Below are 60,948 nucleotides of genomic sequence, written 5' to 3'. Positions count from 1 at the left end.
CCCTCCCACCCGCACCCCTCTGCGGCAGCGGGAAGGGCGGGGGGCGCAGGGGGGCTCTGCAGGCAGCGCTACACCCGCTTTCGGGGGGGGGGCTGCTGAAAGCTGCCGCGAAAGGCGGCTCCGGGAGGGCCCCGCGGAGGGGCGCCCGGGTGCACCGTGACCGCTCAGGGCTGCCAGGCCCGAGCTCGGCGGCGCGGCACCGGCGCGGGGGGGACACCCGCGGCAGCACCGCTGGGCTCCGCGCGGGGCGGGAGGGGGCCCGGATCCCCGCGGCTCGGCGCGGCTCGGCCGGAGCTGGGACCGGGACCTGCCCCCTTCGTGCCGCCCCGCGCGGGGGTGGGCGGGGCAGGGCCGTCCCGCCCGACGCGAAGAGCCAATGGCGGCGGCGGGCGCGCGGGTGGGCGGGGCCGGCGGGGCGGGGCGGGGCGGCTGGAATCAGCGGGCGGTCGCGGCGCTGCCGGGAGCCGGAGCCGGAGCCGAGCAGGGTCGAGCTGAGCCTGAGCGCGGGGCCGCGCCGCCCCGGCCGCCCTTTGTTGTCTGGGCTCCTGCCGGCGGCGGCAGCAACAACAACAACAGCGGCGGCGGCCGGCCCCTGCCCCGGCGGGGCGGGCAGGCGGGATGTCCCACGAGAACTTGCTCGGCATGGACGAGGGAGCGCTGCGGAAGCTGGTGAGTCCCCGCGGCGGGTGGGCCGGGGGCAAGAAGCGCGCTTCCCGCAGCAATTGCTCGCTTGTGGCGGTTCCCCGGGGGCAGCAGGTCGGCGCGTGCCCCGGCTCCCCGTGCCCCGCCGAAAAAGGGGAGACGGCGGCTCCCTGAGGTGCGGGCAGCCGGGCCGGTGCTAGGGCCCACCCGCGCTTCCCCGCGCAGGTGGTGGGGCTGCCGCTGTCCCTCAGGCGGGGGGGGGCGAGCGGGGCCGCCGGCGAGGGGCTGCTGCAGTGCTTGAGGGATGCCGCGCAGCAGCACGTGGAGGAGCCTGGGCCGGCACAAGCCCCTGTCCTGCCCCAGTGACTCCAGAGGCTCCGGCCTGGTGGCTTTGGCCACGCTTGGCCCTTTCCTCACGCTCGTCCTTAGGCTGTAATGTCTGTCCCGTGGCTCCGTCTCCTTGGCCGGTGGCTCCCGCCTGAGAGGTGTGCCCAGTTACCTGCTCGCCGCTCTCCTGGTGCCGGCAGCCGTTTGGCCCCGGGTCTCTGCTCCCGCGCTGCCTGAGGCTGGCTTGGTGCCAGGGGCGGCTGCTCCCCAGGCTCTGCCCGCAACTATGGGCATCCCCTCCTTTGTCCGAGTCGTTTCCCTGCTCCATTTGTGCCCCCAGGAGTTGGAGCCAGAGCCGAGCCTTGGCCTTGTGGGGGATGAGCGCCTGGGTGTCCCCAAGGTGGGACTGTGGGTGTTGGGCTCTGACCTGCTCGGCCGGGGCGGTTGTGCTGGGAAGCCCTACAAAGAGCTGCCTGGATTTGGGCAGTCCTGCCACCTCCCCTCCAGCCCCAGGGCACCGCAAGCTCGGGGCCGGGGGTTTGCTGGGTGCCGTGGGGGCTGAGTGTGGGGTGGCCCAGGCCGGTGCTGGGGAACGGTTACATCAGGAAGCTGAGTCAGCCGGGAAGGCACGTCTGCGGGAACAGGAAAGAGTTGGGATGCCACGGCGCTGGCGGGAAGCAGGACCTGCGCCCTACCATGGGCAGGGGGTTGGCATGGGGCTCTGCTGCCCTGCTAGAGCCTCCTGACGTGCCATCCTCGGCCTGCTTGGGGTGACAACGTGCAGACCTGCCTGTTGTTCCTGTGCTGAGGAGCCCACTGCTCTTCATGGGGTGACATCGGGGCTGACGGGGGGGCCCTGGAGGTGTGGGGATGGGTGGTCTGGGTTTCTCCCTGTCCTCCCGATGCTCCAGCTCTGCCATGTCCCAGCTGAGGTCTCTGGGCTGAGATGGAGCCCTGGGAGCGGTGACGGGGCGGGTGTGGGGTCTGTGGTGCGTCTGAGGAGGTGGATCTTACCTGTGCAGCAAACCCCACTTCTCCTGGGGGCTTCATCTTTGACCTGCTGGGGCTTTGCGTCCCCAGAGCGCCCTGCTCACAGCTCAGCTCTCCCTGTGCAGCGCAGGCTGGGGAAAGCCTGATGCGAGGCAGGGAAGGACTTATTTTTCTTTCTGGCTAGGTTTTGGCTTTGCTCAGCTGGAAGAGGATTAGCCCATATAAGGGAAAACTGCCTCTCCCACCGCTTCCTCCCTGCTCCTCTGCTTTCCCCAGCCCTCTGCTCCGGGCTGCTTCTCCTCCTCCTTCGGAGCAAGTGAGACCTCGGCAGCAGCATGTGACATCCCTGGGGGTCCTGGAAGAAAGAGGCTGGGGGACATGAGCAGGTCCCTGCAGCCCCCTGGCCGGGACTGTTTCTATGCGGGCTGGGCTGGGAGCTGCCGGGGAGCCTCTGCCCCACCGTCTCCCTCCCATAGGTATCCATGCGGTTCCCTCCCCAGCTGCCTGCTGGTACCCTGGTCTCGGGGAGGCCAGTTGGGGTGAACCTGTGGTTCAGCATGAAGATGTCAAAGGGCTTGGAGGAGCCTGGGGAGGGAGCTGCAGGGAATGGGGTGGGTGCTGCTGCAGGATGTCCCTTAGCTGGGTGTCTGGGAGCAGGGGGTTATTTGAGCGCTCGGGGCTGTGCTGAGCTCCAGGCTGTGGTCAGCTGGCCCTGGGCTAGGGAGTGCTCCCCTCTCCCAGCCCCTGCAGATCTCAGCCTGGTTAATTAGGCAGGCAGGATGCAAATTCCCTTACAGGCAGAGGCAGGGCAGGCTGGAGCTAGGGAAGTCACTGCCATGAGGTCCCCATCTTGCACCCGGTGGCCTTTGGGAAAGGCTTCATTGGCCCTGAGGAGCATTGCATCCCTGCCATGTCCCCGTCACCCGGCTGTTTTTCTTTCTTTCCTCTCCTTACGAGGCAGCCACGCTCTCCGCGGCTCCTTCCAAAGGTTACAGCAAAGCCTGGGGCTGCAGGAACTTCTTGATGTGCCTGGCTCCTGTTCCCAGAGCAGTTTCCCTGTGGCTGGGCTCCAGCCTCCCAAGCGCTCTGTGCTCAGCCGCTCTGGGGAGCCGGATGGATGCAGGGCTAATTACAGCCCTCCTGAAGGAGCCGCCAGCCATGCTGGGACTCTGAACACTGCTGTGCTTGGGCATCATCGGGAAAGAAGCCCATGGGTGCCTTGCCAGCACCTTTTTCACAAAGCCACTTTGTGTGTGTGCCGAGGCGGGCGTTTGCTCAGAACTATTAATTTGCTGCCGGTGGGGCCGTGGCGTGTGCTGATCCCCGGGCCTGCCTGTGCCTGCAGGGTTGGGCCCCTTGTCCCCTTCCCACCCCCTGGCTCCATCCGTGGTTTCTGGCACTCTCTCCCTCGCCGCTGGCCATGGAGCCTTCAAAGCCACTCATTTCCCTCATCCTGGCTCTTTGCTGACGTGGGCTTGGGACGAGGCTCTTCCTCCTGCCCTGCTGCCGTTTCCCCTGCAGGGAGAACCCGGGTGCAGGTCAGGTCCCAGCTGGAGCCCCCTGGGCAGGGCAGACCCTGGACCTGGCAGGTGGGTGTCACATGGCACGTGGGTGCCAGGGTGTCCCCTGCTCCGGGCTGTGCGGGACTAGTGTCCCGTCACGTCCTGCATTTCCCGGCACTCTTGGCTCCTACAGCCGCTGCTCCCCTGTTGCCCAGAGCCAGCTGCTCGGGCTGAGCCCTGCACGGCCAGCAGGTTATTTAGGGAAGGGCCGGGGTCTCGGCCTCCCAGTGTGCGGCAGAGGAGTGTTTTTCTGTCCTCAAGGCCTTTGCACGGCTGTGGGGAGACCTGTGCTTGCCACAGAGCCTCTGCCTTCAGCTCCTTCTTTTGGGCTGGACCAGACTCCATCACTGCCACCCGATGGGCAGCGGAGCTGGACTTCCTGGCTGGCCAGGGTGGCCACTGCCTCTGCTGGAGCAGCAAGGGAAAGGCCCCGTCTCGGTGCCTTTGTCCTGGCAGCCAGCATCCCAGGGTACAGGAGCTGCACGGGGCAGGCAGACCCAGTGCAGATGGGAAATGGGAGGCCCATGTGGATGGAGGGGCTGGTTTCCTCCCCGGCATCCTCCTGCCCTGGCAGCGCATCAGCTCCTGCTCTTCCGAGCTGGTTCCCCGTCCTGGTGCCAGCTCCGGATAAGAGCCCAGGGGGGCTGCAGGTCCCAGCTCTGGCCAGGAGACAGCCGCTTGTGTTGCCGCAGGATACAACAAGCGGCTGCAGCATGCTGGGAGAGATGGCGCTGCCAGCCAGCATGGTGGGGGCTGCCAGGGCGGGAGGGTTCAAGCGGCTGCCCCCAGGGTTGCGTGTTTTCAGTGCGGGGCTGGCCACGGGGAGCTGCCTTGGGGGTCGGTGGTCCCAGCTGCCAAGCATCCTGCTGGGACTTTCTCAGCTGGGGAAGGATAATGCTCCTGGCTGGGCCTCAAGGCTGGAAGGGGCTGGAGGACCACAATTTTAGCTGCCACGGGGGTGTACATGGGGGCTCTGTGCCTGCTGGCTTCACTGGGGTGGAAATATCCTCCCCTGGTCCCCAGTCCCTGAGCAGGGAGGGCGAAGTGCGATGGCTTTGCTAGGGGCTCTGTGCAGGGGGGTTTCTGCTTGCGGGTGGTGGTTTGGGGCCCTTGGCACTGCTCAGCCTAGGTCCGGCTGAGGGACCAACCCTGGATTCCTGCGGTAGCAGAACCTGAAGAGCAGCTGCCCTGGGTCACGGGGTTTATTTTTTAACGAGTTCCATGAGGAATTGCCTCCTGGGTTCCCAGCGCAGGGTTGGTCCTGATGTCTCACAACGGGACAGTGGGGCCATGCCTGCCCTGGCTGGCCTTTCCCCATGGATCCGGCTGCCTTCTGCCCCCCTTCAGCATGGAGGGGCCTGTGCATGGGCCCCCTCAAAGCACCTGGGCCGGTGGCAGGGCTGGGGCTGTGGACCTGATCTGGAAGAGGGAAAGTAGCTCTGGATGCCCATGCCAGGTCCTGGTGGGTGGCCTCAGGTGGGCTAAAGAGCACCCATGAGGTGTTCATGGCAGGGCTGTGGGAAGGTCATGGCCGTGCTTCCCACATACAGAGTGTTGGACTTTGATTAAGGACAGATCATGCTCATGGATTTGGCTCCGAGAGCCACCCACCATCCCCTAGCGCTGGGTGAGGGTGGAGAGGGGGGCTTGGGGGGGACCGTTCCTCAGCGAGGTGCTAGGACCCCCCCAGTCAGCACCTCCTGGGGGCTGTGGGCCTGGAAGGGCAACAGACTCTGCTGGTGGAAGCGCTGGCGTGGGTGGGAGAGCTCGTCCCTGTGCGGGTGGAATGGGGGGACAGGGCTGCAGAGGCAACCAACCCTTGGGGGCTGCACAGACTACCGAGGGGCATTTACGCCATGTGCCCCCGTCTCCTTGCCCCTCGCGTGCCTGGAGGTCTCGATGCCACCATGGCAGCCCGTCTTTGCTATGGCTGGTCTCAGCGTCCTGCCCCTAGGGGGGCCATGCCCGGTCCCCGCGGGGCCAGGCGGTGCCGGGCAGCGTGTGCCGTGTGTGTGGGCCCTGCCAGACAGACGGTCCCATTGTGCGGTGTGTGGGCAGCCCGGCGGCGGGTGGCACCGGGGCTGAGCCAGGGGGCTGTGATGGCCAGAGCTGGTGCTGAGCCCTGCCCCGTTACACCCAGCTGGAGGCGACGCTGGACCTGGCTGAGCGGCGCCGCATCCGCTCAGCCATCAGGGAGCTGCAGCGGCAGGAGCTGGAGCGGGACGAGGAGGCACTGGCATCCAAACGCTTCCGCCCGGAGCGTGGCAGCCACCGACAGGACGACAAGGAGAACTGGCCGCGGTGAGTCCGGCACGGGGCTGGGGTCCCGAACGCCTCCTGCGTCTGCCCTAGGGGATGGTGGCTTCAATGCCTGGCCCCACTGTGGCTTGGGCAGATTTGGATGGGCATGAGGGTGGGAACAGCCTGGCACCAGGTGGCTTGGCACGTGGGAGGGGCCCATTGCCTGAATTTGCTGCCTGCCCAGGAGGGGACTTTCCTCCTGAGCACCCACGGCAGCTCCTGGCTGGCTGCTCTCACCCCCGCACAGGTCCCGGCGCCTGGAGGAGGAGCAGCAGGCAGCCCTGGCCACCTTGTCCAGGCAGCTCGAAGCCATCACCGATGTGGAGGAGCTGACAAAGCTGGTGAGCGACCGTGTGCCGGGGCTGACCGTGTGCCGGGGCTGACCGTGTGCCGGGGCTGACCGTGTGCCGGGGCTGACCCTGCCTCTCTCCTGGGTCTTTCCCTCTTGCAGCTGCGGGCGGCAGGTGAGTATGAGGAACGCAAGCTGATCCGAGCTGCCATCCGCAAGCTGCGGGCTGAGGAGATCGAAGGTGAGGCACCATCCCTGCGTCCTGGGGGTAGCTAGACCGGAGAGCCTGGGATGTGGGCAGCTCCTTCCTAAACACTGCCTTTGCTCCCATCCAGCTGCAACCCTGGCTGGGAACACGCAGAGCAGACGAAGGAACGGCAGCGAGCCCCCTGCTGTGCCCGGGGATGCACAGAGCAGCCAGAGGGACGATGCTGAAGCACCAGCCCTTGCTGGGAGCGGGAAGAACAGCCCGAGAGGCGATACTGAGCTGCCGGCCCTGTCTGAGAGCGGGGAGAGCCATGGCGAGGGCAGCACCGAGCCCCTGTCCACAGCCAGGAGTGGGGAGGGCAGCCAGCGGGATGAGGCAGAGCAGCCGGCACTGGCCGAGGCGGATGAGAGTGGCTGCGGGGAAGCTGCCGAGCGGCCCCCTGCCCAGGAGCCAGAAGGCTCAGCGGTGAGTGCGAAGGGTGTTGCTGGGGGAGCAGGACCACCAGAGACCTGCTTGCCCTTCCCTTGGGCTCCTGTGCCAGCCTGCCTGGGGCACAAGCCCCCAGGCATGCTGGGCTCACCCCCCCGAGGGGACCAGCGCAGGTGGAGCTGGGGTCTCTGGGGACATGGGGGATGTGGCTGGGCTGTGCCAGCGTGGCCCCAGCAGTGGTGAGCTGGGGCTGGGGGCTCAGGCCTGGGTGCCCCGGGCTTCTCCATGAGGACATAGCCTGGGCACGAGTGCTGCGGGTGAGGGGTCTGCGGTGCCCCTCAGTGTGCTTGGTGTACCCCTCCCCGCTGCGTCTCTGCGGGGATGGTGCTCTTGCTCTTTGGAGGCGATGGCCGCTCGTCCCGCCTGCAGCAGCTGCTTGCATCAGTCTCCTTGCACAGGCAGAAACCTTGATCCCTCCCGTCCCTCTCCCCATGCGGGTCGTTCCTGCTGGCCCTTGAGGGGCTGGGGCTCGCTCTGGAGTGACGCTGGTGCCCAGCAGCCGTGGTGGAGGTGCTCTGGCTGGGGGAAGGCCGAGCTGGTGGGCAGGGCTGGAAGGAATGGGTACAAGCCTGGGTTTCCTGGGCAGCTCTCGTGGCAGTAGGACACCACACAGGGTTGCCCTATGTGGGAGAGGGTGGTGAAGGGGGAGAAGCAGTGATTATAACTGCAGCCGAGCAGGAAGGTTTGGGTCCCCACATCTGCCTCCGTTCAGCCCAGCTTCCCCCTCCACTTGCCCCAGGGCCGTGGCAAGAGGCTGCGGGGATGTGGGGGACACGGCCCTGTGCCACCTCTCAGCACTGTCTGCCTTCCCCCATCTGGCTGTGCTGGGACATCTCCCAGGCAGCCAGCAGGGCTCTCCCACTCCGTTCTGGCCGATTACTCCAAAACCAAGGCCCTTTCCCTTGAATGGTGGCTGCAGTGGCGCCTGGCTTTGGTCCTGGTTCCCCTGTGCCCCCTCGGGGTACGTGCCCCTCTCCACTTCCCTGCGCCCTGGAGTCGTATCAGCACCTGGAGCCCGTGGTGCTGCTCAAGGCACTGACACAGCCAGGACCAGCACTCTGTGCCCTGGCTGGTGACACCAGGACACCGTGTCCCTCGTCGGGCCTGTGTCAGGGAGGTATCTGTCACCTGCATGTCCTTGCCGCTCCGATGTGAGCGTGTGTTCCTGTGCCCGGATCATCTCATCATTTGCCAAGCAGAGCTGTTTGTGCTGTGGGCAGGGACAGGGTGATGCAAAACTGGGTGCTCCCTGCCTCGCAGAGCCCTGAGGTGCCTGGGCTGGGGGGCAGGAGGGGACAGGGGCACCGGACAAGGCTGTCCTCTCCTCCCATCTCCTGGCATCCATGCTGGACAAGGCTGGTGTACTCGTGGCAGGGGCTACAGAAGGATGCAAGAGCCAGCTCCTTGCTCCATGCCCTGGTGCTTATCAGCCCCACGCAGAGGAGTGCCAGGAGCCCCAGGGGTGCACAGGGTTCGGGCCCTTCCTTCATTAGACACCGTGTCCCCCTCCTTGCCTGCTCGAAGCAGCAGGGTGTGAGGACACTTGTCCTCCTGCCAGCCTTCTGCAGTGATGCGTGTGCATGGGGCAGCTTGTCCATCCCCAGCAGCATCAGACAGGGACCCGGGTGTCATGGGAAGAGGCTGCAGCCTGTGGCATGTCCCCGGATGGGTGGCAGGGATGGGACAGGGTGATCTGATCAGAGACTGGAGCAGGGTTGACCCCGCTCTCACCCTCTGCTCTCCCCAGGCCCGCGAGCAAGATGACGCGGTGGAGCAGGAGCATGTCCTGGCTGGGATACAGGAGCTACGCAGCCAGCAGGCGGGAGACCCCCAGAAACCCAGTGCCCAGGGTGAGTCACCCAGTGCCTGTGGCAAAGCCCCATCTGTGTGTGTGCCCGGGGCCAGGGCAGCGCCACCGCCAGGGGTGGGAGGATGGAGAGGGCAGCGTGGCACCTCCCAAAGGTGCAGACAGGGGAGCCGGGTGCCTTGTGGGGCTGCAGGAGCAGGGATGCTCTGCAGGCAGTCGCAGGCTTCCCCCGTGCAGAGCCTCTTCTGTCTTCTGCAGCCACGGTCTCGGGGACCCTCGTGCTCCTGGAGCTGCAGCCGGTCCCGGAACCTGGTCCAGAGCTCGAAGATGGTGGTGAGGAGCCAGAGCGGGTCCAGCCGTGCTCCCCAGGCGCTGCTCAGCCAAAGGGGCAGCACCACGCAGCCTGGAAGGAAGGGAGCCCAGGCAGCCCTGACGCTGCCCAGGAGCCCGGTGGGAAGCAAAGCTGCCGGGTGGGGCAAGCCCCCACGGGCCATCCCAGTGCTGGCAGCCGGGGCAGCCAGGTACAGAACTGGTGGCACGGGCTGGGGTCGCTGCTGCCCTCTTCACCGGGGGCTGGCGGTCCCGTGGGCAAAGGCAGCTTGATGGCGTAGGGGGTTGCATGCGGCCCGCCCCCCAGCTGACTGATTTGTCACTTTCCCTCCCTGCAGCTTGGTGTTAGGGTGCACAGCCAGGTGTCAGCGCCGCCTGGGAGGCGTGGGGAGCCGCCAGTGGGTAAGTGCAGCCCCATGGGGGGAGCACCGGGGCTGTGCCCACCCCAAGCTGGACAGTGCTGCCCTGGGGGCCCCACCTGCATCCCTGCCCTGCAGCATGTGCATCCTGGTGGCACATGGAAGGGTGCCAGCCCTGGGGATGTGACAGGCTGGGGCAGGAATGTGAGGGCAAGACATGGCCAGGCCAAGGGCCATCCCCAGACAGTGGCTATTTGCCGCCTGGTTGTGCAGTAGTGGTGTGTGCCCCAGCTGGGTGCTGGGGGAGCAGGGTGCCTGGCGGGCTGTTTACCAGTCCCCCAGCTCCGGGCTGGGCGGCAGCAGGGCCATGAAAGGGAATCGGTGCCTGCAGCAAACCCCGGCCTTTTGCATTCTTTGTCCCAATATGGCTGGGAGCCGTGTGCTGGCTGGCCCTGACCCCCCCCCCCCCGGGGCTGCACTCCCTGGCCCAGCCAGGGCCCAGCACCCCCTGGGTCCTCCCTGTAAGCCTTGAGGGATCGCAGCGTCCAGCAGCTGCCCTCCTCCTACTGCTGGGAAAACCATCTCTGTGGCTGTGCTGGGAGGAAATGGGGGGTTAGAAAACGGAGAGCAGTGCTCTGCCCCCAGGGTCAGGTTTCCCACTCGGAGCCACCCTTGCAGGCAGAGGTCCCCTCCCTCCAAGAAGCCCTGGGGGTCTGCAGGTCCTGGGAAGGCAGAAACCCTGGGGAGATGCTGGGGAGTGGTGGGCTGCAGTATGGCATCACCCCAGGTTGGAGGGAAGTGTGTAGGACCTGACCCCCCTGGCCTCACGTGGGGGCTCAAACCTGGGTGCTGGGGAAAGGCTGAGCCCCCTCCCCCTCCTTGAGCATCAGCAACTTTGACCCCACACCAGAGCGCTGCTGGTTCGGTGCTTCCCTGCACCCAGGTGCTCCCTGGCTGGGGGCTGAGCCGCTAGGCCCCCTCGCCCCCCTCTCCAGAGGCAATGCTGGGCTGGCCCTGCTCTGCCAGGGCCTGGTGGGTGCAGGGGTGATCCCGATCTCTCTGCACAGACCCTGGGTACCACTCGCTGCGCCTCCGGGGCGTAAGTACACCCAGCTGTGCCTTGTCCTCCTCCTCAGTGTGGTTTGGCACTGCAGAACAGAGCCGGCAGCCTGCGAGCGCTGGTGGATTTTGGCAATACCCTGGGGAGCGCGGGGCGACAGCAAGGGGGACCCCAGGGTGCTGTGCTTGTGAAGGGGAAGATGCCAACGGCACCCTATGCCGTGCTCACCCTCTGCTCCCCTTGTCCTGTTCCTTGCGTATCTGGCTTGTCCCTTCCCAAGCGGCAGTGCCCACGCAGAATGTAGTGGGGACCTCGGCTCGCCTGAACACTCACCGGTGGGAGCAAGTGTCCTCCTCTCCGCACCCGGCTGGCCGCGGGGGTAAGGTCCTGGTGATGGTCGCCTCCGCTTTCCCTGCTTTCCCGTGGCTGGAGGTCCCCGGCGAAGCAGTGCTCTGTTGTGGTGGGATGCTGCAGGATGCCGCGGGCTGCGTGGGACTGGCTGCTGACTGCCCACCTGCTCTCTCGCCCCCCTGCCCCGGCATCCATCCCTCCCACCCGCCTGCACCAGCAGCCAGACCCCAGCAGAAGCAGGGAGGCAGAAGCTTTGAAGGGCTACAGGCGCCCGTGGTGGGTGGGAGGAGCAGCACGCGTGGCAGGGTATCCGGAGGGGTTGTTGGGTGCTGGGGTGTCGGGGACAGCGCGTGTTGCGTGGGCGCTGTGGGGTGCTGCATGCGTGGCGGGGGGTGGCATCATACGTCGTGTGGGCACTCTGGGGGGTACCACGGGCTGCGGGGGCAGCACGCGTTGCAAGGGGCGCCCCGGGGGGGGGGGGGGGTAGCATCGTGTCGGGGAGGGGAGGGGGGGTCGCAGCGCGCGCGGCGGGGACACCCGCGTGTCGCCGCAGCCCCGGTGACCCCGCCGCGCCTGTCCCCCCGCAGAGCCGAGCCCCGGCGGGACCCCGCCGCGGGCCGCCTCGGTGCGGGAGAGAGCCCAGCGCTTCACCCCGGCGGGCCCGGGCCCGGCCCCCGGCCCGGCGGGGGCGGGCGAGGCGGGGGGGCGGGCCGGGCCCGGCCAATGGCAACGGGGGCCCCGCGCGGCCCCGCCGGGGCCCTCTCAAAACGCCCGGGGCGGCGGCGGCGGAGGCGCAGAGCAGCGCCTGGCACCGGGCCCCGCCGGCCGCGGCCTCGACGGCATGAAGACCTACTTCACCATCGAGATCAAGGACGGGCGCGTGCAGCCCCACGCGCCCCGCGTCGTGGCTGCCCCCGGCAGCCAGCGGGCAGGTGGGCACCGGGCAAGGGAAGAGGGGTAGTGCGGGCAGGGGCGGCCGCCAGGCGGGCGGGATGAGGAAGATGGGTAGCGCAGGCAGGTGGTATCTGGCAGGAGACCGGGTGGGGAAAATGGGCAGCTGGGCAGCGCTCGGGGAAGCGGGAGTGGGAAAGGTGGGCGCCCATAGGGAAGGTGGGGGCAGCAAGCGGGTGGGCACCGGCAGGGCCGTAAGCACTGAGGGACCGTGCTCCTGACGGGATGATGTGCACGGTTGGGCAAATAGGTGCCAGTGGGCAGCTGGGCACTTAGAGGGTGGTGGGCAGCAACGGGCAGGTGGGTAGCGATAGACCAGCCGGGCACTGATGGGACCACGTCAGCAGTGGCTTTTGGGTGCTGGCGACCCAGAGGCTGAGCGTGGGCACTGCTAAAAGTGGCGTGGGCACTGGCAGCCCTCACCCTTTGGCAGGGATACTCCGGGCGTCTCAGTACCAGCAGGCCATCTGGCCCTGCAGCCGGTCCCCGTCCCCACCGTCCTGCATGTTCATGGCCAGGGTCCTTCCCCTGCCCCATCCCCACAGCCCTGCCCCACGTTCATGCTCTGTCCCCACTGACCTGCTGGTCCAGGGGAGTCCACGCTGTCCTGCTCCGTCCCATCCCCGCTGCTGCGTGGTGTCTGATCCAGCCCTGCTTGCCCGCCTGTAGTCATGGCTGGCTCGCGATGTTCCTGGGGCTGTCCCTCACACCAGGGGGTCTTGGCTCCAGCTGGAGCGCTGCGGAAAGTGCCCTTCCTTGGGGAGGAGGGAGAGCCAGGGTGGTGAGCGGGGGCGGGGGGGGCAAGGGGGGGAAGGGGGGGGCTGCGTTCCCCATCCCTTGGGTGTTCTCGGAGCCCTTCCCCTGTGCCAGAGCTCAGTGCCCGCTGCTGAGGCAGGATGCATGCCAGGCAGCCCGGCCAGAGCCGATCCCCGGGCACGGGGCTGAGCCCGCCGGGCTGGGGCTGGGGCAAACCCCACATGCCTCTTGCTCCTCTTGCAGAGGTGACCCTGGGGCTGCGAAATACCCCCATCCGCATCACCACCATCCCCAGCAGCGGTGGCAGCGTCTGCAGCGTCAGCAGTATCAGCAGCAATGTCACCAAGGTGAGTGCTGGAGGGGCTGGGTGCTGTGGGGCCGTGCCCCACTTGGGCACTGGCTGGGGGGCGCTGGGCTTGGGAGCAGTGACCAGGGTGGGGCGGGTGGGTGCTGGCAGCACGGTCCAGAATCTCTGGCTAGTTTGTCACAGCTGGGGCGGACCCCGGGGTCTGCGTGCGGACGTGCGGCCCCAGGCACGTGAGCCCCCTGTACCCTGGGCTGTGCTGGCACGTATGCAGATGCAGGTTGGCGGCAGGTGGTCTGGGAGGCTTTTGTGGGTCTCTGCCTGTTTTAAACGCCTCTTAGGGTGGCAGCAGCTCAGGGAAAAACCTGTCACCACCCGTTCCTCTGGACCTTGGCTGTGGTGCTGGGGAGCCAGCCTGGGGGGGTGCTCCCTGAAGGTCTCAGACCCGCCGTGGAGCCGCAGGCTGGCATCCCGTCTCCTCCTGCTTTGCAATCCCAAGCTGAGAGTGGAGCAGCAGCCCTAGCCGGCCTGGCCTGGGAGGGATTCTTGGATGTGACTAGGAAAAAAAACAACCCAAAACTAAACCAAAACCAACCCTCTGCTCTGTTTTGGGGACAGAGCAGGATACGGCCTCCCCCCAGGTGCTGCGGGGGTAGGGCAGGGTGCGCTGTGCACCCTGCGTATGCAGCCCTTCCAGTGCTTTTATCTGCTCCTGCCCATCTAGGGTAATGCGAGGCGTGCGCGCGTGTGGCCTTGGCAAGAGCCGGGGTGTCAGTTGTGGCGCTGCCTCGCTCGTGGCCCTGCACGCGTCCAGCTGCCTCTGCAGGCGCTGGTGGCCATGGCGCCGCTGGCTTGCTCTGTCCTTGGCTCAGCCCTCGCCAGCATGAAGGAGGCAGTGCCTGCAGCCTGGCAGGGCTGCCCTCCAGTGCTGCCTGCATTAGCCAGGAGGTCCCACTGCCCATGGGCAGCTTGCTGCCTGCAGAGGGGTGACTTCCCTGCGCTAATGCGCTTGGGCAGGCTTGGCCTGAGCAGCCCGTCAGCTCTCATTAAGGTATTAGCGGCGCTGCCCGGCAGGGTGGGGGGCTTAGGGCCCGTTGGCTGCCCAGTGGGAGCCACGGCCGCCAGGTGTGTTTCCAGCCGGCAGGGAGGAGGAGGAGGCGGCAGCGGCAGCAGTGCTGGCAGCCCTGCCAGGTAGGGTCGGTTGGAGGGACTGGCGTGGTGTGGGGATCCGGGGACAGTGGCTATTGCGGCACGTCCTCTCGCTGGTGGGGTGCTGCCTGTGCCCGTTGTGTGGGGACCTGGGGCGTTCATCAGGCAACACAGGGGGACAGGGACCCCCAAAAATCACAGCTGGTGGCTGAGGCCCTCACGCCGGTGCCAGCCTGGGGCTGGAGAGGTCGGTGTGTTGTGGGTGATGCCGGCCAGGAGCAGGAGGGCACTCGGGTGAAAGGGCGCGTGGGTGGTCCCTGGCCCTGGAGCGCACCCAGTACGGTGATGGTCTGGGGCTGATCCCACATGGGGGCTTTACCCCACCCACTGTGCCCCACACCCCCCCCAGGGGGGCGTCAAGGGCGCTGGCAGCTGCCTGGGACAGGGGGGCTGCTCCGCAGAGCTCCTCCTCTCCGGGCCACCTGGTCCCTGGGCTGGGAATGTTGCCCACTCTCAGTGCCTGCCTCGGCACCCCTGTGCGGGACCCCCGGCCGCCGTGACAAGAATAGCCCAGCAAGTGTGTGCTGGGCCAGCCTCCAGCCGGGGGTGGTGCCCCCAGCACCCCTATAAAAGATAGAGGACAGCCGAGGGGGACTCGCCGCGGCGCTTGCTGGCACCAGCAGTGCGGCCATGCCGGGGCTCAGCCTGGAGGGGCTGGTGCAGGCCGGGGCAGCTGAGCTGGCGGAGCTGCGGAGGGAGCTGGGGGCTTTCCGGGGGGCAGTGGAGGGGCAGCTGGAGCAGGCTCTGCGGCGGGTGCAGCCCCTGGCGCGGGCGCTGCGGACGCTGGAGGAGGAGCACCTGGAGCTGCGGGCAGAGCTGGCGTGCCTGGGCCGCCGCCTCGACCTGCTGACGCTGCGGCTGGGGCCACAGGAGCCCCCCGGGGAGGACCTCAGCACCCTCTTTCTGGAAGCACAGGACCCTTGTGCCCACTTTGAGGGCACTGAGGAGCCCAGCGGCCCCGTGGCCCATCCGCCCGCTTTCTCCAGCACTCGCCAGCAATCGACCCTGCACCTCTCCCGGAGCAACAGTAGTGTGAGTGCAGGCAGCCCTGCTCCACGGCAGTGCCTGGTGGTGGGGTGGGGGGGGCGGGAGGGTGGCACCAGCCCACAGGGCTCCCGGTGGCCCCCTGAGGGTGCCTGGAGCCAAGGCGAAGCCCCTGGCATGAGGTGGGACCATGGCTGCAGTGCACGGGCGATGCAGCGTCACTGGGATCTGCCACCATTTGGGCTCGCTGTGGTGGGGGGGACAAATGGTGCCTGCCTGCTCCGCATTGCCGGCATGCCGGCTGCAGGCAGCTGTCCTGCACCCCCGCCTGACGCAGCAGTGGCGGGGTGCAGGTGGTGGCATGGGTGCACGTGGTTGGCGTCACCTCCACCCGGTGGCTTTGCCGTGGGCCGGCTGCCAGGTCAGGGCAGCAGGATGCCAGCTGGGGCCAGGTGTGTGGCAGAGCTGCTCCGGCCCGATGCCGGTGCCTCCTGCCTGCTGCTGCCCTGCCCTATTCTGGGCCTGGCCCACTGCCTGCCACGCATTGCTGGGGGGTCATGCTGAAAGGGACTTGGCGTCCTGGCTTTGCTCCGGCGGGGGCTGAGCTGGCCTAGATCCTGAGCAGGGATGCGGGGGAGGCTCTTGATCTCCTGCACAAGCTCTTCTTTCTGTTAAGTCCTTTAATTCCCTGGAAATCCCTTGTGCCGCTAACGGCGCGCACTGGCCTTGCCAGCACCTTGCCCGCTGCTGGGCAGCAGGCACTGACTGCCCAGCCTGGAACACCTGGGCTGGGTGTTCACCCCCCGCGTGCCGGAGGGCCCCAGCAGCCTGCGGGGATGGGGACTGGGGAATATTTGGGGCCGTTTTGGCGGTGAGGCTGGTCAAAGACTGCTGGGCCCTCCCGGGGCAGGGGGTGCCGCAGGGAGCGATGTCGTGCTCCCCTGCCTGCCTTGGTCGCTGTGGATGCCTGCGGCGTCCCACCAGCTGTGAGCTCGTACGCCGCATGTGGCACGTCTTCTTCAGGGTCCCCACTGCCTGTGGCACTGGGCAAGCGTCAGGGTGCTGGGGGACTTGGACGGGAGGGGGTGGGGGGTGGCCAAGCTGGTGGGGGCTCAGTCACACTGTGCTGTCCTTGTAGATGGAGCCAGAGGTGGTGGAGCAGTCCCAGGCGCCGAGGCTGGAGCCAGAGCTGCCTAACGGCATGGAGAAAGTCCAAGCGAGGGAGCTGGAGAGAAGGAGCAAGCTGAACGTTGAGGAGCTGAGCAGGATTGAGGATGAAGATATTCTGGATAAGATGGTACCTCCTCTGCAGCTGGGGCTCCTGGGGGAAGGCGAGGGGACCCTGAGCTGGCGGCAGAGGGGTGATGCTGACCTTCACTTCCTCCTGCAGCTGGATCGGACAATGGACTTTGAGGAGCGGCGACTGATCCGAAACACCATGCGGGAGCTGCGCCAACGCAAGCGAGGTACTTGGGGACGGCAACCCCTCTTGGGGCCAGGGCTCTGGCGGAGGCGTTGCAGGTGGAGCCAGCAGGGTGCTGGAGCGGGGCTGCCTGGCTGTGGGGAAGTGGGAGGCTGCATTGGGTCTTCTGCTGCTTCCCTGGCTCTGTCAGGCTGAGAACATCGTCCTTCCCATGAGCCAGTTCTGGACCGGCAGCAGCCTGCAGGACCCCCAGCGTGGCAGGGACTGTACCTACCGCCCCTGCCTCTCGCTGATGATGCCATCTCCCACCCGTGTTTGCAGACCAGCGGGAGAAGGAACGGGACCAGCGGCTGCAGGAGACGAGAAGCCAGGCTACAGCAGGGAGGGCCGGCCACACCACGGAGACCACCACCACGCAGAGCACCCAGTCAGCCGACGGCTCGGCACGCAGCACCGTCACCAAGACCGAGCGTCTCACCCAGTCTAGTACGGGCTGTGCTGGGGGGGCACAGGGCTCGCTTGCCCAGCGCGGCCCGTTTGCCATCCCTTTGGGGGGTGCTGTGCAGAGTCTTTCCCAGCACTCTGTCACCGCAGCTTCTCTCTACCGCTCTCGATGCTTGTCCTGGGTCTGACTCGACCGTGCGGGGAGCAGGACTGTGGTCCGGAGCTGAGTTTTGCTGCATCTCCTCTAGCTTGCCCAGAGCCTGCCTGGAGATCTTTAGGGGATCTGCTCTGGCGACTTCCCACCCGATTCTCTGCCCCGTTGGCATGGTGGGGGGCTAGTCTGCACCTCGGGCCTGTCTCCTGTCCCCTGCACCTCTGTTCTCCCAGTCCTTGGGTGGCTCAAGCCAAGAGTCACTGTAGAGGGCTGAGGGATGCTCCTGCTCCTCGCCCTGCTCCTTTGCACTGGCCTCTTTGCTCTGCCTGGGGGGCACGTGCCATCTGTCCCCTCTGTGCCTGCCCTGGCTATGCCTCTGCCGCCTGGGACTCCTCCCTGTTGCAATCCGTGGATGCGAGGGTGCTTGGCAGCAGTGGGTGCTCCTGCCCCCGGCGCCAGCTTATCCCCCGTTGCCCCCTGCAGGTGATGGCACCAAGACCTCCCGTACCACAACCATGGAGTCAAGTTACGTGAAGAGATCAGACAGTAAGAGTTTTTGCTGCCCTTTCCCCATGGCATCCTCTGGGCGTAACCCCAGGGGCGCTGCTGCCACCGAGCCGTCCCTGCCTGCGGTGCGGGCAGAGCCCCCCACCTGCTGGGTGCCACTTCCTTCGGCTCCTGCCCAAGGCCTCTCTCTTTTGCTCTCTCTGCAGATGGCAACAGCACGTTCGTTCAAACTAAGTCATCCTACAGCTCCTCTTCCAAAAAGACAGGCAGGTGAGTGGCAGTGCCTCCCTGGGGCCAGCCCCAAGCAGTCACTCTCGGCTGTCTACTTGCACAAACCCTCTCACCCAGCTTGTGGTGCCCCCATGCAGGGATGTCCCCAAAGCCTCCTGGTCCTTGGGGCACACTCGCTGTCTCCAGCAGTCCCCATGGATCCGTCCATGGGCATGGAGATGTGTCTGCCAGGCAGGAACCTTAAGCCACCCCTCTTCTGTCCCAGGGACGCGGAGGTCTCCAAAGCTCCAGGACTGGCAATGGGCTGAGGCCACCACACGCCTTTCCCTGGGCTGCCTGTGGTCCCCTTAGTTTCATCTCTCTCTCTCCCAGCATCTTCGACCGTGAAGACGAGAGTGCCTCCAGGCAGAGCAGTCTGGCTGCGCTGGAGCGGCGCCAGGCTGAGAAGAAGAAGGAGCTGATGAAAGCTCAGAGCCTGCCCAAGACATCGGCCTCGCAGGCTCGCAAGGCCATGATGGAGAAGCTGCAGAAGGAGGGCGGGAGGTGAGGATGGGCCGGGAGCGGGCCGGCTGGGGTGGTGAGTGCCACGTGGATAACGCCCTGCATCTTCTGCTGCAGCTCGCCAAACCCTGCGGCGGCACGCACCGCTGTGCAGCGCTCCTCCAGCTTCGGTGTGCCCAATGCCAACAGCATCAAGCAGATGTTGCTGGACTGGTGCAGAGCCAAGACCCGGGGCTACGAGGTGAGTGCCACCTCCTCTCCCCTTCCCCAGGGCCGGTTGCTCTGCCCCTCAGTAATTCTCCTGCCCTCGCAGCACGTGGACATCCAGAACTTCTCATCCAGCTGGAGTGATGGCATGGCCTTTTGCGCCTTGGTCCACAACTTCTTCCCCGAGGCGTTTGACTACAGCCAGCTGACGCCCCAGAACCGCCGCCACAACTTCGAGGTGGCCTTCTCCTCCGCAGAGTACGTAGCTCTTGTGCCATCACGCAGGCTTGGGGGGGCTCAGGGTGGCTCTCCCGCTCGCTGCCCAGGGCAAGGGGGGAACGCAGGCAGGGGCAATGGCACTGGAGGTGGAGCCTGTAAGCATCGCTTCCCCTGTGTCGTGCAATGAGGTTTGGACACCGGGGGAAAGCAGTGGCTGTGTGGACAGAGCCGAGAGAGGCCAGCACAGCCCAGTCTGGTGTGGTAAGGGTGGGCATGAGGGTCTGGGCTTTCTGGGTAGGGGGCAGAGCAGCCGAAGGCAGGGCAGGAGCCCCCCAGGCCTGCCCAGCCACAGGCAGTACACCCTGGGGTGCTGGGTGCGGGACCGCAGCCCTTGGGGAGCGGGGTTTGTCCATGCCAGGTGCCGCCTTTCACAGTCGTAGGGGCTCAAACACCGTCGCAGCTTCTCCAGTCTCTTCCCTTCCCCTTTTGCTTCTGGTTTTCCTGGGTGCTGAGAGACGGGAGCGCATCCAGCTGGAGGGCTGGCAGCCAGCCCCTCTCTCCTTCCTTCTGTCTCTCTCCCACCCACTCCTCCTCCCCTCCAGCACCCTGCCCAGGGGCAGGGCCAGGTGGGTGGGGGTCCCATCCTGGCCGGTGCCCGGGACGGTGGTGTGAGCTGGGAGCTCCTGGGAGCTCCCTGGGTGCCGTGGTGCTGTTCGGTGGAGTGAGAATGGGGCCGTGTGCCTGGCTCTTGGTGCTCCTGATAACGGACTTTTTGCCTTAATTGGGGAAAACCGGTGCGTGGACTTGAGAGAGCCATCGAACTCTCCAGCCTGGAATCCAGGTGGCCTCTCGTCCTTCCTCCTCCTCCTCCAGCTCTTGTGAGCATCTTCTCCCGAGCTTCCTGCACCAGGACTGTGCCGTGCGGTTCCAAGCGGAGCTGGGCAGGAGGGCTGGGCTTGTCCCCCCCCATCCTCCCGGCGGGTCTATGTAGGGGCTATATAGAGCGCCGCTCCGCTCTGGAACCTGCTCCCCGAGCACCTGGCGTGCCAGAACACCTCACTCCTCCTCCTCTGTCTGTCCTTCCCTCTAGACCTCACGCCTCTCCACGCTGCTCACCTACCCTCCCCCTCCCTTGCTTGTGCCCCCCCCAAATCTCACTGAATGGCCTTGGCGCGGCGGTGCCCAGAGCCCTCCTGCCCCTGCATCGCGCACCCCCAGAGCATGCGAGAGCAGAGCAGCATCTGCCCGGGGCGGGGGATGGGAACTGCACTGATCGTGTCTCTTGTTTTCTCTCCTTCTTCCCTTCCCCGACTGGGCTGCGATCACTGGCTTGCCCCTCTCTCTCCCTGCCCCCAGGAAGCACGCGGACTGTCCGCAGTTGCTGGACGTGGAGGACATGGTCCGGATGCGCGAGCCGGATTGGAAGTGTGTGTACACATACATTCAGGAATTCTATCGCTGCCTGGTCCAGAAGGGGCTGGTAAAAACCAAAAAGTCGTAGCCCATTTTCACCCCCCCGGGAGCGATGGTGAGAACCTTCCCCTCCAAATACCTGCCAGTGCCCCACCACCGCCACTTGGCCAAGGGGCCGGGGAGTGGCCACCATGGCTGGGGCAGAGGCTGGGGCATGCTGGTGGGCAAGGGGCGAGTCCTGGTGGTGTCGGCTGGTGGGGCCAAGCTGTGGCCAGGAGAGGGGTGGAGGCGGCTGGCTGGCCTCTGGCCTTCCAGAATAGCACCCGTGGGGTTTGGGGAGGAGGGGACTGTCACCCTGGGGTGCTGTTGGCTTTCCAGCCACAGGGACGGCACTAGCAGGAACAGAGCTGTCGCAGCCCTTCCCTCCCCACTGGCTGGGCCCAACCGAGGGGATTAGCCGCTGGGGATGCCGCTCCGCAGCAGCACAATCCTGAGCCCCCTCCCGGGATGCCCCAGCATCACTGCTTGCACTTGCCCCCTTGCACTCCTCCCTGGGCCGTGCGGGGACTGCCGGCTCTGGCTGGAGGGGAGCTGCAGCCGCTGCTGCGGGGCCAGGCGTGGGCGGTGGTGCCCTGCCGGCGAGGTGCTGCCTGCTCATATATGGGCAAGAGCGGGGAGCCTGGAAAGTGTGAGTCAAGGCTTGGGTCCTGTCTCGTCTTGCAGTGTTTGTGCCTGTCTTCAGGGGCATCCTAGCTGGCGCTGGAGCCGCTGCTTCCCCGGGCTCCACGTGGCAACAGCACACCAGGACCCAAACAATGGCTTTATAAGGGCAGAGCGGTTTTCCTTGTGCTGCTGTTGCTTTGGCCATCACCCCCTGAGCTGGGGCTGGTGGTGGCGGGGGGCCTCTGGAGCTCAGGTGGGGCCTTTCCCAAGGCCCCCCTCTCCCCGGGGCGGTCACATCACAAGGTGGGAGCCAGTGCTGGACAGGCCACGGGCTCAGAGCCCGCTGCCTCCATGGCTGCATCAACTCCCGTGCAGCAAAGGCCCCGTGGGGAGAGCTGGGGCAGCAGGGCCCTGGGCTGGGTGACCGTCCTTGGGGCCCTGCTGCTCCCCCGGGGCTTTGCACCAGCCGGACGTCCCTCCTCAGCCGTGCCTGGTGCCAGCCCGGGGGTGGGGGGTGGGCTGCGCTGAGGGGCTGAGGCGTGCAGTGGGGTTACTGCAGCCTGGGGGGGTTGGGGGAGAGAGGGCTTGGGGGTGGAAGGGGGGGTGGTTGCGGTGGGGGGTGGCAGACTCTCCTTTTGCTCTGAGCTTCCCCGTGCACCCTGTCGTTGGGGCAGAGCCCCTGCCAGGGGGTGGCGTGGGGGCCAGAGCAGCTGGGCCAGCCACGGTGTCAGCGGTGCAGCCCCTCCGTTCTGGCACAGCCCCTCCCCCGGGAACTCGTGGCTGCATCGGTCACTAACAGCAGCAGCCTGGGGTGCTCCGGCACCATCTGTCCCCTGGCGGTGCTGGCACCTGCCGCACTGCCCAGCAGGGGTGCAGGGAACCGGGCAGGGCTGGGAGGTTGCAGCAGTGGTAGGGTTGCTTCTGCCCCTCATCCACCACCCCCCAGCAGAAAGGTGAGAGGATGGAGTTGTACGTCCCCTCTGTGCCCTGCCTGGCTGGCGCAGTGACTACTGGAACCGTGCTGGCAGCTCTCAAGCTGGATGCCCCCCGCCCCCGGCTGCCCAGGGAGCCCTGGCTTGGGGAGAGCAAGAGCACCTATAGCCCAGGGAGCCGGGTGGGTGGTGAGGGCAGGGCTGCCACCCCACCAAAGGGACGTCAGCAGGCCCCAGAGGCTGTAGGGATCGGGGGACAGCCATGGCTGCTCTGCCAGGGCCCCCTGACGTTGGCAGCTGCCGGGGCAGGGCCCTGCACAGACCCCAGCACGGCAGCGGTGCCTGGGCTGGGACGTGGTAGGCACAGGCTGGTGCTGAGCTGCTCGAAGCCGGATGGTGCCCGCCCCACCGGTGGTGCTGGGCTGTGCCTGGGCAGGCAGCCCGCTGGGCTGGGCTCCGCGCTGGGACCGGGGTGGGAAGTGGGCTGACGCAGCTGATGGGAGGCAGCGGAGCAGGGCAGGAGTGATGGGCAGCGTGTGACCAGGACAGCCCTGCCTGTCCCTGGACCTGCCTGGGGGCTGGAGGGGAGCATGTTGGGGCGGGGGCACAGCACATGGGCAGGCAGGTCTCTCCCTACCAAGTACCAGCATCAGCTGGAGGAGGAGGAGGGTGGGACAGCCAGAGCAGGGCCTGACTGCCAGCACCAAGAGCCGGGGCAGAGAGCACCAGGATGGCAAGGGGTGCAGGCAGGCAGGCAGCCCCCATTGCAGGCAGCACGTGCCCTTCCCAGGGCCAGGAGAGGCAGGACCGTGGGTACCGGGGGTGGGCAGGGGCTGAGCGAGGCCGAGGGCTGCAGTGCCCAGCGTCAGCAGGCCCTGGGCGGCGTGAGACCCCCGTCCCAGCCCCCGCGGTGGGGCAGCCCAACCGGGGTTGTGCTGAGGGCTGTGTCTCTGCAGGATGCTGGTGGACTGCGTGCCCCTGGTGGAGGTGGAAGACATGATGATTATGGGGAAGAAGCCAGATTCCAAGTGTGTCTTCACCTACGTGCAGTCCCTCTACAACCACCTGCGTCGCCATGAGTTGCGCATGCGGCAGAAAGAGTGCTAGAGCCTGCCCTGCCCACCACCCCACTGCTCCCTGCCCTCAGGGCTGCTGTCAGACAGGGGAGCTGCCTTCCCCAGGAGGGTCCGGGGGGCCACCGGACCGGCGCTGGGGACGGGGGGGCTCTGCCACTGGGGCGACCCCATGCCTCTGCCTTGCTGGAGCTCCCTCTGCCCTGGCCGGCTGTGGGCTGACCCCGTGGGCAGGGCCAGGCAGGCGCTGCCGGGGATGCTCCCCAGCTTGGCTCGCCTCCCACGCTCCAGCGTGTTAAGTTATTTGTTCTCCAGGAGTTCTTTGTCCTATGGAGACCTGGGGAGGCCTGGGCACGGCTGCACCCTCGGGCCCGGGGCTGGCAGGGGTTGGCAGCCGCATGGGGTTGTGCAGCCCAGCCCAGGTCATGGTGCATCCTGCCGGCAGCGCACCCGCAAGTGGTTCTCCTTGGCCTGCTGCGAGGAAGCCCCTCTGCCCACCGCAGGCCCTGCTTGGTGCCACCTCCCTGGTGACAGCTCCACGGCCCCGTGCTGACACTCTGCTTCCCACTGCGCACACGCACCCTGGGGCACTTCCACACAAGGGGGCTGCAGCACCCATGTGCTGGGGTGTGGGCAGGGAGGTGAGGGGTCCCAGGGGAGTGAGAGGCCCAAGGAGAGAGCCAGGAAGGCAGCCCCCACTCTCCTCCCCAGCTTGGGGCGCCACGTGCTCAGCGCCGCTTGCCCCTCCATCACCGTCTCTACACCTGTGTTGACACGTGTACCAACACCAGCCAGACAATAAAGGTTTATTCTATAGGGTGACACCTCTGCCTCAGGTCCTTCTCCCTGTCCGCACCACTGCTTCGTGCCACTAGTGCAGGGCACGCCGCAGCGCCCGGGAAGGGCTGGCAGCCAGCCCCTCTGCCTGCAGGCCCGCTGCTCACCCGCCGCGGGGGGAGACATGGCACACGCTGCTCCTCCTGCTCAGGGACAATGCCCAGAGCTGAGGGGCACCATCAGCGTCCCACCCTGGCCAAGGACTCTTGGTTCACTGCCCCCACCGCCCTCAGGCCTGGCACCGTGACAAGACCCCACACTACCACCGAGGCCAGGTCTGCAGATGGTGTAGCTGTGCCCTGCTCCCTTCCCCAGCCGAGGGCCAGACGTCCCTGCTGGCCCGGCACAGCCATGGGGCTGTGGCTCAGCACTTCAGGGCCTGCTCGTGGGCTCACACCTATCCCCCTTCCCCCCCAGCCCTCTATGGGCAGTTCATCCCAAGCCATGGTGCCCCATCCTTCCATCGCACCAGGAGCTGGGCTTCTACTGCACCAGGGAGAAGGCGGCACAGGACAGAATGGCTAGTGCAGGGGACAGTTTGTCAGCTCACTAGCGGTGGTCGTGCGCTCAGGGTGATGCTGCTGTCCTCTCCCACCTCTGCGAGGGGCTCTGGGGCACCCAGCTCCTCCTGATGCCCAGTACAGAGCAGTGCGGGATGCACCCCACTGAGCCCTCCCTGGAAAGACAACACAGTGCAGCTGATTGTACACAAGGGCTTTACTGGGGGCTCGATACAACCCTGCTAGGGTGTAAAGCAACAACCCCCGCGGGGCAGCTCTCCCACCTCCAGGACTCAGCACATCTACCCTCAGCACTTGGGGCTTTCTGCTGAGGGCTTCATCCTGTCCCACGCAGGTAGGATACTACTGCCCAGCACCAGGAGTCAGTTAAGCCTTGGGGCATGGTGAGGGAGAACAAAGAACGCTGCTCCTCCATACCACCCGGGCTGCAGGAGAGGGTGGGCAGCAACAGGTACACGGGACCCCCCGGGATGTCCTCGATGCTCAGGGAGCCCCTGCTCAAGGCTGGGGCCACCCAGGGCAATCTTGGGGCAGAGGCTACACAGCACCAAGAAACAGCGGGAGCAACTTCAGCCACCCCGTGGCACCGTCCCCAGCTGCTGTAATGCCCTCGTCCCTGCGCAGTGGGGCCTGGCTGCAGGACCCTCTCCCGAGTGCAGCAGCCCTTGCTAGAGGTCTGGGTGTTCTCCCTCATCACGCTCGGGTGGGGTCTTGCTCTCAGCGGTGGGAGCTTGCGGGGGTGGCAGGGTGGGCAGAGGCCTGGCAGGGGCAAACTGGAACTCCTTAGGCACGGGGGCATCGGGCGTCTCCTTGCGGTAGAAGCCCAGCTCCTGCACCAGCTGGTTGATCTCCTCCCGCGTCATGTCGCTCAGGGGGATTCTCTGCACGCAGACAGGGATTGCAGCCCGGCACCTGCGGCACACCACCCACCCCAGACCCTGCTGCGGCAGCGGGTGCCATGCTGCCTGCTCACCTCCAGCTCCTTGTATTGGTGGCTGAGGAGCACGAGCTCAGGGTCAGCGCCGGGCAGGTGCTTCATCTCCAGGTTATGGCTGGGTGGTGTGTTAAGGAGCAGACAGTGCTGGGCAGACCCATGTAGACCCCCATCCCATCCCATCCCATCCCATCCCATCCCATCCCATCCCATCCCGTGTCACATCCCATTCCCTCCCTTCCCATCCTGTCCTACATCCAATTCCATTCTGTCTCCCATCCTGTCCCATCTCATCCTCCATTGCATCCCATACCATCCTGTCCCATCCCATCTCATCCTCCAGCTCATCCTTCGTCACATCCCATACCGTCCCCCAACCACCCCATCCTCCACCCCTCATCGAATCCCATCCTCCATCTCATCTCATTCCTCATCCCGTACCATCCTCCAGCCCATCCCTCAGCCCACCCCATCCTCCATCCCATCCCATCCCATCCCTTACCCTGTCCTCCATCGCATCCCGTCCCGTCCTCCATCCCATCCCGTCCCGTCCCGTCCCGTCCTCCGGCCCGCCCCATCCCACATCCCGGCCCCGTCCAGTCCCGTGTCCCGTCCCCGCCGCCCATCCCGGCAGGGCCCCTGCCCCGAGCACTGCCCGCCGCGCAGGCCGGCCGCGGCCGCCGGCGGGTACTAGAGGGGGATGTCCTGGGTGACGAAGGCCTTCACCTGCGGGCAGAGCGGGCGGCCGGGCCCAGCTCAGCGGCGGCGCGGCCCCGGCCCCGCCCGGCCCCCGCCCGGCCCGGTCCCGCGGCACCTACCTCCCTCAGGCGGTTCAGCCGTCACCCGCCGCAGCTCTGCGGGAGGAGACACCGCGTCACCCCGGCGCCCCCACAGCGGCGCCCCCGCCGGCCCCCCCGCCGGCCCCGCGCTCACCTCCACCTTGCCCCGCGCCAGGTCCCGCAGCTCGGCCACGCGGAGCCGGGGGGGTCGCGGGCCGCCCCCCGCCGCCAGCGCCGCCACCAGCAGCGACAGCGACAGCGCCCGCAGCATCCCGCCGCCACGTCACCGGCCGCGCGCGCCGCACGCCCCGCCCCGCCCCGGCGGGCACGCGCACGCCCACGGCGAGCGGCCGCGGAGGGGCTGAGCGCACGGCGTGCACGCGCGGTGACACACACGCACGCCCTGCGGTCACGCACGCGCTCCCACGCGCAGCCCCCACACCGACGCAGGCCGCGCGCTCGCCCCCCCCCCCGCACTCACGCGCCATGCACGCACGCACACGCCCACGCACGCACACGCCCGGCACTCACACACACGCTCTGCACACGCACGCGCCACGCGCGCACGCACGGACGCCGTGCACTCACTCACGCCCTCCCTCGCGCTCACGCGCCCTCGCGCGCTCGCACGCCCGCACGCTTTCTGCACGCGCGCGGACGCACACCCCGCAAACACCCCGCGGACGCGCTGCAGCCCCCGCCCCCCCTCCCCCCACCACCATCCCCCCCCGCACCCCCCCGGGCGCGCGCACCCCTGCGCACACCCGCCACCAAGGCCGCCCCCCGCGCGCGCGCACACCGCGCTCCGCGAACGCACGCGCCTGCAGCCCTCCCCGAGCACCCCCCCCCGCTCCGCGCCGGCCCCCGCAGCGACCGCCGCCGCTCCCGCTACCCTCCGCCCTCCCGGAAGAGAAGGGAGAGAGGAAAAGCGGGAGGGACTTGGGGCTTGAAAATGAACTAAACCTGCTTTAACGATACATTAAGAGTAATATTAAAAATAATAATATCAATAATATCAATAATATCAGTATCAGTAATATCAATAGTAAAATAACGAAATATGCGCAATATCTACAAACCCAGTCTCGAGCTCCCAGGATGACAATCGCGCTGGGAAAATCCCGAGCTGGGTGCGCTGACAGCACTCCCGGTGCAGCCCAGGACGCACTGAACTCACGGCCGGTTTGGTGCCCACCAGGAAACCCAGAGCCCTTTCTGCAGAGCTGCCCCCAGCGTGTCCTGGTGCCTGGGGCTGTTCCTCCCCAGGGGCAGGACTTTGCACTTTCCCTGGTTCACCTTCCTAAGGCTCCTGCCAGCCCGTTTCTCCAGCCTGTCCAGGTCCCTCTGGGTGGATGCACGACCCCCGGGTTTATCGGCTCCCCCTCTCGGTTGGGTGTCATCTGCAAACTTGCTGAGGGTGCACTCTGCCCATCATCCAGGTCAGTAATGAAGATGTTAGACAGGACTGGACCCAGTATTGGCTTCTGGAGCACACCACCAGTTACTGGCCTCCAACTAGACCTTGTGCCACTGACCACCACCCTCTGAATCCAGACATTCAGACAGTTTTCAAGGCACCTCAAAATCTGCTCGTCCAGCTTGTAGATCGACAGCGTCTCCAGGAGGATCTGATGGGAGACGGTGTCAAAGGCCTTCCTGAAGTCCAGGTAGACAACATAAACCGCTCTGCCAAGCCAGTCACTTCATCACAGAAGGTGGTCAGGTTGGCCAAGCAGAACTTCCCCTTCATGAAGCCGTGATGACTCCTCCCAGTGCTCCTCCTCGTTGCTCATGTGCCTGGCAATGGTTCCCAGGACCAGCTGCTCCATCACCTCCCCAGGGCTGGAGATGAGGCTGACTGGCCTCTAGTTCCCTGGGTCCTCCTTTGTGCCCTTCCTGAAGACAGGATTGACATTTGCCCTCCTCCAGTCCTCTCCCAGTTGCCATGATTGATCCCAGATTATTGAGAGTGGCCTTGCGATGAGAGGAGCCAGCTCCCTCAGTGCTCGTGGGTCCATCCCATCAGGGCCCATGGACCAGGTCCTCTTCCACCAAGATCCTCTTCCTATCGTGCTCCAGCCCTCCCCGGGCTCTGGGCTCCTGAAGGCTGGTCTTGCTGGTACAGACCGAGGTGTAGGAGATGTCCGGGACCTCTGCCCTCTCCGTGCCCCGTGTTATTGGGTCCCCTCGCTCCCTGAGACGCACGCAAGTGTGGATGCACCTGAAGTGAGCCCATGTGACGCTTTCACGCCTGCCTGTGCAAACAGCTGCCCACCACCACACCCGCACCACCGCACACGAGTGCAACACGCACACGTGCAGCTGCACGCGCAGCACCTCACCGGGCTGCCGCGAGCGTGAGCGGGCACCGCCAGCTGCAAACACACCCACCGCAGAGCAGGGACACCCGCTGGTGCGCAATCACACAGCGGTCACACGGGCGTGCACGCAGCCGCGCACGCAAAAATGCACACAGGGACATACACACACAGACGTGCACACAGGCATGCAGGCACTCAGGCACATGTGCACGCAGGAACACATGCGCATACGCATACAGGCGCACACACACGCAGGCACGCATTCGCATGTGTGAATATATTTCCAGGATTTTCCTCCTAGAAACTCTGCTAAGGCACGTGGAAAATCAGGAGGTGATTGGTGGCAGCCAACGTGGCTTCACCAAGGGCAAGTCATGCCTGACAAATGTGGTGACTTTCTATGACGGGGCTACAGCATTGGTGGATAAGGGAAGAGCGACTGACATCATCTACCTGGAGTTGTGCAAAGCATTTGACACTGTCCCGCACAACATCCTGGTCTCTAAATTGGAAAGAGATGGGTTTGATGGATGGACCACTCGGTGGATAAGGAACTGGCTGGGTGGCCACACTCAAAGCCTTGCAGTCAACGGCTTGATGTCCCAGTGGTCATCAGTGACAAATGGTGTTCCTCAGGGGTCAGTACTGGGACCAGTGCTGTTTAATGGCTTTGTTGGCGACATGGACAGTGGGATCGAGTGCACCCTCAGCAAGTTTGCCGATGACACTAAGGTGTGTGGCACGGTCGGCGTGCTGGAGGGAAGGGATGCCATCCAGAGGGACCTGGACAGGCTGGAGAGGTGGGTCTGTGCCAACCTCATGACGTTCAACCAGGCCGAGTGCAGGGTCCCGCACCTGGGTCATGGCAATCCCAAGCACAAATCCAGGCTGGGCAGAGAAAGGATTGGGAGCAGCCCTGAGGAGAAGGACTTGGGGGTGTTGGTGGGTGAGAAGCTCAACACGGCCCGGCAACGTGCACTGGCAGCCCAGAAAGCCAACCGCATCCTGGGCTGCATCAAAAGAAGCGTGGCCAGCGGGAGTGATTCTGCCCCTCTGCTCCGCTCTGTGAGACCCCCCTGCAGTGCTGCCTCCAGCGCTGGGGCACCAACAGCAGAAGGACACGGAGCTGTTGGAGCGGGGCCAGAGGAGGCCCCGGAGATGCCGCGAGGGCTGGAGCCCCTCTGCTGTGGGGACAGGCTGAGAGAGCTGGGGGGGTTCAGCCTGGAGAAGAGAAGGCTCCGGGGAGACCTTGGAGCCCCTTCCAGTCCCTAAAGGGGCTCCAGGAAAGCTGGGGAGGGACTCTGGAGCAGGGAGGGGAGCCACAGGATCACAGGGAATGGTTTTACACTGGGAGAGGGGAGACTGAGATGAGATGTGAGGAAGCAATTCTTGGCTGTGAGGGGGGTGAGCCCCTGGCCCAGGTTGCCCAGAGAAGCTGTGGGTGCCCCATCCCTGGAGGGGTTCAAGGCCAGGTTGGACGGGGCTTGGAGCAACCTGGGCTGGTGGGAGGTGTCCCTGCCCAGGGCAGGGGGTGCCACTGGGGGGGCTTTAAGGTCCCTTCAACCCGAACCATGCTGTGACTCCATGGTGCGCGCACGCGCAGCCACACACGCACGCGGGCGGATGTGCGCGCGCCAGGACAGCCGCGTACGCGCAGGGGCCGCTCCGCTCCTCGCGCCGGCGGAGGGGCAGGGGGTGAGGGGTGCGGGGTGGGGGGGACACAGAGGAGGAGGCGGGGCAGCAGCTGTCACGTGAGCGGGGCGGGGCGGTGGCAGGTGCGCGCCGGGGGGGGCGGGGCGGCGGGGTGGCTCGCGCCGCTCCTGCGCCTTTAAGGCGCTGGGCAGGTGGCGGGGGGCGCTCACAGCACGGTGCGCGCGGTGGGGCCGGGCCGGGCGGTGAGGGGAGCGCGGCGCCGGGCCGGGCGGTCGCTCGCTCGGGTCTCCCGCCCATGGAGCCGGCCCGGCGCGGTAGCACGGATCAGGGCTCGGCCGCCTCCCTGGGGCCCCGGCCCGGCCCCCCGCGGGGCTCCGCGCCCGCCGCCTCCCCCCCCTCACGGCCGGTGACCTTCGGCCCCGGGAGCTCGGTCCGGCCCCAGCCCGACGGCGGGGCGCCGGCGGCGCCTTTCCTCGGCGGCGGCGTCCCGGGCGCCCGCAGGAGCTCCCGGCCGGACGCCTCCTGCGACCCCTTCCCCTACGGCTGCCCGCGGCCCGGGGAGGCGCAGCGCGGTGGGCCCGAGGAGCGGGCCCTGGGCCGGGCTGCCCAGCCCCTGTCGCTGGAGGTTGGCCGGGCCCAGCCGGAGGGGGCTGGCGGGCCCCATGCCTTCCCGCTGCCCCCCAGCCCGGGAGTCTCGCCGGCCCGCTCTGCCGCGCTGTCCCCGGTGGCGCCGGGCCGGCCCGCCTTCCCCGAGCTCGGTTCCCTGGAGCATGCCGCTCCCGGGAAGCCGGTGCCCGCCGAGCGGAGGGAGACGCTCCCCAAGGCGGAATCCAGCGACCACATTTCAGCCTGGGCGGGCTCCTCGCCCAGGGCCACCATCCTGCCCAAAGCCGTCTCCAGCGAGTTCATCGCCAGCGGGCGGGTGGGCCTGTCCAAGCCGGCAGCCCTCTCCAAACCGGAGCCGGAGGAGCTCTCCCTCTTCGGGAGGTCCCTTGGCCTGCCAAGCCCCAGCGACTCCTGCAACACACTCCTCGGCTGCTCGGGAAGGGTCCCGGAGGATGGCTCGTTCTGGTGAGCGGTGTTGCTGTGGGGGGAGAGCAGGGGGGAGTGATGCTGGGCTGAAGCTAGCCTTGCTGCGAAGCAGCGAGCGAAGCCTCTGGGCCGGAGTTGCCTCTTTCTTCCTGCTGTGGATGGTGTTCAGCTGGAGGAGATCTGGGGTGAGGGGCTATGAATGAGCAGGGTTCACTGGGGGGAAGGGTGCCCAGTGCCCGCTGTCTGCGCAGGCAGTGTTCAGGGGAGCGGGTGCTGCGTGGGGTGGCGTGTCAGAGGCACAGGCTGTGGAGCGGGTGCCATCTGCCCCTGCTGCCCCTGAGCTCTGGAAATGATGTGGCGCTACCCTCCCTTGCTGCTGGAACACGTCCCCTGTGACTGAGACTCATCCTCGCACTGCTGAAAGAGCCCGCGGGCTGCTGGCGCATGCTGCGTAATGGCATTAATGTGTTGTGACTGATGGTGGCTTTGCACTGGTGAAGGACACCGCTGTTGGGGCTTGCAGTGCTGCTGTGACATCTGATGGCCTGGCCTTTGGGGCTGGCTGTGCTCTGGGGCAGAGTCTGGGGGCTGAGGTCTGGATCCTTTTCCCCAGGAGCCCGAGGGATGCGTGATTCCTGGGGAAGGGAGAGGAAGCGGTTTTCCGGGGACACCCTGTCTTACAGGCTGCCTGCTGTGCCAGTCTGCCTGTCTCAGTCGTCGGTGATGAAAACGAGGGCTCTTTGTGCTGATTTCTAGAATTTCACCAGGGCTTGGGTTACAGCGGGGCTTGCCATGCACTGAGGTGCAGACCCTGGGGGAATTTAGACACAAGGACCCGTTTCCCTCACGTGGGAGTTAAGGACCTGGTGTATGTGCCCTAGCAGAGCTTCAGCTGTGTCCACTGCTGTTGCAGGCAGAAAGCTCCCTTGGTGGAGCTGGGGGCTGACTGGGGGTGGGGAAGAGCTCTGAGCCACAGTGTTAGCCTGTTCTTCCTCTGTCCTCCCAAGCATCACAGTGGTCACCTGGAACGTGGGCACAGCCATGCCCCCGAATGATGTGACATCCCTGCTGCACCTCAACACAGGCGAGACAAATGATGTGGACATGATCGCCATTGGGTAAGAGGGTGAGGTGCAGGGCCCCTTCCCTGCCCTGCCGCATCCTTTTTTTTTGGGATTCCTGTAGCAATGGAGGGTGGGGAATGGAAGAGCTGCAGCCCAAATGTCCACTGGGGCATGGTGAGCAGGGAGGGGCGTGCATCGCAAGTGGTAAAATAACAGAAAAGGTGATGGAGCATCAGCTCCTAGTAAAATGGGAGTCCTAAGAGGAACTGAAATACTTGAATCCTGAGTAGCCTTGAACCCTTGAAGAGCCTGTGGCTGGCTATGCTGTGCAGAGCTGGGCCTCGGCGAGCGCTGCTCTTGCTGTGAGCCCTGTCAGTCCTGGCGTCAGGTCCGTAGAGGCATTTAACTTGCCTGACGGAGTCCTCCGGGAGCATTTTCCTCATCTCAGCTTTTGCCCATGGTATGCAGGCCTCAAGGGCAAGAATCTGCTGTTCTCTCACAGCTGGGTTGGCTCTGTGCCCCTGGCAACACTTAACTGCTAGCAAGGCAGCACTGTGGTGGTGTGGTAAGGCTGTATTGGTGTGGCTGGCAAGGCAAGCTCTGCCAGAGTCTAAGGGCAAACTGGTCCCTCAGGGTTTGCTGTGGTATGTGTGGATTCCTGCGAAGACCAGGGAGACATGCTGCCTTTGTACAGGGAGCAAGAAGCGGCCTCTGTCCGTGGACATAGTATGGAGGAGCTGGATCTGCCTCCAGGATGCTCCCAGGGACTCCTCCAGGATGCTCCCAGGGACTCCCCCAGCGCTCCTCTCCCCGGGGAGAGAGTGGTGTAAGGCTGAGGCTGCCTGAGCTACAGTGCTGTGTTGGAGACAGTCTCCTGGTGCCCTCAGCCTTACGGACCAGCAGGATGAGACTCTGTGGGGCTGTGGAGGTAGACCCAAGCCTGGATGGATGGGGCAGGGGGTGTAGCTGACAGCAAGGAACTTCCTGGGACTGTGTCCTGCTGCTCCCCACCTCCAGGGCGTCTCTGCCTGGCTGCATTCTTCCCTCTAACCCATGTTTTTGTGCCCTGAGTACTTGATATTTTTGGGCAAGACATTTCCTGATTCTGTTGTTCTCTGTGGACATTATCCTTCCCTCTCTTCACTAATTGCTGAGCTGGGAGGAGCACTATTAACCTTCTGTTTGCTGCTGCTCTGAGGTGGCTAGGATGCATCTGGACATCGTGAGCTGAAGTACTGGTGAGACTTGGCCTCTCTGTAGAGACCAATGCAGCTGAAATGTCCTGTAAGCCCCTCTTGCACCTAGAGATAGGCTCTAGAGTGCTGCCCAGCCCTGTGCAGCTGAACTGCTCCTGCCTTGTGGGTTCAGGGCCACTTGTGCCTTCTGCTAGCACAGGGCCCAGTATCACTGGAGCGACAATATGGCTGGTTTGTGCTCTAAACCCCCCTTGAACTGCCATTCCTGCCCTGGCCCAGCTGCCCAGCGCTGTGCTTTGGCACCTCTCCCAAGGAGCTCCTGATAGCTGGGACCCAGACACCTCCCTGGTGTGGCTGAGGGACCTGTCCCTTTCCTCACAGGCTGCAAGAGGTGAACTCTAAGATAAACAAGCGCCTGAAGGATGCCCTCTTCACAGATCAGTGGAGTGAGCTCTTCATGGATGCACTGAGTCCCTTCCACTTTGTCCTGGTAAGGAGTCCCAAAGGGACTGGGCGGCCGGTGTTCCCTCTGCCTGCCAGGCAGGTGGGGCACAGGGAGGGAGAGTTGGACTGCAGGGACAGAGGGATGGACTGCTGGAGGGACGGACTGCTGCCATCCAGGCAGTGTGTGGGGCCTGACCTGAGGGCTCGTGGTGCATCTCACCAGTGTGCCCTCTAGCCTGTGCCACCCTGCTTCCTTTCCTGTGCCTTAGGCTTCCCCTGTGGTGCTTTGGGGACACTTCTTGTTGCCCGCTGCATTGCAGCAGAGCGAGGAGGTGAATGTGGGAACAAGTCTGTGCTTCTGGCAGCAGCCTGTGGGTCCCAGGGCACTTGCCCCAGAACATACATGAGCCTTAGCATTGCTGGGCTTCTCAGCTGTCAGTATTCAGGAGGGCGTGCGTAGATCTCTGAACTAAATGTGCTGTTAGTCATCTGTAAGATGAGGGGCATGCAAAGGATGGAGGTACTGCCCTTATGCCCTGGAGGTGGGGGAAGTTGTCCCTGCTTCTACAGGCTCTGCTGTGGCTACCATCCCTGCTTCAGCCCCTGCTCTCATTCCAGGTCAGCACGGTCCGTATGCAAGGTGTGATCCTACTGGTATTTGCCAAATACTACCACCTCCCCTTCCTGCAGGACATCCAGACAGACTGCACGAGGACGGGGCTGGGAGGCTACTGGGTGAGTGTGGCCCCAGGGGAGGTGGCAAGGGGCTGGCTTCCCGAGGAATCATGGGCTTTTCTTGGTGCAGGGCAACAAGGGTGGGGTGAGCGTTCGTCTCTCCATCTTCGGCCACATGGTCTGCTTCCTGAACTGCCACCTGCCAGCGCACCTGGAGAAGGCGGAGCAGCGCAAGGAGGACTTTGCCACCATACTGCACATGCAGCAGTTTGAGGGGCATGCTGCCAGCGGCATCCTGGACCACGAGTGCGTACCCCACCACTTTGCTCCCCAGTCTGGGCCAGGGCTTTAGTGCCAGCCCCCATCCTTGACCGCTTCCAGATAGGGTCTGGGGTCTGTCCCCTGAATCCCAGCACAGCTTGGAGAATGGGGTCTTGTCTGCAGAGCTACAAGACCGTCCTGTGGCCCAGTGGGGACCCAGCACGATGGGGTAGGTGTTAAGAGGGGTCCTTGGTCTCCCCTGGGGCACATCCTGGCCTGGTGCAGCTCCTGCCATACTGGTGCTGTTGGGTTTGGGACTGGTGAGGTGGGGGGCCCGGCTCTGCCCCAGTGTCTTGGCTGTGCAGTCGGACTCCGGTAGGTGCTTTATGGTGGAAGTTTCCACCCTTGGTTTCTGCCCAGGGAAGTCAGGCCCCTTTGGTTAATGGTGCATGGTCCTATGTGAAGAATCCTGGTAGGGCTGGCAGCTGGCCAGGCGGTTGGCTGAGTGCTGACCTTCGCTGGCGCTTCTGAGAGCGCCTGTGCTGCAGGCTGAGGATGTTTTCCCCCTGCTGTGCTGCCTGGCTCCCGTAGCCTCTGCCCTTCCATCCCGTCGCCCTCCCTCCCACCCACAGCCTTGTGTTCTGGTTTGGGGATCTCAACTTCCGCATCGAGAGCCTTGACATCCGCTTTGTGAAGTACGCCATCGACAGCAACATTCTGAGCCAGCTCTGGGAGAAGGACCAGGTGAGAGGGATGGGCATGCCGCTGTGCCTCCACAGGGCCCTGCGTGGCACTGGGCTCTTATCAAAACTGCACGTGCAGCTGTGGGACAGGGCATGTCCCCTTGCTGCCTCTGCGGTGCAAAGGGTCCTGGCTCTGTGGGGAAGGGGCAGCACAGTCCCAGGATGGTCTCTATGGGAGCTGGGCACGCGCTTCCTTTATCAGTGTGCTAGGAGGAGCTGGGGCATCGGGTCTACGGACTTGCTGCTTGCGTGGCATGGACAAACCCCAAGAGCTCTGTGGGACTGGCAGCAGTGGGGCAGGGATGACTGCGTGCTGTGGGTGGAGAGGTCTGGGGGGCTTGCGGAGGGGTCTGGCCATGGGGTCTGGTGTGCTCCCCGACCTGCTCTCTTTCCCACAGCTGAACATTGCCAAGAGCACCTGGCCTGTCCTCAGTGGCTTTCAGGAAGGACCCCTGAACTTCCCGCCTACCTTCAAGTTCGACGTGGGCACCAACAAGTATGACAGCAGGTAGGAGAGCAGAGCTCAAGTGTGTGCTGGGCCTGGGAGTGGGTGGCATGGCTGAGAGATGCAAGAGTGCTGGGGCTCAGAGCCAGGGCGGGCACTGGTGATGTTGTGGATGGACGCGGGGAGCCACGCTGGGGCGGGCACAGGCTGTTCTGGGGGTGGCAGGCTGGAACGCAACTGTCGTGCTGGTGCCAGCGCAGGTCTGTCCCTGCAGCCACACTGAACCGTGTGCCAAGACGAACTGCATTCCCTGCCCACATGTGCTGTAGTACTAGGGGGAGGCAGTTTGGGGTGGAGCCCGCTGCCCCCTGCCAGGCAAGAGATGCCCCTCTGTGCCCCGCAGTGCCAAGAAGCGAAAACCTGCTTGGACTGACCGCATCCTCTGGAAGATCAAATCTCCCAGTGTCGGGCTTGGTGCGGGCGGGCGCCGGCCCAGCCGGAGCGTCCTGTCGGTGAGCCAGCTCTGCTACTGCAGCCACATGGAGTACAGCATCAGCGACCACAAGCCGGTAGCTGCCATCTTTGCAGTGCAGGTGAGCACTGCCCACAGCCGTGGGGCACACAGACAGGAGCTACAGGGGTGAGAAGCCCAGCCAGCGTGTGCAGCGTGTGATGGGGTGTGTGGGGCTTATTTTGTTTTTGTTTGGTAAGCTTGGCTGTCTTGCCACTGTGGCTGGGGCCTGCTGTTGGTCTATGCGTGAGGGCCCAGCCCTAGCCAGGCACCCTGGGCAGCAGGGGCGGCTCTCTTTGGCATGCCCTTGTTTACCATGTATGTGTCTCTGACAGTTTGCTTCCAAGGCAGACAAGCCTCCGGTTGAGATTTATGTGGCTGACGAATGGAGCAGGCCTGAGCAAGCAGTTGTCAGGTACAAGATGGCTGCTGGCTTCCACCGGAGCTCCTGGGACTGGATAGGACTCTACCGGGTAGGGGCTTGGGGGCTGGAGGGGGTGGGGAGCACTGCATAGCACCGCGGGGGTCCCTTCTGAGCTACCCCCTGCCAGTGGACACAGGAGTGCGTGGCGTGGACCTGTGCTCTCTGCTCTTGCGGGCCCTCGGAGCAGCAGGATTTGGCCCTGCTTCATGAGGCTCGGATCCAGCAGCTCCTTCTTCCTCTTGTTCTGGGCCCCGTGGGGTTCAAAGCCTGGCACTCCTGGGGGCCAGGGCACTGCGGGGTGGGTGCCAGGCAGCTCCTGTGCAAGGAGAGGGGGTTGAGCGAGAGGAGAGCAAAGTCCAGGTGTGGCAGATGGTGCCGAGCAGGGCTGATGTTCCCTTGTTCACCTGCGTTCTCCCATGTACGCGCACACAGGTGGGTTTTCGGCATCCTAAAGACTACGTGTCCTATGTCTGGGCCAGGAGCGATGACGGAGAGCGCTGCCTGGAGAAGCAGCTGTGTGCACAGGTGAGCTGGGGCCAACCCTGCTGTCTCGCTGGGCGCATGTGCCCCATGGTGGGGGGACAACGGCCCCTCTGTGCCCCTCATGGGGCAGGAGGGCAGCTCCTTATTATTTTGTGCTGAGCCTTGGGTAGGCCCACTGTGCTGGCATCAGGGATTTCTGCTCTCAGTTGGGGCTGGAAGTGGGAAGGGGCATCCCTGGTGCCCATCCCTGGTGCCCATCAGTTGTCTCTGGGCTGCAGGTGATGTTCTCGGAGGAGGTGCTTCCCAAGGGGAAGGGCGAGTACATACTTGGATACTACAGCAACACCTCCAGCAGCATCGCTGGCGTGACTGAGCCCTTCCAGGTCAGCATGGCCAAGAGGCAAGGGTGAGGGGCTGAGGGAGGCAGGGGGTATGTGTGTAGGGGTCCCCCACAGCCCCCTGTGTGGATCAGCCAGCAGTGCTGATGCAGGGGTACAGATCTCCCTGCCCAGGTCGGAGGAGGGCAGCAGCCCCACAGACAGCTCAGGCAGCAGCTCAGAAGAGGAGGATGACAGCACGCTTGTCCTGCTGGCCCCCAAATCCCGTAGCCCCAGCCCGGGCAAGATGAAACGGCACCGGAGCCGAAGCCCCAGCCTGGCCAAGTTCCAAGGCCTCATCCTGCGCCCGTCGAGCAGGGACAGGGGTACAAGCCGCAGCCCTTCACCCCAGAGCCGCCGAGGCCTCCCTGGGGACATCCCCACCATCCACCTGCCCCAGGAGGAGCTGGGGTGCTGTGGAGCCAAAGCCAAGGAGCTAGGGCGGGCAGCCGACAGCCAGGAGGGCAGCTCCTTCTACCAGACTGTGCAGGAGCGGGGTGGCCCCCGGCATGTCTCTGCTGACAACCCCCTGGCCAGGGCTGACCCCAGGAACCTGGGCCTGCTGCCCGCTCTCCGCCTGGAGATGATTGACCAGGCCATGGGCCGGCGGAGGGAGAGTGCAGATCAGGGCTACCCCTGCCGGAGGATGAGCCCCACCAGCCCCCCAGGCTGCAGCACTTCCCCAAAGGAGGGAAGGAGCCCCCAGGAGCTGGACAGCCATAGCTGTGCCATGGGCCGCTGATGCAGTGGCCCCCTTCCCTGTAGCACCCTTGCTGTGTACTTTCCTGCTGAGACGTCCCTCCCTTATTTATTGCAGTGACCCCTCACCCCGGTTGTGTGCCTGGCAGGGGCCTCCCCCTGCTCCCCCCAGCCTGAGCTGCTGCCCTGGCCCTTGCAGGGCTGGGAGGCGTCACAGGGGAGGGCAAGGCTGGTCCAGTGTGTGTGTGTAGGGGGGAAGCCCCTTGTGAAATTCAAAGTGCAAGACCCTTCAGTCCTATGGGAGAAAGGCTGGCCTCGCACCTGGGGTGGGACAGGAGGCCAGGGCAGGGTTCTGGTGGCAATGGTGATGGGCATAGAGTGAGGACCACCCCAGGGTACCCCTGAGATCAAAGCTTGCTCCTTCCCTGCTGCCTCCATTGTGCCTCAGCCTTGGACGTAGTGCAAATGACAAAATAAACCATCCTGGCCCACCCCAGCTGCACTGTGCTTACTGCAGGCGTGCAAGATCAGCCCCGGGGGTGGGGGGGCGCGCAGTGTGAACAGGAGCAGCGGGCTCAGCCCTGGCACCACACACCATGCTCACATCACCCTTTATTCATCTTCTGCTGCACACAGAGCCCTGGGCCTGCCCCTGGCTGCTACCCGCTCCTTGCTCTAGGGCTGGGAACCAGAGCAGACCCCAGCCCTCCCTGATCCCCTCCCAGCCTGTCTGGGGAAGGGGGCCAGGATCACCCTACAGGGCTTGCCCCCTGCCCTTTCCCCCCTTCCCCCCTGCCAGCTGAAGAGGCACAAATCCAAGGGTGGGGGGAACCTGCCATACCCTCCTGGGACAACAGGGAAGGGAGATACTGAGTTTCCCCTTTCCCAAGCCCTCCTGTTCCTTTCCCTGCGCTTTGGTGCTTATGAGTGGCAGCTATAGCCACCCCCTGCAGCCACAGCTCCTTGAGTGGCTTCTCAGTCCCTCTGCTCCAGCTGTGACCCCCCCCAGCTCCATAGTCATGCCAGCAGCCATGCTCAGTGCCATCCTTTGTCTCAAGAACCAGAAATCAAGCATCTCCACTCTGTGGCTGCTGCACAGCATGTCCTCCTCCCCATGCAAGGCAGTGCTTCTCGGGCATCATCGGGGCACCACATAAGCACCCGGCTTCTGCTCCAAGGCCAGCTGCAGGCATCGCTCATAGAGGGTGTCACCACTGTCCTGTGTCTTCCAGTCTGGATGCTTGGCCTTGGAGGTCGCATGAGGAAGACCCCAGCACCTCAGGGTCTTTTTGAGGTGCCGCGCAGGTACTAGCACAGCTCGGGTTGTTGTGTTACAGCTGCCGGAGAAGCAAAGCTGTGAGCATCACTGTAACACTGCAGCACTGACAGCCATTGCTGTCCACCCACCACTCACAACGCAGCAGCACAGGGGCTAACGCTTGCAATGCCAACTTCATGCCAAGCCTGCAGGACAGCACCCAGCCCCACCAGGGCATCCCTCCTGCCCACGCAGGGTAGGAAGCCCCACACAGGCCACCCTCCCTTGACCCTCCTCACTTACTTGTCCTGTGGCCCCTTGCCTGGGCTGCAGTCAGTGGTCGGCTCCAGAACAAAGCAGTTCATGGCCATGTGGTCAGCCAGGACAGCCACCTCCATGCCACTGAGGTCCCTCGCCCTGCGCAGGGACCGTGCCAGCCTGCGGGCACAGGAGGGCAGCAGTCAGCAGCTGCTGGCCAGGGTGGGCATGTGGCTGGGTCCCACCTCACCTGACCCCAAACTGTCTGCACAGTGCCCTGCGATGGTGGGAAAAGCCCTGCCTTTTCCTCCTGGGCACGCACCTGCGAGTGCAGTTGCAGTGGAAGAGCATCTGGGTGCCCGTGTTGCGCAGCTGGTACTTCACTTCATGAGGGGCGATCTGGTGCTTGCACTTATCCAGGTGCTTGTAGCGCCTGCACGCCCTGGGCAGGCCTGAGGACAGCGGGGTGGTGAGGGGCTCTGCTGGCACGCAGCTGCACCGGGCTGAGGCCTTGGGACGCCCGGTGCGCGCTCTGCCCGCCGCAGTGCACGCTCTGCCCCCAGCACTGACTCACCGGGCCGCCTGCGCTCCTCCACGGCGGGCACAAGGGTGGCTCCGCAGCACCCTGCGGCCAGGCTGGATCTGATGCTGCCATCCTGAGTGCGGGCCATGCAGGCAGGGCGCGCTGAGCCCCCAGCCCCGTGCTGTGCTCCTCCTGGCAGTCGCTTTCTTCCAGCAAAGTCCTGTTCTAACACGGTCACTGCTGGTGGGGCACTGGGCTCCAGCCTCCACTGCGCTGCTGGGTGCCTGGTTGTGGGCTCAGCCTTGTCCCTGGCGGACGCAGGGGACAAGGCACCTGGGCCCCACGGCTGTTGGGCTGTCGCAGGTCTCTGTGCCTGGAGGAGCCCAGGCTTTTGCCCCAGTCCTTGTCGGAGCCGCTTGCGCCCTACTCTAGAGGACTTCCTTCCCTTGCCCGGGGGCTGCGCAGCAGGGCTGCCCGTCTCCTGCGCGGGCAGGCTGTGGTGGTACTGATTCTGCTGCACCATCCTGGCCAGGGGTACCACACCGTAACGCTCACACCTGGGGACACCGCGTGCCATAAGGCCCCGCACACCAGCCCCAGACGTGCCCTGCTGCAGCCCTCGGGGCAGGCAGGCGGGGCGCGGGGGGGCCGCCCCCAGGGCACTCACCCTCCCCACCAGTGCCACTGGACGCACTCCTCGCTCTCCTCCAGCACGAAGCACGGCACCTCCAGCAGGTTGAAGAAGGTGACGCCGATGATGTTGGAGATGGTGTCGTTGAGGGCCAGCAGGCACTGCCGGAACCTGCGGGGGAGACGGGGTCGGTGAAGAGGCCCGGCGGCCCCCGGCGTGGCCCCCCCGCTCTCGGCCCGGCCGCCGGCGCACCTGGCGTCGCAGTCGCAGTGGGAGACGGTGTGAAGGCGGTAGTTGCGGATGCCGTAGTTGAACTGCAGCGCCGCGATCTGCGCCGAGCACTGGTCATGCTCCCGGCAGCAGCGGTCGGGGCCGCGGAACAGACCTGCGGGCGGCAGCCGGTGAGCGCGGCCCCGCCGGGAGGGTGGGGGGCGCGCGCCCGCCGCCGCCGCCCCCGCCCGCCCCCGTACCCAGCTCGCTGGCGTTTCCTGCCGAGTTGCCGGCGCCGCACCACAGCGTGCCCGGCAGCGTCCAGCCCCGCCGGCGGCGGCGGCGGGGGGGGAGCCCTGCGGGCGGCGCGGGGTCGGCGCAGGCGGCCCGGTGCCGCCAGAGCGCGGCCAAGTCCCGCCGCAGCGCGGCGCCGGGGGCGGCGTGCGGGCGGCGGGCGCAGGCGGCGCGGAAAGCGCGGACCAGGCGCGGGTCGCGGCGGGTCCAGCAGGCGCGGAGGCGGCCGCGCCCGGCCCAGGTGCTCTCCACCAGGGCGGCCGGGCCGGGGCCGGGGCCGGGGCCGGCGCTCAGGAAGGCCACGTAGCGCGCGCCGCCCGCGCCCGCCGCCCGCCGCGCGCACACGGCGCCGCCGGGCCAGGCGCGCGCGCACACGCACAGCGCCGCGCAGGCCAGCAGCGCGCGCGCCCACATCCCGCGGCGCCGCGCGCCCACCCTCCCCCCGCCCCGCGCGCCCGGCTTTAAGCACGCGCCCGGCGGCGGATCCAGCGCTGATTGGGCCGCGCCGGCCCCGCCCCGGGGGAAGGCCGGCGGCGGCGGGGCGCAGCCGGCAACCCCCGCCCGGCCCCCCCCGCCCGGGCCGGCCCCCTCCCGTGTGGCCACTGTCGGACTCCCCCCACCCCGCCCGCGCACAGCCCCTGCCCCCCCCCCCCCGCCCCGTCCCGGGCATCCTCTGCCCGTGCACCCCCTCCCTGGGCACCCCGGGCTGGGCGCCCCGCCGGCTGCGGCTCCGCCGGAACCTGCGGCTGCGGTTCTGGTTGCAGAACCCCGAGGCGGGCAGCGGCGCCGGGTGGCGGTGTGCGTGCCGGTGCGTGCAGGTGGCTTCACAGCCGCCTCGTGCACGCGCGTGCCCTGCGGGGGGTGGGGGGTGAGCGGGTGCCCGTCTCCCCCGCGCGCCCAACCCCGCGTATGCACCTGCGTGGGGCGCGGGCCGGTGCGTGCAGGTGGATGCTGTGTACGGTACAGGCCGCGGAGCTCCCGCCCTCTCCAACCCCCGCTGAAGCCGCCCCAGGGCCCAGCACCGTGTCTGGCCAGGCGTCGAGCGTCTCAAAGGACGGAGGCTCCGCAGGCTCCCCGGGCACCCTGTGCTAGTGCTTGAACTTCACGGTACAAAGGCGCTTCCTGCTGTTCAAAAGGAACCTCCCGTGTCCCAGTTTGTGCCCGTTGTGCCTTGTCCTGTCACTGGGCACCACTGGGAAGAGCCAGGCTCTGTGCTTTTTGCACCCTCCCTGCAGGTATTTCTATACATTAATAAGATCCCCCCAAACTTCGCCCGCGCCGGGCTGAGCAGACCCAGCTGTCGCAGCCTCTCCTCACAGGAAAGATGCTCCAGGCCCTTCACCACCATCATGGCCCTTTGCTGGAGTTGCCCCAGCAAGTCCATGTCTTGCCCCAGTGAGCCCAGGCTAGAGAGGACACAGTGACGTGTCCCTCCCGTCCCCCACCGGTGCTCCCCCCCGGCTCTGCTGGCAGCGCTCTGCCCACTGCAGCCAGGGCCGCCGGTGGCTTCTGCTGTGAGGGCACATCCCTGGCTCCTGCTCAGCCCGGCGGGATCCCAAGGTCTGGCCGTGCAGAGCTGCTTTCCAGCTGGTGGCCCAGCCTGAGTTGACACATTTCCCCACTGGGAACCGGGATGTCTCTCCCCTGGAAATACCCTGGCAGTGTGGCTGGCCTGCAGGGCAGCGCTCACCTCCCCCAGTGCCTGCCCCACCCTGTCATCCCCCTGGTTAGAGGCCCCGTGCCCTGGGGGAACCTTGCTCAGCGTGGCTGGTGGGGCTGGGAACCCTCAGTCCTGCAGCATCACTGCTGTATCCCGGAGGGATCCCAGGGAATTGGTCCACTGGGGTCTGGCTTCACTTCTTTCTGCCAAGGCGGGTCCAGAAGGGGGCTTGAAAGGCGAGGAAGGAAGCAGGGTGAGCCACCATGAGTCCTCTGGTGCAGCTCGTGCTTCCAGATCTGGGCTGGGGTTTATTTACTTGTCTGGGATGATGCTGTGCCCTGCTAGGGTTCTGCATGCCAGGGGCTTGGGGAGAACAATTTGCAGAGCCCCATGCGCCTGGGAGTGCTGCAGAGTAGCCGGGGGCTGTCAGACAGGGTTCGGCAGTGGAGCCTTATCTCACCTTATCAGGATTTCCCTAACAGCACAGACAGAGGCCAACGCCACAGACGGTGCAGAGTCCAATTTGCTGCTGTGATATGGCTGCCGTGTGCCACCCATGACATCGCCTGAGGTGTCGCAAAGGTCTCCCAGCTGCTGTGTCACCTGGTGAGGCCACCTCTAGGTTCGCGTGGCCCCTGTCCTGTGGAAGGACGTTTCCACCCTGGAGGGTTCACCAAGCAGGATGAGGGCTGGCGTACTGGTGCTGGGGAAGGGCTTTGCTAGGGGGTACCCTGGCTCTGGGGGAACCAGCCTTCAGCCACACCACTGGGAGCCCCAGAGACCTCCTGCCGTGGGCTCCGCCACACCGCGCTGCGCTCCTGTCCCCTGCACCCCCAGCACCCTGGAGCTGCCCCATGCCAGCCCGCGGGAGCCCTGTGGGGTGAGCCTCGTGCTGTCATCACGGTGCAGCCTCGGCTTGCCAAGTGTGTGAGCATGTCAGGGACTCAGGACCCGGTTTGGGTTTGTCTGGAAGATAATGGAGGATAAGGAGGGACGCTCCGCGCTCTGGCCTTCACCCACCAAGCTGCTGGCGGGGCTGGGGGGGGGGAATGGCTGGCCCCACGGCGCAGAGCACCCCACTGCCTTACCAGGCAGCTGCCGCCCTGCTGCTTGCTGCTGGGCTGAGGCTGGGGTCTGGCTGGAGTGTGGGGCTGACTCTGGGCTGCCTGCCCCGACGGGCAGTGCCGTGCAGACCTGCGCCTGGCGCTGCTGACGTGGCTCAAGGCCATGGGCAAGGCCAACACGGGACTGAGATGCCAAGGGCTTGCTCTGCCCGCACTGCCGGCGCTGCTGCAGTGCTTGGGGCTCTGCTGAGCCTGCAGCGGGGGAGCGCCGGGCTCTGGCAAAGATGCCGGTGGCCAGCGGATCCCAGGCTGGGTTGGCAGGAGTGCAGGGGTGAGCCAGTGAAGCAATTCTACCCCCTTACTCCGTGCGCCATGTCCCATTTGGGGCTCCCCAGTACAAGAAAGACATACTTGAACTAGGCTGGTGCGGGCTATCGAGCTGGTCGGCGCTGGAGCTGGGCTTCCCTGGGCTGGAGGAGGGTAGGAGAAGTGGGACCTTATCTGCCCTGGACTTGAGGTCATGACAGGGCTTGTTCCTTCTCCCTTTGCATCTCCAGGCCAGCACGGGCATTGGGGTGATGCCTCCTACGGGGAGATCCTGTGGGCAGGAGCTGGATGTCTGGACCGTGCGGGTGACTGCGGACCCGGTCCTTGTCCATGTCCCAGAGCTGACACATCCCCAGCTGCCGCCGTGTCCAGCCTTGCCCTTTGCCCCCGTCGGCCAGCAGCGCTGGCTCCCTGTGGGCTTGCAAGCGTGTTTACCGTGTGTGCTGCCAGCCCCGTCCTGCTCGTGCCCCCTCAGGAGAGGCACCAGTGGATGGGGGAGGCACGGCGCTCCCCTCTCTGAGGGCCCAGGGCAGAGCTGGAGGAGCCTGAGCTTTTCACAGCGCAAGCAGGGAGGGGAGCCGGCTCAGCAGAGGTCGGGGCAACCCCAGGCAGGTCCCGCATGGAAAAAAAATGAGTGGCTCAAGGACCGCTATGGGGCATCCCCGGTAGTATTGCATAAGGAATCGCTGTAGCACTGGATAGGAGCCGTTCTACTTTCCACTGTTCCAAGGCGGAACTTACAACTTTGTGGAGATAAAAAGAAGAAAGGATGAACACATGTCCATCCTGTTCAATAGGGCATCCAGGGCTCCGGACACGGAAGGCAGAGCAGAGAAACAACTTGTTTATGTGGCCAGATTTCTTGGAAGCCGAAACAAGAGCTGGAGCAAACGAAGGGATGATGCAGTTATTTCACACCCGAGCTGAGGTTGTCAATTCAACCAGCTTCCAGACCCAGGGGAGACTCTTGAGGGCTGGTGCGGGCTCTGCCCTGCACCCACAAGTCCCTCCATCCCCTGCTGGGACACAGTGGTTTGGCACTCCCCAGCTGGCAGCCGACACAGCCTCTGCCTGGCTGCCACCACATCCATTACCCTCTTCTGCCTTGGAGAGCCTGGGTTGAGCCACGGCTTCGTGTCACGTGTTTGTCCCACCTGGGTCCCCTCCTTCGGCACCAAACCCCATGCCAGGGCCACCCCGTCATGCTTTTGCGGGCCCGCTCCGCACGCAGCAGCTTCCACCCCACTCTGCTGGATCAGGGTGGCTGGGCTGACAGGAACAGAGCTCAGTCTTTCCGTCAGTCGGTGGCACTGGGATGTGGCAGGGGTCAGGCTCTTCTGCTGCTTTCGCGGCATCTGTCTGCTCCCTGGCTGCCACCTGGGAGCAGAGGCTGGGCTGGTGGGCTTGACTCGCCCCTGCCCCGCAGCCCTGGCCCTAGGGGAGAGCAGCGTTTTGCGCTGGGGGTTGCACTGGTGTCCGCGGGTGCTCCGCATGCACAGCCAGGCCCACCCACCTGGCCCTGGGGAGGCTGCGCTTGGGCCAGGGTGTGGTGTGCGCCCAGAGCCCCTTAAGGAAAGGCCATCCCTCTAGAATCCGTTTTCTAATATAGGTTTATGGGGGAAGGGATTAAAAAGGGGGAATTATCTTCTCTCTTGCGCTTGCCAGACTCTCGGTGCAGAAGCTGGGCTGGGTCCATCGGCTATTTTCAGTGCAAGTCTTGGCTGTGGAGATGACAGGGAGTCAGATCAGGCTCCACGATCGTCTGCAGGTCCTGTGGCTCACTGGAGTCCTCTCCTGTCCCAGGTCCTCACCTGGGAGAGCAGCCCCCTCAAGGCCTTTTCCAAGGGTCGTGGGAGCACCTTGAAGGTCCTGCTCAGCTTGGTGTAGGTGACCCTGCTTGAGCTGGGGACTAGATGATCGCCACCCTCAGCAAGGCAGTGCACCAGGCTTCCGGAGTGGCTTCCAGCAATAACCAACCATGGAGTCTGTTAAACAGACAGGTCTGTAAGAGAATACAGACAGGCCAAACATAAGAAAAACGAAGATTAAAACTACCCCAAAAACCTCGCCAAGAGGCACAGGTTCCTTGTGTGGTCGGACCCTGATGCTAGGAGGAAATTCCCACCATTTTCTGCTTTCCTGTAGCCCCTGGGCACTTCTCAGTGCCATTGTGTGCTTGGGAGGCGCCGGGTTTTACTGCCCTGGTGAACGCCTGCCTTTAAATGATGGGAACTACCTAGAAGGAAGCAGCTCTGCAAGCAGAAGCTGGCACCTGGCTGATACGTATCACTGCACTTCCAGGTGAAGGTCAGGCAAGTGACGAGTCAGCAGGACCTGGGCTGACCAATAGCATGAGGAGCAGCAGCTCAGAAGCAGGGACCCACTCGTCAGCGTGTGTCGAGGCTTGGCAGAAATCATGTGGGCTGGCAAGCTGGAGTGCAGAAAAGGTCACAGGGTTGGAGTATTTCTGAAAAGCACAGTCTCCTTTCTTTTGGTGTCCAAGGTAAACCACGTGCTGGTATTCTCATCTCTTTGGAAATGGCGTGAAGGGACCAAAACAGCTTGACAGGAAAAAAAATTCCTGCATGCTTCACGTTTGCTTAATGCTGTGTGTGTTGGATCTGACTGTGACCTTCTCCAATTGATGGGGAGGTGTGGGTGCCTACAGCAGGAAGTGTTTTATTGTGCTAGGCGAATCATTAACCTGCAGAATACAGCTAAGAGGTTACAGCATGTAAGTCTGCATCACTGCCGGCGTGGGCAGAGTCGGAGCTGGCCGAGCAGCCAGCTCCACCTGAAGCATGGCGGCCCCGTGGGGTCCTTCTGCTGGCAGGGCAGCAGCCCGTCTGCCTTGGACCACAGACAGCCACATCACGTTGGCGTCATTGTGTGCAAGCAAAGAACAGGCCTAGAAGCAGGAGATTTCCTCCTTGAACCTCACACATCCCTGTAAAGCCAGTTTCCCTGGTTGTGGTAAAGGAAATGGTTGTTGCGTTTCCCATTTGTAGGTCCAGCCTATAAACAAGGCAGATACACACAGACACACAGGCGTGCAATTTCTACAGCAGCTTCTACAGAGGACAAGCCTGAGGAACAGCCGCACCAGCCTCCAGAGGAGAAGCTGCAGATGCTTACCAGCAGCAGGATGAGGCCAGCTGTGTCCAAGGGCGTTAAAGGGTGTCAGTAGTGACAGAGCAGCGATTCGTGGAGAGAGCCCCAGGGCCTGGAGCCAAGGCAACGTTGCTGACCTGAGGGATTGTGTGAAGGGGACCAGGACTCAGGACCTGCCTTGACCCTGGCCAGAGACGGTCTCCTGTGCCTGTGCCGCCGGCAGGGACAGTGGCTCTGCAGTAGCACCAAAGTTTCATGAGCAGCAGAGGGAGCTCATGGATGAGGAATGAACCTGGCCTGGAAAACCACTGAGTTAATTCGCAAATCCAGCTGCTCTTCCAGAAATCTGCTATTGGAGTATCCCTGAAGAAAGGGCAAGTGCTGGTCAGAAGGTGGCTTCTTTTTTTTTCATTTTGGATACTCACAGCACCTCCAATCTTGCTTTAATTCTTCCTGGTGCTCATGTCAGTCAACTTGGAGGGCCAGGGCAGCTTCACAAGCTCTCAAACCTTGGGACTTCCTTTACCAGTGTGGCCACACCACACGTACGGTCGCCCTGTAACCTACCACCCTCTGGGGCCAACAGTCACCTCTTCTGCGCTCTGTGCCAGAGGTTCTCCAGGAAGGCAAGGATAAGACATGATTTTTACCAGTCTCTTTTGGATTCACACCATGATCAAAGCAGAGCTGGCTATTTTTCTTGGAAAGCACAAAATAAAAACCGAGGAGGAGCTCCACAAGCATTACAGCGCACCTCCGTCCCGCACAGATGTAAGTCAGGGTTATATAGTGGCGTGGTCTTCCTAATTTCTATTTCTTTTTCTATTTCCTATTTCTATTTTCTTTTCTAAAGATGGAGAAGCTGTGAGAAGGCATAGTTCCTATTTCACTCACATTTCAGTTAGTGACGATGTGAGACGCCAGGTCCTCAGCTGAGGGTGGTGGCTGAGAGCAGAAACAGCGGCTCGGGCAGAGGAGACCAAGGCGCCGCTTTTATTGCAGGCGCGGCCCGGCAGCAAGTGGCGGCTCCTTCCTGACGGAGCATCGCGCCGGCGGCCTTCCCAAGCAGGCCGTGCTGTGCACAGGGCAGAAGACCCCCAGGTGGCCCAATGCGTGGAGGTCCTTGAGGTTCCCCTGCCAGCCTGGCCCAGGGAAGAGAGGCGGAGGGATGGAGGGCACAGCTGGGCTCCAGGTCCTGCATGAGCAGGGAAGGGCTGTCCAGAAACGGCCGCGAGGAGCCCTGGCAAGGGGCTGTGCTCAGTGCTGCAGAGGAAGGCAAAAAACCCCCGGGGCCGTGTGCCAGTCGGCCCGGGGGAAGAAATTCCTTTCTGACCCCAGAACCAGCGATCGGCTGCTCCCTGAGCAGGGTCCAGGGAGCTCCTGTAGGGAAGAGTGTTCGGGGTCAGCAGCCAGGTACCTTTTCCACCCTGTTTTGTGCAGATGCACGGGTGGGTGTGGGACATCACTCCCAAAACAGCCATTTCTGACTGCTCTTCCCTGGGAAGGGAAGGTCGTTATCTCTGTGTCTCTGTCCTGTGCCCATCAGGGTTTCTTTGTCCTGCCACCTGCTGCCCAGCGAGGAAGTTTCAGCTGAGCTTATTCTTCAAAACCACATTTTTTTCACTCTCACCAGGGCCAGGCTGAAAAATTGCAAACATCCAGCGATTGCTCCCACACCAAAGGTGCCAGGACAGAAAGCTTTTGCGGGGAGAGAGGGGAAGCGTGAGGTGGAGGAGGCGCAGTGGGGGAAGCACCAGGAGGAGGGAAGATGCCGGGGGAAGCGTCAGGTAGCGGGGAGAAAAGGGCCAGACTTCATACTCATATTATAAAAGGTGAAAAACATCTGCTTAAGAGAGCAAGGCACCAGCCACATCCCTTCTCCAGCCAAGCACACCCTGCAGAGACAACCCCTCCGCATCTGTGCTAAAACACTAGTAGCCTCTCGCTGTTGTTTCAGAAGCTGACAGTACTGTTTTAGTACAGGCTGTCCCATCTGCATGGCTGTATCTATATTAAGAGAATGAAACAAACTCTGACCATGCTTTAGGTCCGTATTCTTGTCAATTCTCAACAAGTAGGTAATCAGCCTTAGAAATACCCATGGCTATGACACACACACGAAAACGAAACTCATACCACTGCATCCAGGGGCTCATGGTTTAACTGGGATGATCGTTCTCTTGGTCTTTTGCAGGGGATTTATATCACTTTTAGTAGTATTTCAAGCATCAGGGAAGACAAAATTGACAGGTCTAGGAGCAGTGAGTTCCCTTTCATGATCAATACTTTCTTAGCTTGTGTGACCACATCCTCTGACATAGCTTGGGAATGGTTCTCAAACTTTTAAGCCTACCTGGAAAAGGTAAGCTGGCATGTTCTCAGGAGTCAGGGGAACAGTAATGGAAGTAAGAGCAGTGTTTGTTCTACCGTAATGTTCCACTCATCAATATCCAGCCCTGACAAGAGTCCCAGTTTTCTTTTTAAGGTGGATATTTGATAGCTTTGTATAATGGTGTTCACTGTCTTTGTTTCTGTATGAGCCACACATGAATCCCAAATCCCAAAAGAAATATGAATCCCAAAAGAAAACAATGTTGGCATGGAAACAGCTGCAAAGCATTTGGGAGACCTCAAGGGACTCTCAGTTAGACTTCTAATTATTCTCCCCACAGTGAGACCGCTTCTTTCGCCCCAATTCGAACCGCTGTTGTCTTAGCCAAAACCTGGGAGGCTTGGACCCAGGTCTGTCTCTGGGGAGCAGAACATGATTCATCTGAGGAACTCATCTCTTCATATTTTCTTGTAGTTCAAACAAAGATTTTTAGCAGCATAGTAATTAATTTATCTACTTTATTTTCTTCTGGTCCTATAAATGCAGCAGAAAATAAAAAGGAAATGTTGAAAGAGAGAGGGTGAAAGTTTAACTAGGTAGAAGAGGGCCAGCAGACAAAAAACTTGTTCATTCCGTGCCTCTTCCATCCTCAGAAATTTTGGAATTTCCAGGACAGACAGCTAATATTACCCTATACACATAGTAATATACTTTCAAAATATCAAGTACCTCTCTTTATGTTCCATCTTAAAATAAACACAGTAAAACATCTGTTACCTGGACCACTGCCAAAGACTTTGGGCACTGGGGCTACGTGCAAGTCCATCAGCCCCACAATCTTCATATGTCCATACTTCATGGCGAGTGTCCATGCTGTGGCTCCAGTGTTCTGAGATCTGCTTTCACTCCCTATAGAAAAAAAACGTGTTCAAGATGTACATAGCAGAAGGCACTATATACAGAAAGTCAAGGGAGCCACAGAATTGCCTTGGTTCCTCCAAGCCCGTCAGAAATACAGGCTCACCTTTGATAGACGGTTCAAGCTCCTCTAATACCTTGTGGCCTTCCTAGTTATCTACAGTCTCTCCAATCCCTGAACGCCAAGTAGCCCAGGCATATGGCACTTGTGCAGTGCCACAGGGAACTAGTTTATTTTATCTGAAAAATGTTTTGCATTGCTGCCTCCCTCTGGAAGTAAGCTGGACCAGTTAAACAGGATATTAAAAACCAATTGTTTAACATCCAGAGACATGCATGCTCATACGCTTTTGGAGGTAGAAGATGCCCACTAGCCCAAGCATGCAATCCTGTAAACAATATGGAGATTACTGCATTGTTATTATTATTCAGACCTCACTCAGTTAAATCTGGACAGTTAGACCTCACTCCTATTCGTGCAAGGCCAGTGTAAAACCAGAGTACTAGCCTTCAGAAAGCAGAGAAAACAGTCCTGGAAGTCTGTGACGTCAGAGGTGACTGTCAGCAAGGTTCAAACATAACACTGTAAGAAGTCTGGTGTCAGACTTGTGGTTCTTCCTCTCTAAGGGCTGCAACCACAGATTTTCAGCTTTACAGAGAACTGCCTGGACACTTGCAGAATTGAGAAGTTACTGAACAATTATCTTATGGCCAGAAGCAGCTCCTTCTGTAGCAGGTGTTAAAAAAGACCATAGATATCCATACAAAGGTTCCCTAGAGAAAGAACATATGGACTAGAAATATGCTGCAGCTGAAATACACTGCAGTCTTTGCCATACCCTAATAGGGTGTCTCTAGTCTTTGCCCTCAGCTGCTCACAAACTGTACCGTGTATTGGCTGTATCTCAGTAAGTAAGCCCACAAAGTAAGTGAAGTCCTGATGCTTACAGTCTACAAGGGGTCTGCTCCAAGCTGCAAAGGCTCTCTGTCTGGCTCCCTGTCTATATTTTTCCATTTCCTCCCTGTCTGCCTATAGCCTGTTACTATTTTTTTCTTTCTCCACATAGAATCATGGAACGGTTAGAGTTGGAACTGACCTTAAAGACCATCTTGTTCCACCCCCTGCCCTGGGCAGGGACACCCCCCACCAGCCCAGGTTGCTCCAAGCCCCGTCCAACCTGGCCTTGAACCCCTCCAGGGATGGGGCAGCCACAGCTTCTCTGGGCAACCTGGGCCAGCGGCTCACCGCCCTCACAGCAAAGAATTTCTTCCTCAGATCTCATCTAAATCTCCCCTCTTTCAGTTTAAAACCGTTACCCCTCGTCCTACCATTAAACTACCTGATAAAGAGTCCTTCCCCACCTTTCCTGTAGGCCCCCTTCAGGTCCTGGAATGCCGCTATAAGGTCTCCCCGGAGCCTTCTCTTCTCCAGGCTGAACCCCCGCAACTCTCTCAGCCTGTAGGTACTCCAGCCCTCTGATCATCTTCGTGGCCCTCCTCTGGACCTGCTCCAACAGGTCCATGTCCTTCTTGTGCTGAGGACTCCAGAGCTGCACGCAATACTCCAGGTGGGGTCTCACCAGAGCAAAGCAGAGGGGCAGAATCACCTCCCTCACCTTGCTGGCCACGCTTCTTTTGATGCAGCCCAGGATGCGGTTGGCTTTCTGGGCTGCGAGCGTGCATTGCTGGCTCATGTTGAGCTTCTCATCCACCAGCACCCCCAAGTCCTTCTCCTCAGGGCTGCTCTCAAGCCATTCTCCGCCCAACCTGTATTTGTGCCTGGGATTGCCATGACCCAGGTGCAGGACCTTGTACTTGGCCTGGTTGAACTTCATGGGGATCACATGGGCCCACCTCTCCAGCCTGTCCAGGTCCCTCTGGATGGCATCCCTTCCCTCCAGTGTGTCAACCATGCCACACAGCTTGGTGTCATCAGCAAACTTGCTGAGGGTGCACTCAATCCCACCATCCATGTCGCCAACAAAGATGTTGAACAGCACCAGTCCCAGTACTGACCCCTGAGGAACACCATTTGTCACTGGTTACCACTTGGACATTGAGCCATTGACCACAACCCTTTGAGTGTGGCCACCCAGACAGTTCCTTATCCACCGAGTGGTCCATCTATCAAATCCATGCCTTTCCAATTTACAGACCAGGATGTTGTGTGGGACAGTGTCAAACGCTTTGCACAACTCCAGGTAGATGACGTTGGTTGCTCTCCCCTTATGTCCCAATGCTGTGGCAACATCGTAGGCAGCCACCAAATTTGTCAGGCAGTATTTGCCTTTGGTGAAGCCATGTTGGCTGTCGCCAGTCACCTCCTCACTTTCCATGTGGCTTATCAGAGTTTCCAGGAGGATCTGCTCCATGATCTTGCCAGGTACAGAGGTGAGACTGACCGGTCTCTGTGGGGTGATGCAAGTGGTTCCCAGGGAGCTTTAGGAAGAGACATAATTTTCCCTCCTGACTCCTTGGGTGTGGGAGCAATCTCCAGACATATGGAAATTTTTAGGCCAGCCCTGGGGCAAGTGGGAAAGGGTGGTTTTGAGGCTGAAGGCAGCAGGAAACCCCGCATCCCCAAGGTCTGTGGGGCCACGCAAGCGGTTCCCAAAGAGCTTTAGAACAAGCCACAGTTTTCCCTCCTGGCTCCTTGGGGGTGGGAGCAATCTCCGGACATATGGTAATTTATCACTCGCCAACGAGACCAGCACCAGTGCAGGTAAGTCTATACTAGGGAAGGGGATCGCGGCAAAAAAGGCCGGCAAGGGGTTCATTTTTGGGGCTTTTCGAAGCCTGGAAAAGTGGCCAGCCTGGGCCGGTACCTGGTGTTGCCGGGGGGTGACAGCTGAGGGGGCGTGGGTCGGAGCCAGCCCCCCACCCCCTGCCGCAGGTCTGAATGAGGCGTAAATTCCTCTCCCCACTCCTCTGTAAAAGAAGAAGCCTTTCAGGAGCGCAGTGACCAGGTTGCTGCGCACTTGAGTAAATGAGCGGTGAGTGGGCATCACCTGAAAGCACCACACCAGAGGCAGTCGTCCCACTCTCTAAGGGGCCAAAGAGCTCAGCTATGGCTTCCACCCGAAGGAAGGTGGTGCACTCAGCCCCAGCCAGAAAGCATGTGGGAACCCAGACAGAGCTCCCGCAGAGACACACAGCCGTCAAGGTCATTGGCTGCAGGGAGTGCTGGAGCCTTTCAGCGCAGCTATGAGAACTGCCACCTATGTTGTGAACAGGTAGATGATGTGCTCAGCCTGGCGGCGGAGCTGCGAGAGGAAGCTGAAAGGTCAAGAAGCATTAGGGAGGCTGAGGAAGAAATAGACTGGTGGAGCCAGGCTCTGCCCTCCTTGAAACAGAAACAGGAGCACCCAGCAGGAAGCAGCCGGAATCTAGAGGCCCTGTACCCTGCTCCTGTCACGCAGAAGGCAGAAGCCTAAATGGAGTGAATGGAGGCAAGTTCATGGTCAGGGCAGTGGGCGAACCCTCTCCTTGCCCTCCCTGTCGCCCCCAGTACCTCTGAACAACAGCTATGAGGTACTGAACGAGGAAGGCCAGTCGAATGAGGATGTGGATGACGGGCAATCTACGCTAGAGACATCTCCACAGTCAGAAAGGCGTACTGCCTGTACTAGTACCACAGCCCCAAGGGAGAAAAGAGGGGTTGTAGTCATTGGGGCATTGGAATCTGAGGGCCAGGCAAATGAGGATGGGGAGGATTGTCCATCTAGTGAGTCACACATGGCTAATCACTCACCCCCACAACTCAGGGCCTCCTCAACCAAGAAAAAAAGGAAAGTAACTGTAGTAGGTGACTCCCTTCTGAGGGGAACAGAGGGCCCTGTCTGTCGAGGAGACCCACCCCAGAGAGAAGTCAGCTGCCTCCCTGGGGCCAGGATCAAAGACATATGGAGGAAACTCCCTACCCTGGTTCGGTCCTCAGATTATTATCCACCACTGCTATTTCAAGGAGGTGATGATGAGATAGCTACCAGAAGTCTAAGGGCAATGAAGAGAGACTTCGGAGCCCTGGGATGGCTGGTTAAGGGATCACGAGCACAAGTAGTGTTCTCCTCTATCCCAGGGATTGATGAGGGGATAAAGATGAAGAGTCAGCAGATTAACTCCTGGCTCAGAGACTGGTGCAATTGGCAGAACTTTGGTTACTTGGACCATGGATCGATATACAGCACAGCAGGCATGCTGGCAACAGGTGGGGAAAGCCTAACCAAAAGGGGAAGAAGGATTCTGGGACAGGAGTTAGCAGGACTCATTGACAGGGCTTTAAACTAGGTTTGAAGGGGGATGGGGATGCAACCAGAGTGACTAAAGTGGTGCCTGGGAGCAGCATGCCAGTGCTGGTGGGTAAAAGCGCTGGCAAGGTCTTGCAGCCTGTTGTTGCAGCAGAGGAGGGAGATGATGACCCAAGTGCTGGCAAAGACAGAGGAGCAGTGATTGGTTGTCACCTGCAGAAATGTCTGAGTGCAGGCAGGTGGGAACAAGGGCTTGTCCCCCCAATAAAGTGGCAAGGCAATTAGCCCAGCTGAAGTGCATCTACACATATGCCTGCAGCATGGGCAACAAACAGGAAGAGTTGGAGGCCGCCATACAGCAGGGAAACTATGATATAGTTGCCATCACCGAAACATAGTGGGAAGACACGTACAAGTGGAGTGTGGCGACTGATGGCTACCAACTCTTCGGAAGGGATAGGCAAGGAAGGAGAGGTGGTGGGGTGGCCCTCTATGTCAGGGGCAGTTTTGAATGCCAAGAACTTAACAATGTGCATGACGACACTGTTGAGTGTTTATGGATAAGAACCAAGGGGAAGGCCAATAAGCCAGACATTGTGGTGGGAGTTTGTTATAGACCCCCCCAACCAGGATGTAGAGGCCAATGAAATGTTCTATAAGCAGCTGGCAGAGGTCTCGCGATCGCTCGCCCTTGTTCTTGTGGGGGACTTCAACTTCCCAGATGTCTGCTGGAAATATAACACGGCAGAGAGGGAACAGTCCTGGAGGTTCCTGGAGCGTGTGGAAGATGACTTCCTAACACAGCTGGTGAGGGAGCAAACAAGGGAAAGTGCCCTACTGGACCTGCTGCTTGTTAACAGAGAAGGTCTTGCAGGGGAGGTAAAGATTGGAGGTCGTCTTGGGCAGAGTGATCATGAAATGATAGAATTTTTGATTCTTGGTGAAGCAAGGCAGGAAGCCAGCAGAACTGCCACCTTAGCTTTCCCAAGGGTGAACTTTGGCCTGCTTAGGAGCATGGTTGATGATGTCCCTTGGGGGACAGTCCTGGAGGGCAAAGGTGCCCAGGAAGGCTGGTCTTACTTCAAGGAGGAACTCTTAAAAGCACAGGAGAAGGCCATCCCCAAGTCCCAAAAACCGAGCAGAAAGGGAAGAAGACCAGCCTGGCTAAATAGAGAGCTTTGGCTGGACCTCAGGAAAAAAAGGAAAATTTATGATTTTTGGAAAAGGGGGTTGGCTACTTATGGAAAATACCAAGATGTAGTGAAGCTCTGCAGGGCGAAAATTAGAAGGGCCAAAGCTCAAGCAGAACTCCTCTTGTCCACCACGGTCAAAGATACCAAGAAGAGGTTCTTTCTGTATATCAATAGAAAAAAGACGACTAGGAAAAATGTAGGCCGACTAACGAATGAGATGGGCGCCCTAGTGGTGGAAGACACAGAGGAGGCAGTGCTACTGAATGCCTTCTTTGCTTCAGTCTTCACTGCTAAAGCTGTCCCTCATGAATCCCAGGCCATGGAGGCAAGAGGGAAGGTCTGGAGAGAGGAAGAGTTTTGCCCAGTAGAGGAAGATCAGGTTAGAGACCACTTGGCCAAACTGGACATCCATAAGTCCATGGGCCCTGACGAGATGCAGCCGCGAGTGCTGAGAGAGCTGGCAGATGTTATTGCTTGGCCACTCTCCATCATCTTTGAAAGGTCATGGAGAACAGGAGAGGTGCCTGAGGACTGGAGGAAGGCCAATATCACTCCAGTCTTCAAAAAGGGCAAGAAGGAGGACCCAGGGAACTACAGACTGGTTAGTCTCACCTCTGTCCCTGGGAAGGTAATGGAGCGACTCGTTCTGGATGTCCTATCCAAGCACGTTCAGGAGCAGGAAGTTATTGGAGGTCATCAACATGGATTTACCAAGGGTAAATCACGCTTGACCAATCTCATAGCCTTCTATGATGTTATAACTGGTTGGCTGGATGAGGGCAGAGCAGCAGATGTCGTCTACCTTGACTTCAGCGAGGCTTTTCACACTGTCTCTCATAACATCCTCCTTAGGAAACAGAGGAAGTGGGGACTAGACGAGGGGACAGTGAGGTGGGTTGAGAGCTGGCCGTGTGACAGGACTCAGAGGGTCGTGATTAATGGAGCAGGGTCGAGTTGGAGGCCTGTAACCAGTGGTGTTCCCCAGGGATCAATACTTGGACCGGTATTGTTTAACGTATTCATCAACGACCTGGACGAGGGGACAGAGTGTATGCTCAGCACGTTTGCTGATGATACCAAACTGGGAGGGGTGGCTGATACCCCAGAGGGCCGTGCTGCCATCCAGCGTGACCTGGACAGGCTGGAGAGCTGGGCAGAGAAGAACTTCATGAGGTTCAACAAGGACAAGTGTAGGGTCCTGCACCTGGGGGGGAAGAATGTCAGGCACCAGTAGAGGTTAGGGGTGGACCTGCTGGAAAGCAGCTCTGAAGAAAAGGCTCTAGGGGTCTTGGTAGACAGTAAATTATCCATAAGCAAGCAATGTGCCCTTGTCGCCAAGGCGGCCAGTGGAATTCTGGGCTGTATAGGGAAGAGTGTGGCCAGCAGCTCAAGGGAGGTCATTCTCCCCCTCTGCTCTGCACTGGTGAGGCCACACCTGGAATACTGTGTCCAGTTCTGGGCTTCCCAGCTCAAGAGAGACAGTGAACTACTGGAGACAGTCCAGCGTAGGGCAACAAAGATGATGGAGGGGTTGGAGCATCTCCCTTATGAGGAAAGGCTGAGAGAGCTGGAACTCTTTAGGCTGGAGAAGAGAAGGCCAAGGGGAGACCTTACTAATGTTGACAAGTATCTAAAGGGTGGGTTTAAGGAGGATGGAGCCAGACTCTTTTCAGTGGATACCAGTAACAGGACGAGGGGTAATGGGCACAAGCTGGAACACAGGAAGTTCCCATAAAATATGAGGAAAAACTTCTTTATGGCGAGGGTGACAGAACACTGGGACAGGCTGCCCAGAGAGGCTGTGGAGTCCCCTTCTCTGGAGACTTTCAAGACGCGCCTGGATGCAGTCCTGAGTAATGTGCTCTGGGCAATCCTGCTTTGGCAGGGGAGTTGGACTAGGTGATCTCTAGAGGTCCCTTCCAACTCTGAAAAATTCCGTGAAAATTCCGTGATTCCTCTGTAGCCTCCTCTACTTCCCCACGCCCCATTCATTCTTCCCGGAGCAACTCCCGTCAATGCGGCAATTGATGTCCCTTCTCTTTGATTCTCCCTCTCCTTTTCTCTGTTAGTCTAGACGGTCCAAGCTACTTACACCAATGTTCGCAAGTCCCTCGAATCTGCTCCTTGTAACTTTTGGAGTTTCTTTCGTATGTCCAGGACAGATTGTCCCATAAAAATAGAGGCCAGTAGCCCAGCCTCCTCCAGCTTCTCGGGGTCCAAGTTCGTGTCTTTCCTAGCAGTATTCTTTAATCGTTCCATAAATGCAGGTGGCGATTCATTTGGTTCTTGTTTAACCCCATACGATTTTGACCAAGTAATCGCTTTTGGCATAGCATGTCTCATTCCGAGTAACCATCTCTGATATCTGGTTATCGCCCACAATCCTTCTGCCACTCTGGCTAGTTTCTTAAAGGGAAAACCAAATCTACATATGGTACTTCATCCCATTTCTTTTCCCTTCTACAAAATAACATAAACTGTAGAATTGTATTATGTTTTAAAGTCCCACTTCTTGGCCATTTTTCTTGATCTTCTAAAGTATATAATGGCCACCAATTGTTACAATATTCAATCAGCCGCTTTCTTGTGAGTGAGTCCCCTCCTATTTGTTTCCAATGCTTCAGTATACAACCTTGTCGTGGTTTGGCCTCAGATGGCAACAAAGAACCACGTGCCGCTTGCTCGGGCCTTCCCAATACGGGAAGAATCGGAAGAAAAAGGCAAAACTCTTGGGTTGAGACAAAGGCAGTTTAACAGAACAGCAAAGGGAACAAGAAAACAACAACAATAACACGGACAGAGGAATATCCAAACACAATTACAGAACCGCCGCTCCCCGACCGGACCAGGACGCCCTAGCCTGCTCCAAGCGGTGACTTCCTGCCCCCTCCCCCGGCAGCTCATGGTGGGCATGGCTCACATGGCATGGAATACCAGGGAGAATTAACCCTATCCCCGCTGGAACCAGGACATTATCCACCCCTTATTCCATACCATTTTTGCCATGCCCAGATCTTACAGGCTCCAATGAATTGCCACCACTTTCCCCTGTCATCTATATATACACACATATATATTCATGCAGCTATAATGCCCTTAGTTTATGGGCCATGCCTCCAAGGTGTCTGGTGAGTTCATTTAATCCATGGCTTTGGGCTCCAGCTGTTAGAACAGTCTCTCAGGGCAGGTGAGATGCTGGGTGGTGCTGGCCTTGTGGCGTGCTGTATTTTCGGAGCTTGTGACGGGTGTACCCAGTGTGGCTCAGGCACACAATCCATGGGCTGAAGATGTAGATCTTGAGGAAGTTGCTGGGCGCCAGCTGCTGAGGTCAGTTCTCATCCCATCACCGCTGTGCTTTACTCAATTTTTCATCAAAGTCCATCGGTCCTTAATTTGGGTGATTCTTACTGTAGTACAGCTGATAGCAATTATAGTAATGAGGACATACAGTGACAGTGTTACTTAGCAATCAAAACCACACAATTTGATTCATTGGCTGTTCTCACCCAAAATGAGATCCCCATGAGGTACACATCGGACTTCCCCATCCTGCCGCATCACCCACCAAGTGCACCCAGGTCCTTGGGCAAAAGCAATCCCACAGATGGGTTTGCCTTTGCCTGGGGCAGGACTGACCCAGACTGTCTTCCCTGGCGTATTCTTCATGTGCACTACGGGGACATTATCCCCTTCTATGGTACGTGGGAGTTTTGATTGGGCAGGGCCCGCCCGATTGGTAGATCCCCAGGGTTAACTAGCCAGGCAGCCTTTGCTAAATGTGCATCCCAATGTTTTAATGTCCCACCACCCATTGCTCTCAGTGTAGTTTTTAACAATCCATTGTATTGTTCCATCTTCCCAGGGGCTGGTGCGTGACAGGGGATGTGATGTACCCAGTCAATGCCATGCTCTTCGGCCCAGGTGTCTATGAGGCTGTTTCGGAAATGAGTCCCGTTGTCCGACTCAGTTCTCTCTGGGGTGCCATGTCGCCACAGGACTTGCTTTTCAAGGCCCAGGATAGTGTTCCGGGCAGTGGCATGGGGCACAGGGTATGTTTCCAGCCATCCAGTGGTTGCTTCCGCCATTGTGAGCACATGGCGCTTGCCTTGACGGGTTTGTGGCAGTGTGATATAATCAATCTGCCAGGCCTCCCCAGATTTATATTTCAGCCATCGTCCTCCATACCAAAGTGGCTTCAAACGCTTGGCTTGCTTGATTGCAGCGCATGTCTCACATTCATGGATGACCTGTGCAATAGTGTCCATGGTCAAGTCCACCCCTCGGTCACGAGCCCATCTATATGTCGCCTCTCTTCCTTGATGGCCTGAGGAGTCATGGGCCCACCGAGCTATGAACAGGTCACCCCTATGTTGCCAGTCCAGATCCACCTGAGCCACTTCAATCCTAGCAGCCCGATCCACCTGCTGGTTGTTCTGATGCTCCTCCGTGGCCCGATTCTTCGGTACGTGGGCATCTACATGCCGTACTTTCACAACCAGATTCTCTATCTGGGCAGCAATATCTTGCCATAGGTCAGCAGCCCAGATGGGTTTGCCTCTGCACCGCCAGTTGCCCTGCTTCCACTGCTGTAACCACCCCCACAGAGCATTTGCCACCATCCAGGAATCAGTGTAGAGATAAAGTACTGGCCATTTTTCTCGCTCGGCAATGTCCAAAGCCAGCTGAATGGCTTTCACCTCTGCAAACTGGCTCGATTCACCTTGTCCTTCACTGGCCTCTGCAACTTGTCGTGTAGGACTCCACACAGCAGCCTTCCACTTTCGATGCTTTCCCACAATCCGGCAGGACCCATCAGTGAACAGGGCATATTTCTTCT

The 60,948-nt window shown here is 62.0% G+C and overlaps 4 protein-coding genes across 11 annotated transcripts; 2 read left to right on the top strand and 2 right to left on the bottom strand.

Moving 5' to 3' along the window:
* Window positions 1-444: 444 nt before the first annotated feature.
* SMTN (smoothelin) lies at window positions 445-23,508 on the top strand. Of its 4 annotated transcripts, XM_074606099.1 has the most exons (22): window positions 445-669; window positions 5,662-5,822; window positions 6,070-6,163; window positions 6,274-6,352; window positions 6,447-6,784; window positions 8,556-8,658; window positions 8,874-9,136; window positions 9,284-9,347; window positions 10,645-10,743; window positions 11,303-11,647; window positions 12,666-12,769; window positions 14,851-14,967; window positions 16,058-16,216; window positions 16,310-16,385; window positions 16,664-16,828; window positions 17,424-17,486; window positions 17,654-17,717; window positions 18,051-18,221; window positions 18,297-18,420; window positions 18,493-18,644; window positions 19,962-20,133; window positions 22,570-23,508. In XM_074606099.1, the coding sequence occupies exons 1-21, from the start codon at window positions 619-621 to the stop codon at window positions 20,104-20,106; spliced, it is 2,937 nt and encodes a 978-aa protein (XP_074462200.1). In that variant the 5' UTR covers window positions 445-618; the 3' UTR covers window positions 20,107-20,133; window positions 22,570-23,508. The 4 variants fall into 4 exon arrangements, with proteins under 4 accessions (XP_074462200.1, XP_074462203.1, XP_074462199.1 ...); XM_074606102.1 differs by lacking the exon at window positions 14,851-14,967; XM_074606098.1 differs by lacking the exon at window positions 19,962-20,133.
* On the bottom strand, window positions 23,467-26,229 carry SELENOM (selenoprotein M). 2 transcript variants are annotated; one of them, XM_074606103.1, is made up of 5 exons: window positions 25,912-26,229; window positions 25,797-25,832; window positions 25,670-25,704; window positions 25,018-25,096; window positions 23,467-24,925 (listed from the first exon to the last, which is right to left on the bottom strand). In XM_074606103.1, the coding sequence occupies exons 1-5, from the start codon at window positions 26,026-26,028 to the stop codon at window positions 24,713-24,715; spliced, it is 480 nt and encodes a 159-aa protein (XP_074462204.1). In that variant the 5' UTR covers window positions 26,029-26,229; the 3' UTR covers window positions 23,467-24,712. The 2 variants fall into 2 exon arrangements, with proteins under 2 accessions (XP_074462204.1, XP_074462205.1); XM_074606104.1 differs by having other exon boundaries at window positions 23,477-24,199; window positions 25,912-26,176.
* Window positions 26,230-29,861: 3,632 nt separating this feature from the next.
* On the top strand, window positions 29,862-38,577 carry INPP5J (inositol polyphosphate-5-phosphatase J). Of its 4 annotated transcripts, none has more exons than XM_074606424.1 (13): window positions 29,862-30,802; window positions 31,771-31,881; window positions 33,405-33,513; window positions 34,086-34,202; window positions 34,273-34,448; window positions 34,528-34,632; window positions 35,036-35,147; window positions 35,545-35,654; window positions 35,995-36,184; window positions 36,438-36,575; window positions 36,959-37,051; window positions 37,288-37,392; window positions 37,508-38,577. In XM_074606424.1, exons 1-13 carry the CDS (start codon window positions 30,027-30,029, stop codon window positions 38,126-38,128), a joined length of 2,763 nt encoding a protein of 920 aa, XP_074462525.1. In that variant the 5' UTR covers window positions 29,862-30,026; the 3' UTR covers window positions 38,129-38,577. The 4 variants fall into 4 exon arrangements, with proteins under 4 accessions (XP_074462525.1, XP_074462526.1, XP_074462527.1 ...); XM_074606425.1 differs by having other exon boundaries at window positions 29,914-30,802; window positions 37,522-38,577; XM_074606426.1 differs by lacking the exon at window positions 34,528-34,632 and having other exon boundaries at window positions 29,918-30,802; window positions 37,522-38,577.
* A 91-nt stretch (window positions 38,578-38,668) lies between these two features.
* PLA2G3 (phospholipase A2 group III) lies at window positions 38,669-41,673 on the bottom strand. Its single transcript, XM_074606427.1, has 7 exons — window positions 41,226-41,673; window positions 41,008-41,140; window positions 40,792-40,926; window positions 40,176-40,681; window positions 39,924-40,053; window positions 39,647-39,781; window positions 38,669-39,422 (listed from the first exon to the last, which is right to left on the bottom strand). Exons 1-7 carry the CDS (start codon window positions 41,671-41,673, stop codon window positions 39,224-39,226), a joined length of 1,686 nt encoding a protein of 561 aa, XP_074462528.1. The 3' UTR covers window positions 38,669-39,223.
* Between the last annotated feature and the right edge of the window lie 19,275 nt (window positions 41,674-60,948).

Source organism: Larus michahellis, chromosome 13, assembly GCF_964199755.1.
Source record: "Larus michahellis chromosome 13, bLarMic1.1, whole genome shotgun sequence".
NCBI lineage: Eukaryota > Metazoa > Chordata > Aves > Charadriiformes > Laridae > Larus > Larus michahellis.
The sequence above is the reverse complement of the archived record's forward strand: the minus strand, read 5'-3'. Positions and strand labels throughout refer to the sequence as shown.

Bases quoted from the DNA above. Each gene is read 5' to 3' on its own strand.
- SMTN (XM_074606098.1), top strand. From the start codon at position 619: ATGTCCCACGAGAACTTGCTCGGCATGGACGAGGGAGCGCTGCGGAAG. The intron at 9,348-10,644 runs GTAAGTGCAGCC...TCCCTTCCCAAG, and splicing joins GCGTGGGGAGCCGCCAGTGG to CGGCAGTGCCCACGCAGAAT. The intron at 11,648-12,665 runs GTGGGCACCGGG...CTCCTCTTGCAG, and splicing joins CCCCGGCAGCCAGCGGGCAG to AGGTGACCCTGGGGCTGCGA.
- INPP5J (XM_074606424.1), top strand. From the start codon at position 30,027: ATGGAGCCGGCCCGGCGCGGTAGCACGGATCAGGGCTCGGCCGCCTCC. The intron at 33,514-34,085 runs GTAAGGAGTCCC...CTCTCATTCCAG, and splicing joins GTCCCTTCCACTTTGTCCTG to GTCAGCACGGTCCGTATGCA. The intron at 35,655-35,994 runs GTAGGAGAGCAG...TGTGCCCCGCAG, and splicing joins ACCAACAAGTATGACAGCAG to TGCCAAGAAGCGAAAACCTG.
- PLA2G3 (XM_074606427.1), bottom strand. From the start codon at position 41,673: ATGTGGGCGCGCGCGCTGCTGGCCTGCGCGGCGCTGTGCGTGTGCGCG. The intron at 40,682-40,791 runs GTGAGTGCCCTG...CGGTGTCCCCAG, and splicing joins CAGTGGCACTGGTGGGGAGG to GTGTGAGCGTTACGGTGTGG. The intron at 39,423-39,646 runs GTAAGTGAGGAG...CTTCTCCGGCAG, and splicing joins GGCAAGGGGCCACAGGACAA to CTGTAACACAACAACCCGAG.